Genomic DNA, 72,089 nt, shown 5'->3' on the forward strand with positions numbered 1-72,089 from the left:
ATTTTCTTATAGTCTTGCACCCATTATCAACCACAATGTCGGAACTGCCTCTCTGGTGTCTTTGCCTTTTCTAAAGCCAAACTCATCGTCATCTAACAAATCCTCAGTTTTCTGTTCCATTCTGCTGTATATTATTCTTGTCTGCACCGTTTGTACATGAGCTGTTAAGCTGACTGTGCGACAGCCGTCGCACTTACCTGCAATTACCTTTATTACATAACTACTTCTTGCTTATATATACATGTATTTCATATTCTAAGATGCTGACGTTGCAAAATGTAATCTGGTATATCTTCCTATAGCTGATAAATTCACATGAGCTATGTTTTAGACATTTTATACATTTTACCTGATGAGTCTGTTTCTTTTTACGTTTGTTACTGTGTTATTCTTCATTTGCGAGTCTACGACCACTAGAAAATTTAAAGTGGTTTACGACTGTCGCATCCTGTATAGTTTCTTCATTTTTTATTACAAAAAGTCTGTTTTTTTATCCGTTCATTCGCGCTTTGCAAAGCCCATTTTGCATTTTCTTCTGGAATACCGTGTTACCAACAAGCATGATGTTTTTCCCGGCTTGTCCTACTAACGTGTGACCTGAGCTATAAATTCTGTGAAAAATAAGTTAATGTAAGAGTTTGGTTGCATACTGGTTTTCACAAATCTGTATTACTTGTAACGAAAAGACAGATGGTACTGGCCAATTTACAGAGGAATTGCAGCCTGATCTATATTCACATACATTTTAAACGCGAATGTTAAAACAATTTTATTACTGTATTGCAGATATCGAGATACGATAATACTATTTTGGTGCTGTTATTTCTACGCTGTAACAAGTAATTTTGCAACGTCAGACAACCGCTTCATATATGGAACACTTTAAACCATCACTACACAGGGTTTAACTAAATTATCTTTACAGACTTTGAGGACAGGTTCCTTACAGTAAGACAAGAAAAACGTATCTGTTAAACGTGGGCTCTAAAATACCTACCCTAAAAACTACGAGCACTTGTTCATCTTCGTTACTGTGAAATGCATCTCGTCAGCAATAATGACAAGTCTCCACCGATATCTATAGAACAACGACTTCCCATTCACTGAATACAGCATCATAGTTCACATTGTAACATGCAGTGATACCGTAGAACTGCTGTTCTCTTGAAAATAACCATTGTTCCCACGTTTTGTAACGTCGTTCACATAATAATAACAAATGCATTTACACTGGTTATTTCTAATCGTCTAAAATTGCAAACTATTACGACGTACAGATTTTACGCTCCCTACCGATGACTGAAACCGTAAATTCATGGGTTTGTTGTGGGATCAACATGTGATATGGTATTAACTCATCGGCCGGCCGTTGTGACCGATCGGTTCTAGGCGCTTCAGTCCGGAACCGCGCTGCTGCTGCGGACGCAGATTCGAATTTTGCCTCGGGCCTGGATGTGTGTGATGTCCTTAGGTTAGTTAGGTTTAAGTGGTTCTAAGTCTAGGGGACTGATTACCTCAGATGTTAAGTCCCATAGGGCTTAGAGCCATTTGGACAATTTTTATTAACTCATCTTCTTACGAAATACAGATTGTAACCAAACTTCCTGTACAGACTATGAGGACAATTTTAGACGATTACAAATGACCAGTATTAATGCGTTTGTTGCTATTACGCGAACAGCGCTACAAAACGCGGGAAAAATGGTATTTTCAAGAGAACAGCAGTTCTTCGCTATCACTGTATGTTACAAAGTGAACTATGATGCTGTAGTCATTGAATGGGAAGTCGTTGTTCTGTAGATATCGTCGGAGACTTGTCATTAATTCTGAGAAATGTGGAAAGAAAAGCAATGTACAGTGTGAACGCAAAGAGAAATGTTGAATATTCACTCGTGCGTAAAACTGACATCTAATGATAGATCTAAAATGGTTCAAATGGCTCTGAGCACTATGGGACTTAACATCTGTGGTCATCAGTCCCCTAGAACTTAGAACTACTTAAACCTAACTAACCTAAGGACATCACACACATCCATGCCCGAGACAGGATTCGAACCTGCGACCGTAGCAGTCTCGCGGTTCCGGACTGACAGATAGATCTAAAAGTGAAAAATAGGGTACTGCTAGATTTGTGGACAGGATATGAAAAAATGTATTGGTTCTGTTCTGTCCCACTAAATGGTTCAGACTAAGGTGTCGAAGTACGGGCTGAGATTCTTAATTCCAACAAAAGTCAAATACACTCTAGGGAAAAAAAGAAAAAAATGACACACCACGAAGGAATCGTCCGAAGGCGACGGAAATCGGTGTATGTGATGTAGAGGCACACACAAAAAAATAATTACAATTTCAGTAAAACTGGATGATTTATTCAAGAGAAATAGCTTCACAAATTGAGCAAGCCAGTAATGCTTTGGTCCATCTACGGCTTTTACGGAAGCAGTTATTCGGCTTGGTACTGAATGGTATAGTTATTGGATGTTCTCCTGAGGGATATCGTGCCAAATTATGGCCGATTAGTGTGTTATAACGTCAAAACCCCGAGCTAGTTGGATAGCCCTCCCAGCACTGTGCAGGACATCTCCAGAATCGTCTTCGCTGTTTATCGGGACTTGTCAGTTCGAAGCGCAACTCATCAGTGAAGACAGTTCTACTCCAGTGAATGAGATTCCAGGCTGAAGGACTGTCTGGAGACGCCCCGGACGGCGGTGGCATACCATCCTGACGGTCGGCCCGCTATACGGCACGACAACCTGAAGTGATGAGCCGCGGTGCCATTTCTTTTCATGGTAGGACGGGACTCCTTTGGTTGTCATCCGTCGCGCCCTTAGTGCAGAGCAGTATGTCGACGATACTCTGCCCCTCCATAGTAAGCCACCCTGGGCTTACAGTTCAGCAAGATACTGCTCGCCCGTGCACGGTGAGAGTTTCTGCTGCTTGCCTTCGTGCTTGCCAACCCCTACCTTGGCCAGCGAGATCGCCAGTTGTCTCTCCCAACTGAGAACGTTTGAAGCATTATGGATAGAGCCCTCCAACCAGCTCGGAATTTGACGATCTATCGCGACACTTGAACGCTATTTGGCGCGACATCCCTCAGCAGGACATACAATAATGTCAATCAATGGCAAGCCGAATAACTCCTTGTATAAGAGCCAGACGTGGACTAACACGTTGGTGACTTGCTCTACTTGAGAAGCTTTTTCTCTTGATAAATTATCCAATTTTTCTGAAATCGTAATCATTTGTTCGTCTATGCATGTACATCACATCTACCGATTTCCGTCCCGTTCGGATAATTCCTTCGTGAGGGCTTTCTTTTTCTTTTTTTAAGGATTTACATACTTTAATGTTGCTATAATCACTACGAAAGATAGAAATATTCTGCAAGAGTTAGACAATCTTTAACAGCATTACTGTTCGTGGCTTTTCATCGGGAGTGGTATTCTCACATACATCCATTTCCATACTTCTGTATGGAAACCTTCTCTCCACATTGTCATGCGCATGGCAGAAAGCGGTTTCTATCGTACCATACAATACGGTTTCTTCCCATTCCATTATCGAGCACAGAAGGTAAGACTAGTTGACGATTTATATTCGAATTGTTACTAGTTTAATTTTACGTTTTATGTGTCTACAGCCACTGATCAAAGCTCTGTAGAGCTTAGTTTTTTCTACAGCACACAAATTTACGTTTCTCTTGATTAAGAGTTAGTTAGACCTAGGTGGTGGTCTTTGCTGAAGTTACTCTGCCAAAATTTTGCTGTAAATTACAGTTATCTTCAAAAAATAGCTTCTGGATAGATGATTGCGATGCATTCTAATAACGCAACATCAATTGATCTTAGATAATAAACATGTAACACCACCATTTGAGGGTTGCAACAAATTTCATTGAGGGACATCAAAAGCTTTTTTATCCAGCGCAACGAGCTAAAGTCTGTATGTCCTAAGGCTTTGAATTGTGACAAAGCAACGGAACTGTTGCAAGAAAATATACGTCAGAAAGCGGTGAAAATGTAAGAGCTATGAAACCAGTTCAACGAAATTTTTTGTTGGTACGGCAACGATTATAAAGTTTTCATTGCCTTACTGAAAGCAGCACTGAAGTGAAGCAAGGATGTTTCATTGGGTATTAAACTTGGACCTTTCACGACTTCAGGATGGATTTTTTTTATCTGCTCTCAGTGACGAGATCATTAAAGGTTTACTCACAATGCAGTTTCAAGGATGACGAAAGGATTCACTAATATTCTTGTTAAATAAACTATGCCAGCATATATTCGTCTGAAAAGACCCAGGGGAGTTTCATCAGGGTTACCGATGCCAAGTGGGCTCCTAACAAAAATGACTCGATTGTTATACCTTATTGTAAAGTAGAAACAAATAATTAATTCTCTGAGCGGAAAAGTTATAATAATCTGATGACTCGTCCTGTTCAGGCTTACGAATAAGGTGGCAGACATTCTGATGTGCCTTAAACTCTTCGTGACTTGTTTTTTGCGTTATATATGAAAATGCATATTTTCAGTTTAGTCAGAAACTTAAATGTTTATTTATAAGATAATTAACTTCAGAGGATAAATCGTTGGCTATGGTTATGTGGTCGTCAAAGATGACGGTGTCCCCCTACAACTGTCACATGCAAACAGTAGTAGCGAAATCAATGAATATTCACCAGCATGTAAACATTTTAGTTTACGGACTTAATTTGAGAACCTCAGTTAGCAGCTCAGTGTCGTATTTTGAAAGAATAGTATTGATTTATATGGGGGACAATCGAAGGACTACATAAATCTATTCGGACAGGAATTAAACTCTTAATAAACGCAGGCATATTAATAACATAATTTTTTGGTGGGCTGACTTATTGCAGTCCAATTTTAAGAGGGAGTTTGTAGTACAGAAAAGAAAAATAAGCATAAAAAAGAATTACATATGCTCCTGCATTAATTAATAGATGTTTGGAGTCTGAGAATGGTTGCCTTTCGCTTGTTGTCGACAAAGCTGAAAGTGATAGACTTTTAGGATACACATTGTACCACATCTGGTAAGAGACAGGCGAATAAAACAGCGTCTTGTCTCCATTATAAGTCGTTTCTGTATCCCACCTGCATCTGCTTGTGCTCTGCTCTCTTGTGGCTCTCTGATTAATTGAATACCTTGTCATTCATTCACTGTTTACGCGTGTTCTCTGAAAGGCTGAGCGTACTGGGAGGTATCTTTTTGTTCCAGTCTTGTTCCAAGTAATTTTGTGGATAGTACAAAAAAATTTGTGTGTCATATTTTCGAGAGAGAGAGAGAGAGAGAGAGTGAGAGATGCAGAAAACGAGGGAGAGAGAAAATGGAGAGGGAGCCAGATGAAGCAAAAATGGAAGCGGGGCGAATATAGATGAGTACGGAAACGTAAATTTCTTCGACTAAGCAAACGATCATTGTGGTTGACCTATCAGCTATTGCATCTCGACAAGCACATTTCTGCACTCACTGCGAAACACAGACACGCCAGTGATGTAAAATTACAATTACGTGACGCTTATCAGTGATAAATGGCGAAGAAGATACGTTATAGTACGTCATAAGGCACGCGAAAGTGTCTAATGCATGTAAGCGTCCGTCTTTTTGGCAAAAAAGAGCCGAAGAAGCAACTCACAAGATGGCGGCAGCTTGATTGCCCATTGTAAGCATCGGCAGTGAACGACGCATCACGAAAAGAACGCAATTAGGCTTCATGATTGTTAGGTCGCATTTCGAATGCTGTCGCCGTACTGCGAAAGGTCTAGACGATACATGCAGAATTGTGAGCAATTCGCTTCGAATGACAGCATAAAGCATAGGAAGGCAATAATAGTACACGAACAACGCGCCGAAATATCTCATTTTTCGTACTGACTAAGAAATGAGTACTGTAGTTACCTGCTTGCAGTCTCCATTAGCCAACCAAGCTGCAATGTTCAATGAAGACAATCGAAACAGATTTTCAATACATCCGTTCAAAATATAGTATGTAGAATCTAAATTGTATCTTTCGGGCGACGGAATCTCGACTGAATTTGTTTCTTACATTTAACACGCCTGGCACCAGTGCTGATAACCAAGGCGTTCGGAACCTTAAAACCACCATCACCATCATCACCATCGTCATTGTGTCTGACACGATCGCTGTTCAAGATGATGTTGCGCAACATTTACAGTGAAACAGGCACTGTAACTGTGGGCGGCATGCTGTTTGAACTACGTACGTTTGCATCAGTCACGAATAGTCTAGTGGTGTAATACTATTTGAAGTGATGACACTACGACATCGCTTGGTTTCTCGAATGTAGATAAAGGAAGAGGCACTAGTAGGAACGGAGCGAAAGCATTGTCTCTTGTTTGGGTGTTTTCCTTTTTCGCAGTATTATTTAATTCATTTCATTTTTTATTTATTGATCTATTTAACATGGCAAGATTAGGGCATTCTACATACTTTACGTCACGTTTATTACGATACGCATGTTAATTGTTAAATTGGAAATTAAAGTGACGTAAATTGTGCAAAAAAAATTATGGTCTGAATTCGTCCATGATAAATATAACAATAAGGACAAATAACAGGCGGGTGGAATAGGGGGAGACAGAGGATGGCTATCTTACTGTAACTTATTGTTCCAAACAGGAAGGGGGAAATGTAGTTTGCGTTCATGTCATGTTTTCGCGGAGTTCTGTGCCCGTTGCTGTAAGTTAAAACATTATGAGAAAGACTTTAAAGACAGAATACAAGTTCGGATGGGCAACGAAATGGAAAGAAAACTGCCACCGGCTTCTTGAACGAATCACTCCCCCATTAGCGTATGTTATTTAAGGAAATCACCGGAAAATCGTAACCAGGATGGCCAGACAGCTGTTCGATTCCAGCTCTTCTCGAAAACGAGTGAAGTGTCCTATCTCGTTCATCTGAAGACATTCAGATTAGTTTAGAAGTCTACCACTAATGCTCTTAATCAATCATATGCGAAATTTTGTGTTCCAGAAATTTTGCGCTTAAAGGTCATTATTATGTATATTTCCGACAACTGAAGCTGTTGATGTACATATTTTCGAGACCGGCTCCGTAGCCAAATGATTAGCGTCGGTATGGAAGGACCTGGGTTCGACGCTTGGTAACTCTTCCAATTTTTTTCTAAGGTAGAGGTCTACTCCGCCTCGTGAGGCCAAACTGCTTGAATGAAGAAGCAGCGGCAGCATCAGGATTCACGCACTGGAAATAACGGCAAGAGGGAGTGGCGATATACTGATCACATGCGCCACGATCAAAGCTCGCCCCTTCTACTGTCATGTAGAAAGCATTCGGCCAGTCGTAACGAGCGTAAGGCATAATCCTAGAGCGGTCTTTACCTTTACATATTGTGGACTGTAAGACCAGCCACACATGTACGATACTGGTTAATGTAATTCCTTACTTGGATGCCAAACTGACTTCATCAAAGGCAATGATGATGATGATGTTTGGTTTGCAGGGCGCTCAACTGCGCGGTTATCAGCGCCCGTACAAACTCCCAACCTTTGCTCAGTCCAATCTCGCCACTTTCATGAATGGTGAAACGATGAGGACAGCACAAACACCCAGTCATCTCGAGGTAGGTGAAAATACCTGACCCCGCCGGGAATCGAGCCCGGGACCCCGTGCTCGGGAAGCGAGAACGCGACCGCGAGACCACGAGCTGCGGACTCAAAGGTAATGAAAATATATACCACTGAATCGTTTTTATTTTCCGTCAGAACATCAACTGTAATACCAGCATACATGAAATAGAAATGTTTCTCCGTCAAAGTTGGCTGTGAGTTGAAATCTCTAAGACAGATACTATACGCGGCATTTCTTTTATCCGGCACTCGTCATCTCTGAGGAAAATTATAACTGTAAAAGGTATGAAACGTTACTTACTACACTAATTTCACTGTAATATCAAACTCGTCGCTTCTGATCTGTCAAACCCTATTCGTATGCAAAAGAAGTTTCGTACCAATCCTTCTGGGTTAGCAGCTGTTCTTCAAAGTAAGCTTAGTGGATAATCTTTGTCAAAACTCAGTGTTATATTGTAATAAATAGAAACAGAGCTATATAAACACAGGAATTTCTTGAAATGACGCAGTGAACATTACCACTACTATATGAAAAAAATCAATATTACTTCAAAATTTTATTTTAAAATTCAGCATCTTTGCAGACTTAATTCTCTTTCAATTACTGTCACGGGAAATACCAGTACAATGGTAGCATTACCTTCTTACTCTTTCCAGTACATGTGGTGGACTTTCCGACCGATGAAGCGCCATTTCCTTCTTTGCTGAACGTCTTGTTTCACCAGTTCCATCTCCTTCATGTCGTTTTGTGTACTTTTAGCGAAGGGCAGAGGCTTGTCTCTTCCTCTCACCTGTACTTACGGAAATATTTGTTTTCAGAATGTAGTCATCTGGTCTGAATTTTATCTGTAGTTGGCACTATTTTCATATCAATCCCTGTATAGTACGGAATTTTGTTAGGACTTGACGGAACATGACAACAATATTAAACAGAAATCACTTTCCTGATGGTCTTCAAAATTTGGCAGAATGTAGAGCTACTGTTTCCTATACTTAATATTAAATCCTATGTATTTATTAAGTACCTTATCCGAATGGGTGACATTACGTAACTACTGTAACTTGCACACGTCTGCTGAATGCATCTTTTATACTCATGTATAATCTTCACAGTCCATACCTGATTCTCATACATAATTTCTCATTTAATGAGTGTTCTGTTTACGTTATAGTATCAAATGCGTTAACAGCCATATTCTACGTCGCTTTTAAAATAATAGATAGTATGTCAAATCAACATTTTTCAAGAAAAGAGCGTCGAAAACGAAAACTTGGATCTCACCTAATCCATTACTAGATGAATATCAGTTGGATCATGTAATGATCTCCCCCGTAAATACAATAGAAATCATGAAACTTTAAGTCCTTAATGGACTAGACCTAGATTCCGACCATTAGCGAACATAATTCTCCCTAGATGTCATTCCAGAAAAAAGAAAATTCTCTAAGAAATCTCTACACCGTAAATATGATGTACAAAAGATAAATGCTAATGAACAATTTACAAAAGAAACACAAAATTTAAAACCACAAAATTGGCAACAACTGCAAGCAGGACTTTTAAAAGCAGCTGAAACTGTAGCACCGCAAACAAGAACACGTAAACACCCATGGTGGACAGATGAGTGTGATCAACTGATAAATCTCAGACAACAGGCGTGGCAAAATTAGTTGTGCAACAAAAATCAAAAGACCCTGGAAGATCTCAAAGATACCAGGAAAACAGTCACAAAAGCAATACGAACAGTCCGTAAACAACACGAAGACAAAAAATTGCAAGACATAGAAAATGATTTCAAGAAAAACAATTCCCGAAATTTTTACAGAGTATTCAAACAAAAATTAACAAAGTACTCTCCTCCATCACTCCAATTCAAAAAAGAAAACATGGGTAAATTGCCCATACCAACACCGAAAACTGTGAAATTCTTGCAAAATACTTTTCTAAATTACTGAATTGTGAAAAGCCTGCAGAAAAATTTGAATTCCATCACACACAACAAAACCCAGACTCAAAGTCACCAAGTTTACAGGAGATTAAAGAGATAATTCAGTCGCTGAAAAATAACAAAGCATCAGGAGAAGACCAAATCATCGCAGAATTATGGAAAAATGCAGGAGAAAATCTTATTGCAAAACTCAAAGAAATTATGCATGAAGTCTGGAAAACTGAAAAAATCCCCACAGATTGGAAGACAGCAATCATACATCATCTGTACAAAAACGGAAGTAAAACAGACACCAACAACTATCGTGGAATCTCTTTATTGTCAATAACATACAAAATTCTGTCTAAAGCCGTACTAAATCGAGCAGAAGCTCAGCTGGTTTCAAAACTAGGCGAATACCAAGGTGGTTTCAGAAAAGGTCGATCACGTGTAGCACAAATCCTTAAATTGAAAAACTCAATGAAATATTTTCATAGTACTTCAAACAAAAGTTATGTCATCACGTTTGTCGACTTTAAAAAAGCATATGACAGTATAGACTGATAATCCCATTTTGAAGTATTAGCAGAATTTGGACTAGATCAAAAGACAACAAACATCATAAAAGAAACACTCACGGAGACCAAATCAAAAGTAAAATTTATGGGAGAATTGAGCACAGAATTTGAAATAGACACAGGAGTACGACAAGGGGATGTACTGTCCCCAGTGCTCTTCAATTGTGCTCTTGAAAAAGTTGTTAGAGAATGGAGAAACGCAGGTGCACCAGCACACAGACTGGGACCAAGACGTAAGGGCATAGAATTAGACTGTTTAGCATTTGCTGATGACATGGCATTGATCGCGCAAGGCATTACCGATGCACAGAAACAGCTAGAATTATTACAAGAGCAGGCAGCAAAAATAGGATTACAAATTTCATTTGAAAAAACAAAATTTATGACTCACATCAAAGATGCACCTTCTGATCTCAAAATTGGTAATAACTACATCTCTCGAGTAAAAGAATTTAAATATTTAGGTGAATGGATTGCAGGAAATTGTAATGAAAAGAAATCTGTCAGATCAAGAGTCCAGAAAATGGAGACGGCGTTTCAATTAACAAAAAACATTTACAACAAATAGAGTCTCTCGTGGAACTGCAAAATACGACACTACACAACAGTAATTAAACCCGAAGCTCTCTACGCATCTGAGACACTAAACCTTCAACACAGAACACTAAACGAGAAATTTGAAGTGAAAGAACGTAAAATAATGAGGAAAATCCTAGGACCAAGAACTAAAGATGGTGTGCATTATCCAGAGCCCAATACAGAAATATATAAAAATATCTCCAAAATAACAGACACAATGCGCATGAGAAGAACCTCCAATTCATGGGGCATTTAGAGAGAATGGACTCAAACAGGTTAACACACAAAATCCATACATTTTTTAAAGAACAAAACTACAAGACCGAACTGGTACAAACAGACAAAAAAAGGCCTGAGAGAATTAGGGTCTCCAAATCTACACGATAGAAATGAAATCAGAAAAATCACAAACACACGGGGTTTTGAGGAAGAAGAGAGAAAAACTAACCGACATACATGGTCTACGCAACAAAAGCTAGCCCATTCGTTGTTTATGAATGAATACTGGGCGAAAAGGAAGGCCAATAAACGTTGAACACGCGTGGTCCTAAGTGAGCCATCCGCGAAGAAGAAGAAGAAGAAGATAGTGTGTGATATGTGACATGAAAACTGGTTCAAAGAGACCGTTCTCTTAGTAGTCTCTGCTCATATCTGTAAAACACTGAAATTAGTGAAATGATTAACGGCAGTAATATTAGCTAGCAGTATAAATCCTATCGTTTCCACTCCAACCACATGGTCTCATTTTTTTTTCATTTTTATAGATTCTCAAGCTACCTCACTACGCGTGAAATTATCAGCATTCGATTTTATATCTATATCTTCCGAAAGAACACGAATACATATGCATCAAAACGCTCGAAATAGATGTTGTAATATTTTTCTTGTTCTAAATTACGGTAATCACGAAGGCACACTGTATCCACATAAACTTGTGTAGGTGTTCTATAAATTACATATGTTTAGGTTTTTAATCATCTGCTTACACTTAACGGACTGAACATTTCACATGTTGCGACTTCTACATCAATTCCAATGTAGACGATCACGTTATTTGTAAAGCTAGAATTCTAGTGGCAACTGTCACATATAGCCACTGAACTTAGTACAGGTGATCATTTCAATACGGAAAACTAGAACTCTTTTGATCGGTATTAGGACGCCCTCCCTGCATTAACACTGCTGCATACCACTACACCTGGTGTTTCAAAATTATTCCGAAGAGCTTCGAGATATTGTAGCGAGTGCCTAGAGGATACCATACCGAACGAAGTTAGAACTGTGCACCAGTTATCGCCATCTTCGCCAACGGATAATGCAGCACTTAGTCAAGATGAATGAAAAATAAAATAACGTTGAGGATTCGGCAATTTTCTTCAGTGTAAAGGAAGAAAAATATAAATTCAAACAGAAATGGAACTTAATTTGTAAATTTCGCTTGGAAGAACAAATAAAACAAATCTGAAGAAGGAATTGTCATTCAAGTTAATGATAAAAGGAAACAAAATTACAGGAAGTGTCTAAACTACATATGAACAACTTTGCTGAACATACTACAACTGCATGACTACGTTGACTGAAACATTCGGTCATAGATGGCTGTCGTAGTGCGAATATCTCCATACACTCTATGTATTCTGCCAACTAAGACATCGCCTGTCTCCACCGAGCTCCAAATACCAACTTTTCAAATTACTATGGAGGAATGAGTTCAGTAAAAGATCTCATCACGCGATCGGTCACTGGGATTTAATTTCCAATTTTGTACAACGTCGCTGAGTAACATTGCCAGACAACGGCCCCTATCATCATTTTTTTCCTTCAGTCACTCACACTTTGTCAAGGCGTATTTCAGTTCCGTTTCAAAACAACCCTGAATATAATCTATAAGACAGTTACTGCTACAGTATATTAACCAAAATTCATAATATTTACTTCTAGCATACAGTGTCAGAAAATTTCTTGAATTCCTCCACAACTGTATTCTGTAACCTCTCTGGTAATTATTAAAAAAATTATCCTCCTTTGCATTGGTTAGTATGACCGAATAAACATTCTGCTGTCACTTTCCCAATTCATTCTTTTTTTCATACACATCATTTCATCACAATAAAACATTGTTTTACTTATGGGGTTGAAAATAGGACTACATTTATAACGTTTCACATGTCTGCAAGTTAGTGTTCTCGATCTGTCGGTGATTCGTATCATTACGGATGAGTCGCTTCCATTCATTAATCTTTTTGTTCTCCAGACAGAACCAAAGTATTTCATTGGCTTCCAAAATTGAATGCGCTTTGTTCCAGCTTCGGTTTCCCATCAATAGCTAAATATTATTTTCCTCAAAACGTCTCTCAAACTCACGTTCCACCTGAAAAGCTCTTACTTACCTTCAGTTATTTGTTCTACATTTTACCTTTCCCAGGTATTAAGCTGCCACTACGTATCTAATCTTAAGCGTTTCTTTTGTATTTTCCTAAATAAAATTTTTGATTTATTAATTTTTTTCTTTTTCTTGCTTCTCATTGGCTTATTTTAATCTCCTAAAATATCAGGCATCCGTCTACCTCAGATCCTCATGACCATGTAGTCTACTGCGTGCAATCGACTTACAGACTTACTTTGTTACACGTAAAAACGTTTCGCTACGGTACCCACCGCCATGTACTCTTAATTTTTCCTCTCCAGTTCACAATACATGTATCAACGTTACTGATTGCTGATTTTAGATTCTGATTGTGTTGGTGTAGAAGCCTTTCTTTGCCTTCCACATTTTGAGCATTCATTTGTTTCTTCAAAATTCATCTTCTACCAAATTTATTTCTTTTTCCTTCAATGATTTTCATACAGTAGCAACTTATGCTTTATTTGCCTATCCTTTCTGTTTGAAAACAACTTCTGTTCTCTTTAAACGGTGTGGCTACCTTTTTGTATGCAGCTCAAGTCATTTCTTTGAGGCATAGTTCTTAATCTCGTCATATGCATAAGAAGGATGATTTGTCAAACTTTGCTTCTGAATACGAAAGTTAAATGTGTCTATAATCGCTTTGGCCGGCCGGGGTGGCCAAGCGGTTCTAGGCGCTACAGTCTGGAACCGCTCGACTGCTACGGTCGCAGGTTCGAATCCTGCCTCGGGCGTGGATGTGTGTGATGTCCTTAGGTTAGTTAGAATTAAGTAGTTCTAAGTTCTAGGGGACTGATGACCTCAGAAGTTAAGTCCCATAGTGCTCAGAGCACGAAAGGTAGCAGAACGACGTTAAATACATACAAAAACAGAAGCGTCAAAATAGACATTAATGGAGAGAAAACTAAAGCCAAAATCAGAAAAGGGGAAGGCAGGGATGCACATTACCTTCTTATCTGCTTAATCTTTTCATAGAAAACGCTACAATGATCTGCGAAGGAAAACTCATTAACAGTTAAAGTGAATTTCCATTAACTGTCTAATATTTGCAGATGATGCTTCCCTGACAGCTGATGGTGAAACACATACGTAAAATATACTTCTGTAATTTTCAACTATTATGAAAAAGTCTGGATTTAAAATTAATTGTCAAAAAATCAAACTTATGATAGTAAGCAAATAAAAATCGAAGATTACATGTGACATCAAAACTGCAAGAAATAACACTGAAAAAGTTGATAAATTTTAGGCACCTTCATTACAGAAGACAATAGATACATCGCGGGAATTGAGAAAAGAACTACAACAGCTAACGTGTTTTCAATGACTGAAGGTAAATATTACTGAACTGATCATTTAGCGCATAAACTTAAAAGGAATCGTCAGCACATTCATCGAGAGTGTGCTGCTGCGTGGCTGTAACAGCTCAACACCATTAAAAACAGACAGAAAGCGCGCAAAAGCGATGGATAAAGCTAACGAGAACTAGTTGCATAGAGAGGAAAACCAATTAACATGTTCTGAAAGTGGCCAATAAGCAGAGAAACCTCATAGCCACGGTGCAAGAAAAGGAAAACAAGTCTCTTTGAAGAATAACTGAGACAATTCAGACCGCAGACGATGTAGACTGCACATAACGTCATTATGTTGAAATTATCTCGATCAGTTTACTAGTGGTGGCATCCATTTGCAAGCTATTTAGACTTCTTAACTGTACTGTTTCATTAAAAACCCGCCCGGACAGCCGTGACCTTTAAAAGGCCGCTTCGGGGACAGAGAGGTGCTCCGGCCATGAATCGAATCTACCCGGCGTATTAAAAAGAATGGTTGCTGCTCCGGTCAGCCTGGATGCGGTTTTTAGGCGGTTTCCCACGTTCCACTAGGTGAATACTGGGCTGATACCCTCACTTATGCGATTCGCTAAAATTTAGAAAACTTTCGCTCACTTCCACACGTATGACGTTACACGGAGACAGTTTGCGCACACGTATTCCCGATGGCTGATGGTGTGGCAACAGAATGGCATCTGTCCACCCCATAAATTAACCATGCCAAATCCGAAAATAACCAAGCCGACCCTGAGCAAATGCAGGATAAAGGCAAAGAAAGAAGAAGAAGTAATATTTTCATAACGATTTCTTTATTACAATGGGTAAGTCTTCTGCAGCGATTCGTTGCGGAGGAAGATATGTGAAAGGAAGTAATATATCGCTCCACAGATAAACTTGTTTTACGAACACAAAAAACATTTGCGAACACATTTTTCCAGATTAACTCAGCGAGTTTATAGGCTGAAATTAGGGAGTGATTTGAATGGTTTTCTGTTTAAGAGTATTTATTTGCGTCTAAATATTACGAATTGAATAATATGGGTAGTTACATGTCAATCTCAAAACAAAAAAAAATGGGGTCCTCAAACCTAAAACTACTCTGAGGCGCCTTGTCAGGGCTCGAGCGGCTCCCTCCGTCGGAGGTTCGAGTCCTCCCTCGGACCTGAGTATGTGTATTGTCCTGAGAGTAAGTTAGTTTAAATTAGATTAAGTAGTGTGTAAGCTTAGGGACCGATGGCCTCAGCGGTTTGGTCCCATAGGATCTCACCACGAATTTCCCAATTCCCAAAAGTTTTCTCTATAATCAACGATATTTGATGTGTTGTGCTTTTTATCGGATACTGCTTCGGTAACTGTAACGGATTGGGCGAAACGGATGCTATTTCTTACAAAAGTATAATAAAATATTTCACAGAAATTCGTCAGAAAACTAAATGCTTCCTGCAATACAAATATTTTGTCTTCTACTTTTCCACAGCTGTGGAAGCGATTCGCACTGTAAGAGACACAGAAATTAACTAGAACTCTGTAATTTCTTTTCTTTTTTTTAAAAAAAATAAAGAAAGAAAGGCCAATGAAATTTTTCTAACAGTTAGGGCTTACTCTTTCACCTGACCAAATGTGTCGCATTAAATTAGGAATTTCGAACGAATTAGGTTGACTTTACCACTATATGTGTAATACTAATTCAGCAATTCGATCAGTACTTAAAATCAGGTCTTGATTTCAGCTGTAAATGAGAAGAACTGTAAACGTCGGGTCCGTTTCTCATAGTGCGTAAAGACAGAAACTCGGCTGTTTGCCGTCCGCAACGTGGCTTAGATGTTGATTTTAAACCTTAACAAGGCAGAGATTGTGGCATGCGTGGTCTGTACGCATTTATAGTCTGAGAGACGCAATACGCTTTTAACAGATATGTTGGACAGAAAAATTTTGAAATAGCAATCTACGGAGCGGGGCAAGGAGGAGGAGAGGTGGGTGTGGCAAGAAAGGAAATAGTTAAAGATCTGTTGGAAGTAACAAAGTGAAGAGGATACCACAAAATAGGGGAGCATGGTTACGGTTGCTAGGTAAAGACATTATGAGGTAATGATGAAGAACAAAATCATTTTCCATCACTGCTGGTTGCAGTAGTAACAGTAATACCTAAAATGTATCCCAGAGCCATAGAAGTGAATGTAAACGTATAATGGATACAATAGAAAACACGCATATCATAATTTTCTGTACTATCACCCATCCAATAACGGGCTGTTTGCCGGCCATGGTGACCAAGCGGTTCTAGGCGCTGCAGTCTGGAAACGCGCGACCGCTACGGTCCCAGGTTCGAATCTTGCCTCGGGCATGGATGTGTGTGATGTCCTTAGCTTAGTTAGGTTTAAGTAGTTCTAAGTCTAGGGGACTGATGACCTCAGAAGTTAAGTCCCATAGTGCTCAGTGCCATTTGAACCATTATGAACGGGCTGTTTCTAGGAGCAGTTCAGAATGCATGTCTCTACGGTTTTTATATTTTAATCATTCCTTATAAATATTTTCATTATTTTAAAAATAAAGGAGTTAGGGAAGGTTGCTGTCCCTTCTATATGCATTTATAGTTTTTTTACTTTTTAACATCTATGGGGAAGAGGTCATAATAAGAAAGAAACAAATTTTCAGGTGTGGTATAGTGCTTTCACCACACTATAGATTAAGTAGCATTTTGTATGCAGACAATGTTTTTTACTGACCAACAAGAGAAGATAATTTACAAAGCAGGCAATACATGTTAATAAAAATATCAGAAGAATATCAACTGATAATATCTCCACATAATTCAAAAGTAATATTTCCGGGTAAACACCCGATAAGACCCAAAATTGAGTAAATGGCAAAATATTGGAGAAAAAAATCCATCTTTCACTATCTTGGACGTGAAGTATCCCCAACAATAAATTGCTCCATACAAATAAAATGTTGCAAATTTAAACACGTATGTGGGACGATTCACAGAACTCTAAAATATAAAATCAGAAAGGAAACCAAACTAAAGTTTTATAAAACATCGGTAGTGTTATATAAAGGGCTTATTTCAATAGTGGTACAAGTCCATTTTTGTTAATTCTGAGATACAGAGCCTTAAAACTAAATGAGCGCTGAAAAATCTGCATTTGAGATACCAGAAATACTCAAGTCTGTATACTTCAACTGCAGACTTTTCAGCGCTCATTTAACTTTAGGACTCTGTATCTCAAAATGAACAAAAATGGGCTTGTACCACTATTGAAATAAGCCCTTCATATGGGAGCTAGAAATGAATCCTCTCGAAGAAAGACAGAAGGAATATTAAAGCACCTGAAACGACATTTCTCAATACAGTAAAAGGCTGCACTGCGGTGAAAAAATACGAAACACAGAAATAAGGCAAAAGCTACAGATATTCGGGTTAAAAATCAAAATTAAGAAATGTAGCGTATCAAATATAGGCCTTAATCTGAGGAATAAATTTTTGAGAATGTGCGTTTTGAACACAGCGCTGTATGGTAGCGAAACGTGGACTGTGGGATAATCGGAACAGAAGGGAATCGGGTCACTGGAGATGATGTGCTACAGAAGAATATTGTAAATTAGATGGAGTGATAAGGTAAGGAGGTTCTCCGCAGAATAGGCGAGGAAATGAATACCTACATCTACATCTACATCCATACTCCGCAAGCCACCTGACGGTGTGTGGCGGAGGGTACCCTGAGTACCTCTATCGGTTCTCCCTTCTATTCCAGTCTCGTATTGTTCGTGGAAAGAAGGATTGTCGGTATGCTTCTGTGTGGGCTCTAATCTCTCTGATTTTATCCTCATGGTCTCTTCGCGAGATATACGTAGGAGGAAGCAATATACTGCTTGACTCTTCGGTGAAGGTATGTTCTCGAAACTTTAACAAAAGCCCGTACCGAGCTACTGAGTGTCTCTCCTGCAGAGTCTTCCACTGGAGTTTATCTATCATCTCCGTAACGCTTTCACAATTACTAAATGATACTGTAACGAAGCGCGCTGCTCTCCGTTGGATCTTCTCTATCTCTTCTATCAACCCTGTCTGGTACGGATCCCACACTACTGAGCAGTATTCAAGCAGTGGGCGAACAAACGTACTGTAACCTACTTCCTTTGTTTTAGGATTGCATTTCCTTAGGATTCTTCCAATGAATCTCAGTCTGGCATCTGCTTTACCGACGATCAACTTTATATGATCATTCCATTTTAAATCACTCCTAATGCGTACTCCCAGATAATTTATGGAATTAACTGCTTCCAGTTGCTGACCTGCTATTTTGTAGCTAAATGATAAGGGATCTAACTTTCTATGTATTCGCAGCACATTACACTTGTCTACATTGAGATTCAATTGCCATTCCCTGCACCATGCGTCAATTCGCTGCAGATCCTCCTGCATTTCAGTACAATTTTCCATTGTTGCAACCTCTCGGTACACCACAGCATCATCTGCAAAAAGCCTCAGGGAACTTCCGATGTCATCCACCAGGTCATTTATGTATATTGTGAATAGCAACGGTACTATGACACTCCCCTGCGGCACACCTGAAATCACTCTTACTTCGGAAGACTTCTCTCCATTGAGAATGACATGCTGCGTTCTGTTATCTAAGAACTCCTCAATCCAATCACACAATTGGTCTGATAGTCCATATGCTCTTACTTTGTTCATTAAACGACTGTGGGGAACTGTATCGAACGCCTTGCGGAAGTCAGGAAACACGGCATCTACCTGTGAACCCGTGTCTATGGCCCTCTGAGTCTCGTGGACGAATAGCGCGAGCTGGGTTCCACACGACCGTCTTTTTCGAAACCCATGCTTTGGAAAATACTGACAAGAACAAGGGACAGGATGATAGGACATCTGTTAACACATCAGGGAGTAACTTGCATGGTACCAGAGGCAGCTGTAGAAAGGAAAAACCGTAGAGGAAGACAGAGATTTGAATACATCCAACAAATAATTGAGAACGTAGGTTGCGATTGTTATTTTGGGATGAAAATGTTGGCACAGGAGAGGAATTAATGGCAGGTCGCATCACACCAGTCACAAGACTGATGAATAAAAAAAGGTCAACATTTACACTACTGGCCATTAAATTTGCTACACCACAAAGATGACGTGCTACAGGCGCGAAATTTAAGCGACGGGAAGAAGATGCTGTGATATGCAAATGATTAGCTTTTCAGAGCATTCACACAAGGTTAGCGCCTGTGGCGACACCTACAACGTGCTGACATGAGGAAAGTTTCCAACCGATTTCTCATACACAAACAGCAGTTGACCGGCGTTGCCTGGTAAAACGTTGTTGTGATGCCTCGTGTAAGGAGGACAAATGCGTACCATCACGTTTCCGACTTTGATAAAGGTCGGATTGTAGAATATCGCGATTGCGGTTTATCGTATAGCGACATTGCTGCTCGAGTTGGACGAGATCCAATGACTGTTAGCAGAATATGGAATCGGTGGGTTCAGGAGGGTAATACGGAACGCCGTGCTGGATTCCAACGTCCTCGTATCTCTAGCAGGCGAGATGACAGGCATCTTATCCGCATGGCTGTAACGGATCGTGCAGCCACGTCTCGATCAAAAAATGGTTCAAATGGCTCTGAGCTCTATGGGACTTAACATCTGAGGTCATCAGTCCCCTAGAACGTAGAACTACTTAAACCTAAATAACCTAAGGACATCACACACATCCATGCCCGAGGCAGGATTCGAACCTGCGACCGTAGCGGTCGCGCGGTTCCAGACTGTAGCGCCTAGAACCGCTCGGCCACCCTGGCCGGCCACGTCTCGCTCCCTGAGTCAACAGATGGGGACGTTTGCAAGACAACAAGCATCTGCACGACTAGTTCGACAACGTTTGCAGCAGCATGGACTATCAGCTGGGAGACCATGGCTGCGGTTACCCTTGACGCTGCATCACAGACAGGAGCGCCTGCGATGGTGTACTCAACGACGAACCTGGGTGCACGAATGGCAGAACGTCATTTTTGCGGATGAATCCGGGTTCTGTTTACAGCAACATGATGGTCATATCCGTGTTTGGCCACATCGCACATTGGAAGCGTGTATCCGTCATCGCCATACTGGCGTATCACCCAGCATCATGGTGTGTGGTGCCAGTGGTTACACGTCTCGGTCACCTATTGTTCGCACTGACGGCACTTTGAACAGTGGACGTTACATCTCAGATGTGTTCCGACCCGTGGCTCTACCCTTCATTCGATCCCTGCGAAACCCTACATTTCAGCAGGATAATGCACGACCGCATGTTGCAGGTCCTGTACGGGCCTTTCTGGATACAGAAAATGTTCGACTGCTGCACTGGCCAGCACATTCTCCAGATCTCTCCCCAATCGAAAACATCTGCTCAATGGTTGCCGAGCAACTGGCTCGTCACAATACGCCAGTCACTACTCTTGATGAACTGTTGAAGCTGCATGGACAGCTGTACCTATACACCCCATCCAAGCTCTTTTTGACTCAATGCCCAGGCGTTTCAACGCCGTTATTACGGCCAGAGGTGGTTGTTCTCGGTACTGATTTATCAGGATCTATGCACCCAAATTGCGTGAAAATGTAATCACATGTCAGTTCTAGTACAATATATTTGTCCAATGAATACCCGCTTCTCATCTGCATTTCTTCTTGGTGTAGCAATTTTAATGGCCAGTAGTGTAGAAAGAAAGCGGCCGGATCGTCTGGCTAGAATGCCACGAAATCCACTGTACAAGGAAGTGTAGGACGTCTGAGGTCGAGATGGTTTCCGGAACAGGCTTCGCAGCCTACTCTAAGGAGTGAAGATAATGACGCCCATCTTAAAATTTTAACGGACGTTGGACCGTAGAGTGATAGTGTGACCACTGAGAGCCCACCACGGTACTTGCCAGTATCATAATTAACAAAAAAAAATCCTTTTGTTGCCGTGCCCGCCGCGCCATACAGGTGTTGCAACGGAGCATTGAGAGAGCTGCACTGGCGGTCCGACATGGCGGCGAAGGTGCCGAGGCAGCGAGGTGTCGGGCTTCCGCCTTTAAAGCGTGGGTGCTCGGGGCTCAGACATCGCCTTTAAAGGCCGCGAGGCGGCGGCGGCGGCAGCACTCGTTGTGACCCATATCGGCCGTGGGAGTAGACGGACGGCGGGGGCGGCGGTGGGGGGCGGGGGCGGTCGCCGGCGCGTTTAAAGTGTCCGGCCGACACCTGTTGGAGCACCGCCGCTTTAAAACACATCCCTCACCTCACCCAGGCGCGCACTGCGCCTTTATAAATAGCGCGCCCGTTACCGCCTGCCGCTACAAATCGCGTCTCACACCAAGGACAACAAGTTTAATTGCCCAGTTATTAGCTGCTCTAATATTCTGAGACAAGAAAACCGTCACCCGTCCAGGCAGCGTTGAAGATGTTATATGTGGCACTGCAGATACCTACGCACCGAAAAAGTTGTAAAATTTAATCTATGGTTCAAAAAAATGGCTCTGAGCACTATGGGACTTAACATCTGTGGTCATCAGTCCCCTAGAACTTAGAACTACTTAAACCTAACTAACCTAAGGACATCACACACATCCATACCCGAGGCAGGATTCGAACCTGCGACCGCAGCAGTCACGCGGTTCCGGACTGAAGCGCCTAGAACCGCACGGCCACCGCGGCCGGCATTTAATCTATGTCGGGACCAAATGTCTGCGCAAATACACAGAAAGGTCGTTAAGAAACAACATAAAATTTAAAGAATGAAAATATGATACGTAAACAGCGAAATCCAGCTGCTGTTTAACTGTATTGCAGGTTACATTGTTTGTAGCAGCATATTTCAACTCAGAAAGTGGTATCAGTCCTCACAGACACATCCTATATTATTTTTCTACATGTTCATACATACTTCAGAAATACGAAAACTTTATTCGAAACAACTGCTGCAGACCGTGTTTCCCCGTATGAAAAGCGCATGAACGTCATTACACAGGGCAGATAAATAATAACGAGACACACGGAAAAAATAAACTATTTATTATTTCCAAAGTAATCCCCATACTTGTTAATACAGTTATTCCACGGTGGGACAAGACGATTAGTGCCTTCATGGAAAAATGTTTGCGGTTACTTACAGAACCGTAATTGTATCCGGGCGTGCGCCTCTTCATCTGAAGCAAATTGACGGTCATGAATGTCTTTCTTCTGGGCTGCGAAAATGAGGAAATCGCTTGGGGAGAGATCGGGACTGTTAGGTGGGTGCTTAAGGGCTTTCTTTCGAAACTTCTGCAGCATAGTAGAAACAACCTTGGCAACATGTGTTACGATGACAGATTGAAAGTGCTATTAAAAACTGATAGTCCACTTAGTGCGTTATTATTAATTAGAAAAGAAAATCGTGATTTTAGGAAGAGGTTTTTGGAGACAGAATGCAAAGTTGGAACCGGTCCGCCGGCCGCGGTGGTCTAGCGGTTCAGGCGCTCAGTCCGGAACCGCACGACTACTACGGTCGCAGGTTCGAATCCTGCCTCGGGCATGGATGTGTGTGATGTCCTTAGGTTAGTTAGGTTTAAGTAGTTCTAAGTTCTAGGGGACTGATGACCACAGATGTTAAGTCCCATAGTGCTCAGAGCCATTTGAATTTGGAACCGGTCCAGGACAGGGTAATCGTCTAATAATTTACGGCGTCGGATTTAGGGAGACCATGGAAAACCGACATCTGTGTGCTTCCGATATGTGATGATCTGATTCGATCTTCACCACATGACCCGAATGTTGGATTTTCAGTTCCGAACTGCATGTAAACATGTAGTTGATTAATAATATTTGTCCATCGCTGTGCTTGATGACGAGCTTGTTATTAGAAACATGTCTCCACAAGTGATACATATGAAGAGTACGATTAAGCAGCAACTCGATGCATTACATAATGTAGTGGATATCTTAGCTTCAGCACAAGGTAGCGAGGCACTAGAGCCTGGAATAAAAGCAATGCACGTCGAACTGGATGTACATTAAACAAAAGGATCATTGTGAAACATCTGTGTCTTGTTTCTGTACCAATAAAGGATTATTTTATGTTCTAGCACAAATTTTACAGAAGCGTAATGCATGTGCCTCGATCCGACTCTTGTACTGCGTTCATGTTGTATTGAGTCTTATCATATCGACTGCTGTACGCAGGTCGTGGTCGTGCGGTAGCGTTCTCGCTTCCCGCGCCTGGGCTCCCGGGTTCGATTCCTGGCGGGGTCAGGGATTTTCTCTGCCTCGTGATGACTGGGTGTTGTGTGATGTCCTTTGGCTAGTTAGGTTTAAGTAGTTCTAAGTCCTAGGGGACTGATGACCATAGGTGTTAAGTTCCATAGTGCTCAGAACCATTTGAACCATATCGACTGCAAGGGACAGAATGAAGTCTGGCACCAATAAATATATTACTCTTCCGGGAAAACGCAGCACATGACGGTCGGGTGTGATGACTGTACCGGATGCTAGTTCATAATATGGTCACGTTATATAACAGTGACCATATACAGAAAACAGAAATTTTTCTTCTTCGAAAGGCCGGCCGGAGTGGCCGTGCGGTTCTAGGCTCTACAGTATGGAGCCGAGCGATCGCTACGGTCGCAGGTTCGAATCCTGCCTCGGGCATGGATGTGTGTGATGTCCTTAGGTTAGTTAGGATTAATTAGTTCTAAGTTCTAGGCGACTGATGACCTCAGAAGTTAAGTCGCATAGTGCTCAGAGCCATTTGAACCATTTCATCTTCGAAAGTTGTGATGACCGACTTTGCTTCTGCGCATTTTACCAATAAAATGCTTCTGGATATGTGACTAAATACGAAGTGTTGAAACTACAGAAGTATCGGCTACTATTGCACGTATCTTTTGCCGTAATGCAGGCTTCCTGTTGTAGTGGTCAAAACGTCGCTAGTTTTATCACATCTGATGACGTGTTCACACTCTCAGCAAAACTGTACAGAAATTCGCTCGCGAAAGCCAACGATCGTACATTCACATCTTTGCTCCCTTTGACTTCCTGTCGGAAGTGCGGTTGATGTAGCACTCCCTCAAATATCTGACGCGAACCACTCGAGAACCATATACATAGATTGATCGGAATACCAGAAAACGTCGACAGCGCCAAGTGTTCACCGTTGTACACTGTCGCAGTGGATCATGGGACTTTCTTTGTGGAAAACAAAGAAAAAATAATTTAGCAGAAATAAAAACTGAACTTGAAATAAAATTTTCTCCCCCGACAAAAACCTGTTTTACAAAAAGGCCAATTCACATCATTAACCCACGAGGAAACAATGTGACGTCACCTACTGGCTTGGTAAATTTCCATCTCCAGGAGGGACATCTGCGGAAGAAAGCAAAAAGCGTTTGTGACATTGTTTGACGACGAGGCTGTTATTTGCAGAGAAACTCAACAGAGTTATAAAAATTGTTACATGACGCGCAGCATTAAACTCATTAAACATCAATTTGAAGTCGTTATTTCTGTGTCAAACTTTCATACCGGCAACTGAAATGGGAGACCATCTGTTAATCTTCGAACTCTACAGATTCCTCCTACAGCTTTCCTTGGTCGTGAACGTTACAGAGGAGTTTTAAAAAAGTGAAAATTATGCCATTTGATCTCTTCAGGATTAAGTAGTCGCAACAGATTTCAAAACTTCCCTTCTGCAGACTTCTATTTCTAAAGTTTAATCTGCTCACATTACTAAATTAGAGTGAAATATTTCGTAAGCTTTCTGTAGGCCATACACTGTGCGTTATTTTACCCGTCCGGATAGCCGTGTGTGTTAAAGCGCTACTTCCGAGACTTACCGAATCCGCCCGGCGGAGGTATGACGAGGGTCGGTGTTCCGGCCATCCTGGATGCCGATTTTAGGGGGTTTTCCACATTTCACCAAACGAATACCAGGCTGGTAACCAAGTACTGTTTCACACGATTCGTTAACATTTCGAAAACTTCCGCTCGCTTTCATATGTGTAACACTAAACGCAGACAGTTAGGATCCACGTATTCCGTCCCGAGAGGTAACGTCATTGAGACAGGAAGGACATCCGGCCACCCCTTACATTAACCATGCCAGATCCACGCTGAAGCGGGACAAAGGCTGAAGAAAAAGGGAAAAAAGAAGATATGCCACGCGTCATTTTAACGAAAGAGATGTTGCTGATATTTTTAGTTCACTTATTTCATACGCTTCGCTGCTTGTAGACTTTAAAAAGTAGTGACTCGCATTTTCTAAAACTAAGAGATTTCTTGGTTAGAACAGTATCCAACTAATTTGGTATAACTGATGGTAGATTTCTCAACTAAGATCACAGATTTCATTTTTAAACGATTTCGTTAAGCCTTTTGGCTAATAACAATGAAAGAATTAGCGTGTTAATTCCTCACTGATTCACCATGTGCCGATTTTCAAAATAAACGGCAGTTACCGTTTCAAATTGCGTACCAAGCAACTGCTGCCTGTGTAACTAATTTGTCTGGCAGTCCCATTGTATGTAATTTCAAATACCTTTGTGAAATACGTCTTACAAACAAAAACTTCAGCACGTATGCACGTAAATATGAACGACTGTGTGGATAATGTGACTTCATTGTTTTGTGTGGATCACTGTGGCTCACAAGGGGACCAAATGGCAATCAGATTTTTTCTATTTTTTTCTATTTATGGTACGTAAAGTTCAGAGATCAAGTATCACTCACAAAAGCAGTTCGATGCAGCTCTCAAAAATTTTCGAGAAAATCGGTTTTGGAGTTATCGGACCTTTCTACGGCAAGGTCGGTTTTTCCCAACAGGCCGTGTGGCTTGGCTCTGGCGCCGGTTCAGTTCCAAACCGTGGCAAAATTTTAAACAAAGGTGCATAGTTCGTGAACATTTTCCTGAAGTGTAAAATACGTAAATATGAAAAAGAAGTTCAATTTTAATGTTTTTTCTTTAATTCAAACCATCTTTTATAAAAGATCAGTAATTAAGAAATTATATTTGCAACGACAACTGGATTTTTGTTTGTGATGTCATTAGAAATAAGAAGATGTGCATTTTTCGTATAAATAGTAATTAGATATCTGTTAATCAGCATATATTTGACGAACTGTGCATTTGAATGACGTAGGTATTCGAAGTGAATGAAAACAAAAACGAAAAAAATGAGCGAAATGCGTCTCGACGCAGCGATTACCAGTATCGAGCGCTACTGATTTTTTTCTCATCTGGATCTACTTTAAAATTTTACGGAATTGATAGCAATAACATGCGCCTCTCTTTGAAAACTTGCACCAGCCGGAAATCGAACTTAAACCCCCATTTGGCACGCGAGCATTCTGCCACGCCGCCTGACGAGAAAAATCGACCTTGCCTTAGCATATCAAACTTCAAAGTCAATTTTCTCGAGAATTCTTGTAAGTTGCATCGAACTATTTTGGGACATTAATGTTCGAGTTCTGAACTTCAGTACTATAATATAGAAAATTACAAAAGTCCGATTGCCACAGGGTAAATGTCGGCACGGCAGCTCATTGTGTTCGGTCAGAGGCTAGCCACCTTCTGTAATAATAAAAAAATAAAATAAAAATAAAACTGAGTAAAATTTTTAGCAATCAACTAGAAGAGGTCTCATACGATCTAGTGACGAAAAATGAAGAAACAGAAAGAATGAACGAAAAAAAGTGGCAAAGAGCCAGACTAAAAATCTATAGGTCACAAGTTCGATTCTCTGTCAGCCCTAGGATTTTAATCCATCACCTACCACTTCTTTTACCTCTGGCAACCGTTGTTGATGTGAAAAATGCCGAATTACACCGTGATTCGGAATCCACGTTAATTTGTAGATCCCTTAATAAATGAGTTTGTCAGTCGATTCAAAGATTGGAGGAAGACAACGGCATGCCACTTGCAACAGGAACGCGTTGTGTTGTTAAAATCAACCTTCGGGTTGATGATACCTTTACTAAGACGTAGTAACGAACTGGCTGTACGTCACAGTAAATTAATCATGTAAATGCGGATCCATCCTTTATGATAAGGACTGTTTTTTAACGTTCTGAAATGTTTTTTCTGCAGTCCATCATTTTCCTCAATACTGAAATGTGACTTCTCGAACATTCTCTGTGCTCCTTATTTCGAGTAATCGCTCTCTTAATTATATATTGCCTATTCCATAAACATCAAGTTTACAGATATTTAGGTTTTCAACTTAGATGATCGTACTTATCGTCTCCCAAACGTATACCATATTCGTTGTTAAAATTAATCATGCGTCCCTTAAGCGTCCATTATTTTATTAGTCTGGATATGCACTAGGAAGTCCGACATTTGGGTATATTTCATCTGTGTTCTTCACTGCGACAAACGATTGCTTCTGTTACATAACCCAGTTGCTGATTTCCCTTAGAATCGGAACCTTAACCTTAGAACACTAAAGAAATGAAAATGTTACTTTGCATACTAAATCATCGTAAAGCTTACTACTACCCATTTCATTCAAAATAAGTCATAATTTATAGGTTATTATTAGTTGATTGCAATTATCAGCTCTCCAACAATATTTTACTTACCTATTTAAGAATGTCCTGTTTTATACCTCACTGAAGTCATAAATTTTACGAGAGTGTAGTAAGCTAGTGTTAATTAAAGGACTGGATTTCCTCGTGAAGTTTCCTGATATATTTATCAATGACACAGCGATATTTTAGGTTTCGGTCAGCAAACAGTCAGAAGTTTTACTTAGTGTGATGAGAATAGAAATTCATTGAAGTTTATCTTTATTGATTTAATAAAAGTCTAAGCGGAGCTAGAGGCAAATCGTAATAACAGAAGAATCATAAGCTTGAAAAACAAAACAAAAAAACTGACTGCGAGGATGTGGGTGATGTGGCAAACACCAACAGCGTGGCGCTATGTCGTTAGTATTCTGTTAAGTTACGCAATAATTGTAACAACTTGACGCCTTTTATTAGTGAACATTATATATACACTTCATACAGTAAACTGCTTCATTCTTGTAGGTTCCGTGTAGTTCCGTAAATGGCTTATAGTTTCTTTCATATCTTATTTATCATTAGCAAAACACAATAAATTTGTACTGATGTCTCCAGGTTTTTCTAAATATCTTCCAAGGTTTTCTGAGCATCAGAAAAACTGCAGAATATGAAAGACAGATTCAACATCTGACGAGCATCTGCTAGTTAGAAATGAACCATATGATGACAGTATGTCATTATTCATGAACTGAAGAAAAGTGGAAAATTGACACTACTGGATATTCTAGAAACCAATAACCATATGACGCAGAACGTTTGCTCATTTTTAAATGAACAACTGCATCTCCCTTTCTTATGTAATTGAAACAGAAAAACTAGTTTTAATTTTAAAAGGCAATTATTTAATTTTTAATAATGTTCACAAATTAAAATACCGTATTTCTGTATCACATAATATCTCTGTGTCCCTGGGTTATTTTGTCTGTGGTTGTCACAGTCAATAGTGATGTTAAGGGGCTCCGTAACGCCCTATACTTGCAATGTTAAAATAACGCTTATAAATTACATCTTTCCTCACAAAGTATTTGAGGTAGGAAGTTGAACTTTTTACAGATTATTTATTGGAATATGGGTTACAACTTAACACAGCGATTTTACAAAATTTTAGTTCAGTTATTAAAGATGATTTCTTTTCAATTGTAATGAAAATTCACAACATTTTTTTGCAATTTTTTATTTATATATTCAAAAATGTACAGTTTTTTGGAAAATGGCTGTGTTAAATTATGCAGAAGGTACTGTGTAACATTTACTGAAAGTTTGAAACAAATATGTTTGGAAGATCCTTAGAAAACATGTAATTAGTATGAGAAAATAAAAATTTTGGGAATCGAGCGACAAAGATTGGATTAACTTTTTAGAGCATTCCAGGTCCATAGGATGGATTATCTTCATCCTCTGCAAACTCCTCCTCCAGCTTCCTCTTGTTCCTCCTCCTGTTTACTCTTGCTTGTATTTCTAGACTCTTTGCAGCCCTGTTTGCAGCCCGAAGGCGTTCTGCGTCGTTACATATGGGCGATACTTTCTTAGTTATCGTCTTTATTGTTTACAGTAATAACACATACCTTTGGCTTTCCAACATTTCTCCTTTTCTTAAAAGCCTTCAGAGGATTTCTAATAACTTTACTTTTACTCATTATTATACTTCAACAAAACAGAGACTGAAGAAACAGAATTAATTACGAATATTTTCGAGATAACGACAGAGTAAATAAACATGAAACAATCGACAATCACATCAGCGATATATATTGAACCATCACAGGTTAGCCACAACACATACTTTATCTCACATCACTAAAATGTACCTGATGAACACGGAGGTTAATAATAACACCATTTGACAGCAGTTTAACAGCGCCACAGTGGGTCACGCCCATGTAGAACACATTTCAAAAAAAATTTAAAAATAGTTGTAGTCTTCGGAATTGAATAAATCATATATCTATTAAAAGGTAATAGTCTGCAGATTCAGAAAACGCAAAAAAGTAAAAACTGAACTTTTCATGATTTTGAGCCTTTCCGGAGCCCCTTAAGATGTACTAAAAAACCGAAAACCTTTCAGCGAATCAAGACAGAACGTAAGTTCGCATTTGTTTATTTTTAAAACAATATTTGTCGGATGTTACTACGTCATTGCCTTTGGTTTCCAGCGTTAAACAATCTAACTAAATGACTACATTCATTTCATTTCTTAAATGCTGTGTCTTTTATGAAATTAATGATTCGTTATCATTTGAAAAGTCGTATTATTACATAATATTTTCCACTACGCTTTATCAGATGGATTACGTCAGTTAATGAAGCCTGGACGCATTGCACGTACGACATATGAACAACGTGTGGCGTTGTCTTCCCGTGGTCACTGGCTCCTTATCAGTCATAAGGAAGAGGTGACTGTAAGCATTGAAAATAGTGCCACAGGTTACCGAAAAGGTAGTACATGCCAGTTATACATGTCTCATTTATTGTCATGTGACATTGCACACCGATTTTTCGTTACAACTATTTGTGGCAAAATTTAATATAAAAGGGACTTGTCACTGTCATAGGCGAAAGGACATCATGGACGTCCAGCTTCATATCTATATTTTACGAAGCCCGCTTTACCAGTTACGAATAAGAGACGCCATTTTCATGTTATCTTATTACAAATACCATTTTATTTATTTTAAAGGACTTAGTAACTGGATAATTTGTATATATCGTTGTCGTAGATAATAACCGTGACTACTGGGGCAGCCCATTATCTCTGCCCGTCGTGCAAGATGACTTTTCTAAGTTAAATGTACTTTCCGAAACGACAAATGTGTTTCTCACTGTCGCCTTCAGTTGTAATTTACCCATCGATACTACAGGGTAACGTGTTCACATAAAGGACAAGGTCCAATTACAATCTCAAAATAGAGTCAAAAGTTATTGTGACCTTAGTGATATACATGGCAGGGAACGACAACTACGCTCTAACCTACACATTTCGCATTCACAGTTCTTCAACAGCAGGTAAATGAAAATATTATGGTCCAGAGCTAGAAATTACAAACAATACTATTATGTCATTAAAGCTATAGAAGTGCGAAGTTTTGCATGGGTCCCCTGGTGATTCACTAAAGGAGCACGCAATTGATCCGAATGAGCGGCCCGGCAGGTAATTGGGAACATGGAAACTCGTCAGCAGGGAAGTTCCGGTGAAAGCGGCGCTTGCTGCATAAGGTACAGAGGCGCGGTGTGCGTGGGCGGTGCACGCAAGCTGCGTGCTGCGTGCGGGTGCGTGCGCTGGCGCCACACGCGACGGTGACGGAAGCACGCGTGATGCCACGTCCGCCGCCCGCTAAGAGGCGCACATCTCCAAAACAAAGAACCGCGCCACGCATTCCAGCGCATTGCTACTGCGTTTATATTTCACGACCAGGCACTGACGTCCATTTGCAAACCAGTAGCTGCACGTCAGATGTGTGAAGCTACCAAATATCAGCACAGGATACATTTGGCGCTCGGATTAAATTTACGGAATGGTGAGGTTTCGAATGTTTCTCTCTTCCTCGAAATTAAATACGAGAATGCTCACCACTCTCAGCATATTCCTTAATTTAATTCAATATCAGATAATTAGAGAGAGTACGTACACTGGACATACTAGACGCATAATTAAGATCGCGTAGCTAGTCTCCATTAATGATCAGACAGTCATTACTGGGATTATGTGGGAGCAGAATATGATAGAACTGCGAAAGCCTACACACAAATCTATTTACAGTGCTAATGTTGCAGCACACAAATGATATAATTTTTTTAAAAAAGCTAACGTACCTAGTTTGCATTCACTGCATAATGTCAAATAGGTTAATTTTTTGGGATACCCTTCAAGCTAAGCCGAAGTGTTACAAACACAAAAGCATGAAATAAGAATTATTTGTAGTGCGAGCTCAAGAACGTCCTGCAGAGACCTGTTCAATGTACTGAAGATACTATTTACTGCTTTCCAGTATATTTTTCCTTAACGAAATTTGTCATAAATATATATTGTCTTCAAACCAACAGCTGAATTCATGGAATCAACTGTAGTACTAAGAATAACCTTCATAGTGATTTAAAATTACTAACTTTGGTCCAGAAATTTGTATGTTATTCAGGAACACACATTTCCAAAACTTGCCCTGCAGCCTTGAAAAGTTTAAGTACTAATAAAGCTCAATTAAAAAGCAACCTAAAAGCTGTATTGATGGCTACTTTCTTGCACTTCATTGGCGAATTTTCTTACTAGAATCAGTAGGTGTATATATTATTAACCAAATAATGTAAAAGAACGTGAGTGTTACGAAAATCTGATTTACGTATATCTTCAGTGAAATAATGTGATTAGTGTAAAAAAGAATTGAATTCCTGTTTGATGATAGCCAAATACGTCATGTGCCCCTTGGTGCATTGTACATTTGTATGGTTTGTGACACGTTTGTTATCAATTCTTAAATGGAAAGATGATCAAGATTTTTTTTTTTTTTTTACTTATTCCACATCTACGAGGACCATACCACCTAGATCAGTGGTAGGGACATCAACATACCTCTTTTTTTAAAATATTTATTATGTATTCTTATTTTATCACATGTTCTACTTTTTTGAGGCTCTCCTTCTACGGAACAATAAGCATATCTATAATGCAAAAAGAACGAACTAGTAATTCTGCAGCGACACTACCCAACATAACGTCCATGACAGCCCTCCAAATACCGTACAAGAAGCTCCATTACACGAAAAATGGGCATTAATACAAGCAAGAAAGCTCCGTTAGAGATAGGACAACACAACCCTTTCAGGGGTCAGAAATGTTTATTTTCCATTATATCTGTCATATTGTTCAAAGTATATTGCTCTTGGGCAATTTAAAAGTGTGTGTATTAACTAAGGAGTAATTCTCTTAGTGGCATGTCATTGTCTTTTGTCATAAAATGTGCCATTTTACGAAAATGATACGTATGTTGAACGGTGTGAAAGCCAACAAACCATCAAAGACGATGCTCAGTGAATTAACGTCCAATAATAAACTGAAACACGTTCACATGCTGCTATTCGTATCCATTTTGAGACGATTACTGCGTTCAAGTATTATGAGAAGTTCATGTCGAAATTGACCAACTGAAATATATTTTAAACAATGAGTCAATCAGATCTTAAACCATTTCAAAATTATTTATCGAAGCTGTCGATCCGTACTGAAAGAAAATTGTAAAAGCTTTCTCAGGCGTTCTTATTCAATTGACTGAAAGCGAGGCTGCTGGCATAATTATGGTGTAGAGTGGTTAGCTTAGAATGAGCTGGCTTGAAACGGCACAAAACTTAGAATCACTGCAAGAAGTAACATCCTGCAACACGAGTTTGCGATGCTGTTTGTCGCACCAGCAACGCATCAGCCGTAGGTCACTCTAAGGATCCGAAACGAAAAAACAGGAACGAAAAATTCTTAGGAAGATATTTCGTCCCACAAGAGGAAATAGAATTTGTTTAAGAATTTATTCTACAACCTATAGACAGGTTTATTGATACCGTACACAAAAGAGATTAAAGCTACCATGGATCTATTTACAGGAAAAATACTAGGCGAAAGATAATATACTATAAATAACCCAGTGGAGGTCAAGATTAACTAGCGTGAAGATGTCAAGGAAGATTTGCGGGAAACGGAAGTCAAACAAGTTATAATAAAACACTGGGTCGCTTTTGGAATACTAGTAAACTTTCTATAAGACACAAAGGAAAATGTACAACAGATTAAAATTACAGAAGATATTACAGCAAATTATATTGCCGTTAGATAACTACTAACAAAAATGCATGGATAAATGTACTGAGGAAATTTGTGAGAAACGGTCAGATAATAGGAAAAAAACTACACTGAATTAATAAAGATGTGGAAAAATCATAACAAGTAAACGTGCTAGGCGGATGGGCAAAATATGGCACTACAACGGACGATATGTCAACCAATAACCTTTGTAAAGTGTTTGTCGACATGAGTTGATATACAATTCAAAACTATAAACGATAACGCATAGTGCAGAGATTGTACGACTAATTTAAATATAATATTCTCAGTGTAAGTACCCGTCTCGTAACCTACATTTCACACGTAACTTACACGCTATAAAGGGCCAGTGGTTTCAACAATTTTTCTGTCTTCCAGACCAGTTTTCACTAAAATGTATTTTTGTAAAGAAGTTTAAAGAATACTATTGCAGATAAACCACAGCCATACAGTGTACATGAGAATCACAGTGAAAAATATTTATAAGTCGAAAGATTGTTTGCCTTTAACACGTGTAGGCATAAGGACAATATTAATAATTTCTTCCATTCGTAAGTTGCTGTCATCTTCTATGTCTCCACAACTTCTTTGGTTGGGTTGTAGATCGATTCTTATGCAACTGTTCAACGAAACCGATAATTTTATTTTGAACAGGATCTAAACTATGAATGCCGCAAAAAAATGTTTAAATTTTTATGGCTTTTCTAACTAGTAGAAACTCTGAGACATAAAAATGACCATTGTGGTTTACAGAGACGATGTCTAAATAACAAAATAAAATGTAAACGTTACTTAAAAAAGATATGGATAAGGCTTCAACGAGTATGAAATTGCGTTGAATGTCTTGCCTGACAGTGACACTATTTAGAATAAAAGGACCAAAAACTGAAAACGATAACAAGTTCCAATTTGAAAACAACCAGATAATGTTAGGCCCTCCGCAACTACGTAACATAATGGCGAAAGAGACATTATTGTATATATCTGCTCATCTAGCAACGTAAAACTGTATGGCCTGTCAAAATGCCATAATGAAAACGTCCAGAAAGCCACCAGTCAATTTTTCTTTATTTTTAATGTGATGTACCACAACATAAGGAATTATACCTTTGTCACTTCCTATAAAAAGAAGCTGAAAAGCCTTGAAAGAAATAGTTACATTTCTTCAGTGTAAACCGCTGGCCTCACATACCTGAAGAAACAGGTCAGATTACGGTACCGAACATACCAGGAAATAAATAGCTCGTGGCAAGTCTATGAGAAAATTACATAAATATTTACAATATAAAGTTTTTTGTTAATGTATGAGGGGTCTTATTTTCGGAGTTAACCCATAATACATCAATGAATAACTACGAGCCTGTCTAAAAAAAGAGGCTAAGCAAAAAACTTTAACTTAAAGAAGATATTGTCAAAGGACCAGAAGGTCATAACGATGTCTGCAGCTGTACAAAATTTAGAGGTGTGTGTGTGTGTGTGTGTGTGTGTGTGTGTAGAAAATTTGCGGGTGTATGGAATTGAAAGACTTCTAACGGAACTGCATTAATGGGACACAGAAGAATGCACAAAACAGCAGCAGAAGAGAAAAAAAGATGCTCTTTACGAGAAATTATTATTCATTTAACTCCAAACGTGGTGTAATCAGTTGTGAAACTGGTTTTCATAAAACATCTCACAAAGCTTTTCTATCAACGCAAAACGTATAATTTTAATATGAAGTTAGCAATTTTGCAGTGCCAGTTTTACGAAAAAGTATTTAACACTTGATTCCACTAAATGCTTTCCAAAATACTCACCATAATAACAGGTATAAAATTCCCGAAGTTATTCTCACTTTGGAAACAGTTCTTGGACATTTATTTTGGAATTCGACAGCAGTTTCTGACTAAAATTGTGCTTCAAATATTAAATGATGTTGAATCGATCCGTTGTACATCACAACTCATACTGCAAGGGGAAATCACTGAAGGTTAAGCCGAGAAATAGCTGAGGGGTGAAAAAATGCGAGACTCGTACACGACTTGACGGAGCATCTACCGCTACTCCATCCAATGTTCCTGATTTTCTCACGGAGTCATCTTTTCATTTCGAGAAAGCAATTACGTCGAACGGTTCGTCCGCGTGACAGACACTCCAACGAGGGGGGGGGGGGGGGGGGGGGAAGAGTGGCAAACGGCTATTAGCATTACTTCGACTTTCAAGCGAAATTCGCAGCGAGAAAATGGCGCGGACTCGTTTTGAGAAAAATTGAGGTTGAAGTCCAGATCCGGCCATCCAGATGAATGTTTTTCATGATTTCTCAGAGTAGTTTTAGTTAACTGTTTGAAACGATCATCGAATATGACGCGGTCTCTTCTTCAGTTATCTCTACCGATCGATAAATAAAAAGCAATGACTGCTCTTCTTCATTAATTTCTAAACATTTCTTCTTTACTTTGTTTTGTGCTTTGTCTCTGGTTGACACGACAGTGCTTCAGTCGCTATGTTTTATCTACAGTTATCTTTAATCAATTAATATTGACATCTCCATTTTCTGTTCAAGGATATTATGACACATCATGACGGCGTTATTCTTGTGCTGATAAAAGACGGGCAACTGTACAAGAACTTCATCATAAAGCGACACATTTCCAACTTTACTACCAGAATATCGTGGTACAGATGATGAAGTAAAACAATTACCATGGTCCGTCAATTTTTGTGCGACAGCCACAGTTAATTGTTTTAATTTATCTTTTATATTGTGAACAATCCAGTTTCCAAATCACATTTCAACGTGGACGACATAAGGTTATAGCATCGTAGTGTGAACTACTGCCAACATTTCACCCCTCTGACAATTTGGAAATTGAGAATTGGCAGACAGTTTGCGAATATACTTTTGATTGATCATTGGGATCCTCATATGTCGATGTTGATATTATATCAAATGAAGTGTCTACTGAAATGTAAATATAAGTGACGTCGGCTTCCACATTTCTCGATATGTTGCCATGCTGGTATCAACATCCCGTACGTTTCTTCTGCTGTGTGACCACAATGCAACTTTTTTTCTTTCGTTGAGAGCTATACCGAAAGAATAAATAAGTTAATGACTTGTTTGCCTCGATACGATATTTGCAAAAGACTTACTGTCCTGCAGCTTTAACTGGAATCCAAACGCTTAACTTGGCTCCAATATTAAAGTACGGATCAGGGTTCACTTTTACTTCTCTATAGGCGCAAATAGTTCACGTGAGACTTCAGTAAACTGCCTTGTAAAAGAATGTCTTGCTTTGACGTGAGACGCCAGTACATTGACTTGAGAAACAGTGTCATGCTTTGACGGGAAGTGCTATATGACTACGTAGACCCACAACTGTTGTGTGACAATCGTCACCAAGCTGCAACATACTTTTTTTTTTTTAATTTGCTCTTAGGTCTCTACACATGAAGCCATCTACATACAATTTTCAGTCTTTTCTGCATAATCCTTACAATTTTCTAATATGTTTTCAAGTGGTTTACGAAGGTCTAATGGATAATATTTGCTGCAGTATGTGAAGACATATAACAGTAAGGGGCGATCAAAAGATTTACGTCTGAGAGCGTTACTGCAACGTATAAGTTACACAGCGCGACTCCGATGCGAATACGTAAACACCGCCACGTACGCAAGGGGGTTAGTGTGCATTCTAAACGGAAACTTTTTGATCGCCCCTTAGAGTGAGACCGAAGGATCGAAATTAGATAGAATGTTGTATTGCTCTAGGTCATTTAAAACGAAATAGAGTGTAAAATAGTGAGAAATAAAAGCATAACAGAAAGTAGGCGCTACATAACTAGATAATTAATAGATTTATATTACTGGTAAAAATACTACCAGCTTGTGCATAGGTTCTAAATGAGTGAGTTATATTTAAGTGTAATAACTTATGTAAATAACAGGCAAATTCAAATTTACAAATTTCTTCAATCTCAATTTAATAGCCACTTATCTGATTCCATATATCTGTATTACAATTTCATTTATCAGCACACCGGAAGAGAAAGAGTTTCTTGTGTACCTTACAATCTCTTGTCACTCGAACTGACAGTAAAGATGTTGGGAAAGAACATTTTATCAACACCAGACGCCGAATCAGTGTTGCGGATTGTCTTCAATTGCCGCATTTAAAGAACAAGTGGTTCTCATCCTCCGTGATACCACTTTCACAAAGCGGTGACTCAACAGCATGTATGATTGAAGCTCAGTCGTGCTATAGTCGATACAAACTTCCTGTCAAACAGCTCTTCGTGTATCAAGGTCTGCTTGGTATCACTGGTGATGTATTGGCGTAATGTTTGCCTCTTGATTTCGAGGACTGTGCTCATTCTTTATTCCAGTCGTTTGTTGTTAGCCACCTACAATTTTGTAGAAAGTCATTTGTTGGTACCCACAGTAATCTTTGAACCAATACTTTTTTACTTGCCGTTTATTGTTTTGGATTTCTCTCAATATGTCTACTAATTTTTGTGGTAGGAGGTGACTCGTTTTTCCGGCGTCGTTGTTCTTTACTAATTTGGAATCCGATAGAACAATGTTATTTCTTTCGGTAGTATAATGAATAGAAAGAAAAAGTTACAGAACTGTGACTAGTTATTTGATAAACAGGGCAAATGTTTGGATCAGTAGTGATACAGTCTTCATCAGAGAAAACAGTGCACTAAAACACTCAATGGTCTCCAGGTACGTTCTGTAAGCCACGATGCTTTAGTCGGCTGTTTACGAAATCAGTCAACATGCACGTCCATGTCAGCCACCCAGCCAACGCACAATCCCCCGCTATGCTCTATAGGGTATTTCCGACGCGAACTGTGTTCTTGCATACGTGAAAGTCGCAAAAGAATAAAATATGAAAGGTAAGAACAGAATTTTAGTCAAGCTGGAGACTAGGGAATGAGAGTAACTTTATTACAGTAATTTCTGATTGTCCCTTTAGAGAATTTTGCTTGTCCAAATACCTTGTCTTTCGCTTTTCCCCACTCGCTAAGTGATTTATGACAGCATTTCGCACCCAAATGGTCTATGTTCTGCTTTTAACCAAGGTCGTTAAATAACGGTCTTCTGTAACGCGTTCGATGACTTTCATAATGGCCTGAGCCTCATCAACTTATTTATTCAAAGGCTTTAAAGTCGCGATCCAGATTAAAATGCGCAGTGTTATTGATCAGCGATATTTGATTCTCTCCGTGAAGGAAAAGATTGGCTTCCTACGGAATTGATGTTCTTTTTAGCCACTAGTGTTCATTTTATAAGGTTTTGAAGCCATTTACATGATTTTACATTGGGGCTTGTTTCACTCAGGATGAAGTTTTCAGCCCCGGCATTCTCCTGCAATTTACTGTAAATCATTCTTAAGACCTCCGACCGAGTTGGCTATCTTAGAAAGTCTGCGTCTTCTTGGGGTCGTACGAAGTTGAGTTTTCTGGAAAGTATCTCCTCTTTATCGAGATGTTTGGCAAGTAGGAGCACTTGGCTTGTGGTTCATTTGGCAGCGTAGTTGGTTGTGTTTCAAGCTGATAGAATATTTTCTGTGATACCAGTCAGACGTGTTTGTTAGTTGCTGAATGCTTATTTGTTCGCATGTGACTCATCTACTGACGCAGTTATCAACACCCTGTTCAGATGCTTTACGAAGAGGGCCAGCACAAACCATTGTCGGTCTTCGTCCTTAAATATAACTGATTTAATTAATAACTATTGAACTGTATGGAATAGAATTTAGGACAGCTGAAATTTCATCCATTAAGAAGCTGGAGCTGTTTGAAACGCGGATGCACCGCCGTATGCTAAGATGGTCATAGATCTGATTGCCTTGTTCCATGGTTATCAGGATGTCATGTGAGAAAAGAACGAGTTGGTTTTCGCATGACAGGTTGTTTTCAGAATCCGTGCTGCTTGACATGGAGGTTTGCGTTTACCCTTAAAATAAGTTCTAAAATTTAGAACAAGCGGCTGTCAATTTTATTACGCAATAGTTTTGTGGATTACTTACGGTATGTTATCTTTAAAATGGGAGCTAACTCGGTCACAAATTCTGTATAGAACGTGATAGGAAGTAGATCAGTCCATGGAACTTCATTCAATTTAAGCCATTTCAGATGTTCCTCAATGCCACTGACACTAATATTTGTACGAATCATCATGCAATAACGGGAGAATGAAGCTTGGACAATACTCCTGTTTGATTTTTTATTTGTACGCGAACATCTGAAAATGGACTTCAGTACTCCTGATTTTCTTTGCTACCCTCAATTTCATCTCCTCTGTCATCACTGAGTGTCTGTACACTAACTTCGGTGCCACTGGCATAATTTACTTATGACCTTTAACTTTAGTGAGAGGTGTTTCGATTAAGATTCTGCACTGCCGCACGCTGGGGCTCCCATGGGATGGTCATGTGACCAATGACGAGGCATTTCTCCATGGTAGGCGTAATCCTGAGGTCATCAACACCATCAAACGCAGGGGATCAGCGTATTTTGGGCACACCTTGCAGGATGAGAATTATAGATTAACGCAAGTAATCGTTGAAGGAAAGAAAGAAGAAAATGTGACCCAGTAGGAGAGAAGTTTATGTCCGCAGGATCTGCGAGTGTGGCTCAGCGTCCTAGAAATTATACTTAAAATAATTTTGTGATTGACGTTTCACCTATTCGAATGGTGGAGCTGAGCCGTCAGCCAATCGTAGTTTATTTGTCGAGTGCCAGTTAATTAGTTAGTTACATGTCCCATAGATCATTTGCACGATTGTTCTATCGCCGTGATGTGGAACGAGTAAGTTTACAGTATATGTATAGATGATCAGTGTCAATATTAAAGAACACATTATCATTTTTAGTCCTACTTAACTTACTTTTGTTTTTAATTTTTCACTGGCTATCTGTTTTTAAGCAGAATAGAAGGAGTCATGCAGAAGAAATAATTTCAAATTAGACTTAAAACCCGCTTCGCTACGTGTCAGACATTTTATCTTATTGGGCAACTGATCAAAAAGTTTTGTTGCTGCACCTTGGACTCCTCTCTGTGGCTATGATAGCTTTAACAGTGAGTAATGAAGGACATTTTTCCCTCGAGCGTTGTAGGTTTGCACATCACTGTTCTTCCGTAACTGTGGTGGATTTTTTATGATGAAATTCATTAGCGAATATATGCATTGTGATGGTGCAGTTAAAATGCCCAGTTCCCTGAAGAAGTACCTACATGACGTCCATGGATCAGCACAACATATTATTGTTACTGCTCGCTTTTGTGCCATCAATTTCTTTCTAAGCTATGAGTTACCCTAGAAAATTATTCCGTACAACATTATTGAGTGGAAATATAAAAATATATCAGGAAGTTAATACGTTGTTTCCAAGATTAGCAATTACACAAAGGGCAAAAGCAGCAGAACTTAATTGTCTGAGAAGTTCAGCAATATGCTTATTCCATTTTTAGTTTTCAAGTTGACTGGAACGGCTGAGACCATATAAGAATACTCCATGCTGGTCATAGCTCTACCACAAAACGATGACATTTATAGAACTACTGAAAACTAAAAAATGAATGGAAGAATTTCTGTTCCTTTACGTAAAAAAGAGCAATACAGCGACAATGAAGATCAGTTAGGAGACCAACACCTTGTAAGATCACACGAGGAAGGAGAGAAGGTTGAATGTGTGAAAAGTTTCAGTTATCTCGGCAATGTCACATCAAGTGACGGAAGTGCCAAACTAGAAATTTTAAACAGAGTAGCAAAAGAAACTTCCTGGCAGATTAAAACTGTGCGCCGGACCGAGACTCGAATTCGGGACCTTTGCCTTTCGCGGGTAAGTGCTCTACCAACTGAGCTACCCAAGCACGACTAACGCCCCATCCTCACAGCTTCACTTCCGCCAGTACCTCGTCTCCTACCTTGCAAACTTTACAGAAGCTCTTCTGCGAACCTTGCAGAAGTAGCACTCCTGGAAGAAAGGATATTGCGGAGACATGGCTTTGCCACAGCCTGGGGCAAAAGGGCCCAATTTCTTTCCCCAAGTACAAAAGCTCATCTGGGCTAAATAGACGATGTACAAAACGTATCACATACCAATCACGACGTATAATCTGGAGACCTAGAGAGAGAAGAAACTCAGATACAGGCATGTGAAACGAAGTCACTTCTACATAAAAACAGGAGAGACAGAGCCAGGAACGAATATGTAAGGAGAGACCTGCAGGTGTCCTTGACCATGGAGGAAAGAATGAGGGCTGCAAGATTGAACTGGTTGGGTGACATGAAACCAATGCACCCAACTCGAATCCCATGTCAATATTTGGAGATGGGGTTACCAGGAAAAAGATCAGGTGGACGTCCTAGGAAGTGACGGACATACCAGATTAATGAAGATCTCAAGAGGAAAGGAGTAACGTGGGCTGCAGCGGAGATAAAAACGCTATATCGGGACAGAAATCATTGGAGCATATCGTTCACAATGTTCCTACCCGGCTCGCTGGAAGGAAATCGTGATGATGCGCAAAAAAGGTTACCCGACAAGAGGTGGTCAAGTGAGGTATAGGTTTGGTAGGCGCGTCTGGGAGGGAGCGCTGCATCTGGCAACCCCGGCAGGCTGCAACCCGAGCCGCGGCGTGGCCGTCGTCGGCTGTCCCCGTCCCTAGCTTCGCCTCGCCTTCGCCTCCCACGGGACGCACGCCATTAGAGCAGACCGCGCCGGGCTGGCGGTGCCGGCGCTACTGATTTTAGCGGCGCGGCCTCAACATGTGGGCCAGGCGCAGGTGGTGGGAGACCGCGCGGTGGGGGGAGGCGAGAAAGAGAGGGACAGCAGAGAGACAGAGAAAGAGAGCGAGACGGAAGGGGAGAATGCGCGCGCTAAGTGAATGAGTAAGCGTCGGCCGGCAGGCCGGCCGGAGTAATTTAGCATCCGTCGCGGGGGCGGGAGGGGGGGGGGGCGGAGGCGGCGAGGCGAGTGTCGGGAGGGGCACTGGGTCATCCGCAGCTGCGGCTGCTGGCCTTGGAAGACGCACACAGCTGTGACGTCAGCCGTCGATTACGCCGCCGGGTGGTCAGTGCCGGCTCTCGTTCCTGCGTTCACGGTGTGGGACCCATTCGAGGCCGTCCGGTATTTGAAGAGTGTAGACGTCGAGTGCCAAATCTCACATTTCTCGGGAGAACAAAAAAAAAAACAAGTACTCCTTTTTGTACATAACTTATCATTCTGCATCCAGGAAATTGACAAGTTATTATGACACAACATCGATGCAAAAACTAATGAGACAAATTAGAATATAAATAATTTACTAACAACATTCTTGGTGACGTACGTTGGAGCTGAACAGATCTAATCTATATAAATAAAAATGTAAATGCTCGTTTGTTCAAAACCGTTAAGCACCGAAAGATCTTAACTGATTGCTTATAAATGTAACTTTTTGAGATTTTTTCTATAATTTTTATCTGTTATTGAATTTATAAACAATAATGTATTACGTGCATTGAAAATAGGTAAATAAAAACAGATAACTATTCCAATCCAACATTGTGTCAAAGATTCAAACCATTCGTCAAAAACTTGCGGACATTTGGAATTAAAAACACAGTTTCTGTACAAGAACAAATGTAGTTGTTCGTTTCTTCACAATCTGAAATCTCTAAAAGTTATTCACTGATTGCTTTGAAATTGTGACACAATATAGCACTCGAAAACTCACGTGTTTTTATATACCTAATGGAACGCCATCTGGTATATATGTAATACACATGTAACGAAAGGGGAAACGTTGTAAAAATGTAAATGTTGGTTTGTTCATAATCGATAGTCTCCGAAGTTTCTTCACCAATTGTCTTGAAATTTTGACATAACGTTGGATTCTAATACGGGCGTATTTTTAGGTACCTAATTCTTAAATAAATGTAGATTTTAATGTACATATAAAGGGTACACACTGTTACCAAAGATCTACAAATTTATCTTTCCCTTTTGCTTCCGATTTTTACACGTTACTGTAATAAACGTTTAGACACATACAGACGATATACTTTTTAATATATAAATATGAATACAAAATATACAATAATGAAACGTTGTTAGCAAGCAAGAAAGTTGAATTTATGACGTATTGGTGCATGATTAGAGCACTACTACAGAATCTTAATTGCAAGAACAATAAACAACCCTTAGGTGAGAGAGAGGGGGAAGAGGAGATAGATAGAAGGGTGAGAGAAAATGAATGTAGAAAACGGGAAGGAGGAGATGCACAGAGAGAGGGTGTAGGAGGAGATGGACAAAGAGGGGAAGGAGAAGATCGACAGAGAAATGGGGAAGGAGGTGATGGACTGAAAGAGGGGGACAGAGAGGGGGTGGGAGAAGATGGGCAGATAGGGGAAGGGGCAGAAGAAGAAGGTGTGCTTTCTCCTTCCTTTTTTTTCGTTTAAACAGACTGAGCCATAGCAAGGCGTGACCGAGTACAGCTAGTTATCAATAAAACAGTGTTTGTTTCAAGTGATGCTGATACCGAGGCACTAGAATTTATACGTAATAGTGTAAACGTAAACTCCGACCATAGGCCCTGGCGGGACCGTCCGACCGCCATGTCACTCTTTACCAATGGCGTCATTGGCTTTGGTATGGAGGGGCGTGTGGTCAACACGCGGCTCTCCCAGTCATTGTCAGTTCTTGTGACCTGGAGTCACCAATGCTGTCACGTAGCTCCTCATCTGGCATACGAGACTGAGTGCACCCCGTCCCAGTCACCAAGGGAAACCCTCTGGCAGTACCGGGAATCGAACCCGAGTCCTCCACACGGCACTCAGCCGCGCTGACCACTCACCTACTGAAGCGGACGACTTGTCATAATACGTACAGCAGTATTATCTTAATCAGTAGAACTGTATTCGAGAAAAACCACTTCTCATATCTTTTAATTTTTTAACGAGAAAATAACAAAAATACTTCAAGGAGAAAAGTCTTTCAGTGCTGATTTCACTTTCTGAAGCAACTCCATTCTTGTGATCAGATGCTGCAGTTTTTATTGTAGAACTCCCTGCGCTGTTGAGAAAGAAATGGCTTTTAATAACATTTTCCAGACACTCGATGTTTTCTCTGTTCACTTCTCCAACGTTTATAACTATTTTTTAAACCCACAGTACCTCATTCCTTTACAAAGATGTGTTATTGATACAAACAGAAGCTTACATGCACTCTGCTTACCACACAAACTGTGGATCAATTAAATGAAGGAGACTTTGACGTGTAGCACTTGCAGCTCAGAGGGAAGCACTACTTGACACAAAGACCATACACCATTTACTGACGAATGTTTGACACATTTTCTCCGTGATTTACCACTTGGGTCGGCCGGAATGGCCGAGCGGTTCTAGGCGCTACAGTCTTAGTTAGGTTTAAGTAGTTCTAAGTTCTAGGGGACTGGTGACCTCAGAAGTTAAGTCCCTTAGTGCTCAGAGTCATTTGAACCATTTTACCACTTGGAACAAATGTAGGGGCATGCAACAAAGCACCGAATAGAGAATAGCATTTAAAACACGTTTTGTGAAAAAGTGGGACTCTGAACGTTTCACATTTCCATTCTTCATTTCAACACGTAAAACGCCGAGCCGTATAAACGAGTAAGAGATGTGGCAACTACTAGCGCAGCCATCGTTGATAACGGATTACGGCGACTACTCTCTATGTCACTGAAATGTGCAAATTTCGAACCAGGAACTCTTACTCAACAGTTCCAAAACGAGTTTCAGAGTATTATACCGTTATCCTCACGTCAATCCGAAACGCTACTTGAAATTGCGAAATGTGTTATAAGTTGAAGATATTTCCAAATTTCGTTTAAGAAATGCTAAATTCATCGTGCTGGAGTGCTCCCAGTGAAGTAATTATTATGCCTTGAAGAAACACAGCAAACAGACGTTGTTATATGGTTCATTTATCCAAGACGCATTTTAGGTTTTCACCCCAGATGGCATAATCCATTTATTTTTTCATCAGTACTATACTTTTGACGGCTGCAAATTGTACGATGCAACTACCCTACGCCACAAAACAATTTACTTCAGCTGCAACGTTTCCCGACTAGTTTATTTACGTTTAATAAAATAAACGTGTACGAGTCATTGCGGTACATCAATGTAGTTAAGCAAGAAATGTGACACCATTGATTTTTTTCGTCAGACAGAGGCATGTGTTACGTTTTGAGGTCGGAAACATTAAGTCTATAAACAGAAGCGACTTCAGAAATAGTGTCTGAATGTACAAGAAGATTGTAACATCACTTTAGGTGTATTTTTCGATACAACCAAACACATGAGAAGGTTACATGCCTATTGCTCCGGCGTATCAGTGCATCATTGAAGCTAAATGTATGTGTTAATGCTTATAAATGGAAAAAAGGTGATACGAGTTGCAGGGAAAAAGTAAGTGCTTCCAACTGTTAATTAAACAAAAATAAGCAACTAGGGAGGTACAATATCTAAACACATTACTGTTTTATACAGATCAGTTACAGCTTTCAAAATATAGTCGACAAACATCTAGTGCTGATGAAGACGTAAATGCATTATACCAATTAAAGATGGATGAAAATCTGAAATGCTCCTTCGCGTAAATAAAGCTATATGAAAAGTGGTTGGTTGCTGGATTTCTTCAAGTAATTTAATCTACAGTCATAGAGCTCAACCATAATTCTCATGGATAAATTAACATTATTACTATTGTTTAAGACACACGTATACCGTAACCAGTCAAAATGCTATGAAAGTTATTCAAAAGTATTAAAAAGGACAGTGATTATATGTACGAGTTTCACTGTCTTAATCCTCATCTTGAGGTGAAATAAATCAGGATTTGATTTGCAGCTTGGCTCACGTCATTAGGATGTTACGGCAGTACCAACTGCAGAAGTGAAACTCTCACAGTGTGAACGTCGGAATTCAGAAACTTGTACCCCATTTGCTGCATGAACTTAGACAGCCACAATTTCACTCTCGCAATACTTCTGAGATAACAGTAACCGATATCATTGTTAGGACAAAGTGTTTGAGCAAATGCAAGTGCCACCAGTAACAGTTACATTTTAACATATTAATCAGAATATTAAATTTAAATTTAACTATGTGAAAAAAATGTCAACAATTGACAAGTCACAGCGACACGCACGGGGGCGCCCACACACACACACACACACACACACACACACACACACACACAAAGGAACACATACACACACACAGTTCGTGTGTGTGTGTGTGTGTGTGTGTGTGTGTGTGTGTGTGTGTGTGTGTATGTTCCTTTATGATCTTACAACTGTGTCTAACAGTACGAGTTAAGTTATAGGCCAACATAAAATTATCTGTTCGAAGCTCCTATGTGAAAATATTTATAGTAATTTATATAAGTGTGCACGAACGAGTCAGAACAAACAAGAAGAATTACTGATTGCTATAGTTCTTTGTTATTAAAACTGCATGTGAATCTGCAAGATTTATTGCTTCAGTACCTTCGTTTTACGTAGGCACGTTACCCCTAATCTTCATCCAACATAAAGGTTGTTTTTCGAAAGCTTGTATCTCTGTCAATAATGATTTAAGTAATAAAGTACTGCACCACTTCAGATTGTTTCACAGTTTTGTGTTGAAACTTAAAAAGGATACAAATCTCTCATGATTTAAAGGTGTTGTGATTTAACTTAGGGTACCTAGTGTGAATGATGGTTTGTGTGTGTGTGTGTGTGTGTGTGTGTGTGTGTGTGTGGTACTTTCACATGAGTAACACTACATGCGAACAATTTGGGTATATATATTTTCTCCTGGGGGCAACGGAGTGGTGGCGGGAAGCACATCCGGCCATCCCTTAAATCCTTAATAACCTTGCCGACCCTGCACCGATGCGGTACAAAGGCACAGGAAAAAAGAAGAAAATGGTATGTTCAGCTTCTTCTGTTTGGTTTTTGTCTGAATGACTTGTGCTTTTATTAGAAGCTCTAGAATTACGGGAGGTGATTGCAGTCCCTGTGGACCTGTTGACACATCGATTACGAGACACCTGTCACGCATATCTACCAAGTGTCGTCAACTAGAAAGGCAGTCTGTGAGCTAAGCGAGGAAAATATTTGAAATACATTTTTTTTTACTGGTACACTAACATTCATGTACGGAATATTAAACACTCTCACAGAACATTTTTCGGCAATGACCATTTATTTCGTTATTTTAGAATTTATTATCCAGATTACTTCGCCAAATACTGTATTAGACGAACTAGAAGATACCTACACACTGCGAGCCACTTCGCCTAAAGGATATAGTGTGAAGACAGTTTATTAAATTATAACGGGAAAGTTGTACTAAATTCGGTCTTTATACCACTTCCTTAAGCAGTTACGATCAACCTAAATACAAAATATCCGCTTTCGAAGTACCTGATGCATGGGGCTACTGTCGATAACTTTGGTTTGCACCCAGGCAAGGCTCCGAAGTTAATCAATATAATATCATCAGTATTGTGCCCAGGACAGGCCTTCATATGTAACTCTCCATGCAGTCCTGTCCTTTGCTACTCTCTTCGTTTTCTCGTCATTGTTTCCTATCCTCGTACTATTCATCATCTGGTTTCTTCTTCTTCTTCTTCTTCTTCTTCTCTTCAGCGTTCCTTTCATAGCATCCATCAGTAAACAATCCCTTCTCATCTAGTGTCCAAGCCAGTTGTGTTTGTTCTTTCCGATTACCTTTAAACTTTCTCTCTTTTCCCCACTCTTCTCAACACCTCCTCATTTCCCACTTTGTATACCTATTTTATCTTCCCTATCCTCGTTCTAATCCACATGTCAAAAGACCGCTCAAAAAGGAAAAGCACTATATTAACCAGTGAAGTAAACAAAATATTATGAGTATACTAAAACCTTCTATATACCTTACTTTTATTATTACTAAAATCATAGGCATCCGTTGCGCGTTAAATGGGCGCGTGCTGTTAAGTTGTATATTGGGGGAGGGGGGAGGTGAGGAGGTAGAGATAGCGAAAGACTTTAAATCCTAGACCCACTCGTGCAAGCGTTTGTGTGATCAAGTACTGAGTTGTGTAAGTGTGGTGGTGCATACTGAGTGCATCTCCAAAATCGGGAAAGTATTTGTTTTAACTCACTGATTAGAGCCATATGAATGCTTCCAATACAGGGGACATAAATCCCACAAAAACAAGATTTTCGAATGCTCCACTGCCCCAATAAATTTTCGCCACGGGTAGAAAAAAAAACAGACATAAATAGTCTGCGAATAGGCCCGCCAGTTAAAACAAACAGTAATCCTACTAATTTTTAAGCAAAGACTTTTCAACAGTAGTTTATCGCTGTATCTACTTTCAGTCTGAATTCACTTGTGTTAAAATCATATGCTGCTGTGGGATCATTATTATTTACAAAATATTGCACTAAATAACATTAATTTCGCAGGAAGTATTCAACAGCTTTTTATGCGCAACCGCTAATGCTTTTAGAGTTACAGACATTTTATAAGAATTTTTAGGAGGCTAAGGACATACTTCAAGTTATACAAAAAACGTTTTATAATGTTGTGGATTTCCCACTGGCGTTATGTAAGTGTACATTCACAAACCATGTAATTCAGCGTCATAGCGTTTTTCTAAACAAACTCTCATGAGATGGACTAAATTGTAGGGATGCCATTTTCACATTAATACTCATGATGACAACACTTAAATATTCGTTTAGGGCAAAGCAAACGCGTAGTTTGAGGCACAGATAGATGGGACAAAGCAGGATCGAAACTGAGGGTCGGATAAGCCGATACAGCGCCGAGCCTACGTGTCGTTTTTAGTGAGTTTTCCATACGCGTTTACGAAAATGCTGGGTTGGTTTGCTGTTTCTGCTTCCTCAAAAGTTCTACCATGAAAAAAATTACGTAATAAAACATTTAAGATTCGCTGATAAATGTGAACATGACTTTCTCTCCCATCTTAGATAATCCTCTTTTCGCCGAGCCACAGAATAAGACAGTCGAAAACTAGACTAACAAACAGACCCTGTGCAATTGTGGGACTAGCGCTATGAGATAATAATTATCTATCAGACCTCTCGATCCCTGACTCATGATGTCGAACAGTTTTGCAATCTTCTGTTATGTAATAGTTCACGCACTAACGTGCTTTGCCCTAGCTTTGAACTGACACACAGCCAGTGAGAGGGGACATAATGTTTAATGTGAGTATAACTTCGCATTATTCAATATTCAAGTCAGTGCCAGATAAGGAAGAACCGGTAGGTTACAGAAAAAGTTGTAAAACACGTCCAGCTTTTAAAAATTAGCTAAGCTTAACTTTTCACCTTCTTAAGCAGCAAGCTTAAACTGTCCAGTCTCTTAAATTGGTGTTCCACGTGGTAGTTATGAACGGGAAGGGCATAACAACGCTGTAATGTTCTTCTTTGAGATGCTTCTAGCACAATTCATAAAATAGGTTCATAAATCAAATTGTGGCAGGTCAACGTGTTAGCCTTTTTAAGAGCTCTAGCTGCTTGTTTTAACTGCTATCGGTCTGCTAACTACTCTAGTTTGCTACACCATCTTTCTGAGCAAAACGCAATGGTCCCCACTGCTAACTCTTAACAGACTGGTACACGCTCCGATGATCTTTCGCATCGAGTCTTCACACATGCACATGCCTTGTACCTTACACCCAAACCTCCAGACGTCAGACACTCAGATCGGTACCAAACGTTGTGAGTCGATAGAGTATAAACCAAAACACCGATTTAGTTCGTAATGTGTGCTGTCGTCAGATAAAACATGCGTAAACGGTAATTAAAAGCATCACCAGACCCACGGAGCACAGGCAAAGCGTATCTGTGAGTGACTGTATTGAAGATCTCGCTTGGGTGAGAAGGCAGAGAGTTCAAACCCCAATAATGACAATTTTTAACTGTTTACAAGTGGCAATGTTACGTGGCAGAAGATTTTACTGACATGTGAAAGGATTTTCGAAGTTTGTAGCAATGTTCTTTTGGCAGTCTGCTTTTGCTTCGTTAGCTGAGCGTTATGTACTCGTTATTAATCTCATTACTTTGTTTACTATCAATTTTCCGCACGTGCGATGCTTCACTTTTCTGCCCTGATTATGTATTCTATGAAACTACAAAGGAACTCTACAGGTTTACTACATTCAAAGAAACGAAGCGAAAGCAGACTGGCAAGAGAACATTGCTGTAAACTCCAAACAGCCGTTTTACGTGTCATAAACACGTTGTCCCATATAGTACTTTCATGCATAATTCAGAAAAAAAAAACATTGTCGTCGTTCTTGTTGTTGTTTGAACCCGTTACGCTTTTGATGTGCTACGTAGTTCTGGTATTAATTTTTTGTTTTTGTTTTTTTAAAGTAACGTTTACACCCTTTCCGCTGGACGACAGCACACGCAGTACGAACTAAATCAGAATTTTCGTTAATACTCTATCGACATACACCGTTTGGTATCGATATGAGTGTCTGACATCTGGAGGTTTGGGTGTTAGCGATCCAGACACATGTGTCACCTTCGATACAGCTTGAATCTTAAGCTCCGCAATACACAAAGACGAGCATCTCCTGACTATTTGCCACTCTTATGAAAATTTAGGTTACATTTAACTTACATGGTTTCCAAAATACGACTGCCTCACACAATTTTTACGAGTTGACTGGATGCAACGCCTATATAACCCAGTCAGTAACAGGACTGATTCCTTGCCGAATACTTTCAATTCGGCGCTTATCTTCATTTGCTAGTGATATCGTTGTATAGTTTAATGTATCTGCTCCTAATGTCAAAAATATGTTGAGTTTCAGTTACTTTGTACGTTATGGTGTAATTCTGCGCAAAAAATGGAAAGGAATAAGCAAAACGAAGGCCGTGAACTTCAGTATGTGCAACGGAACGCTTGAAATGGAAGAAATGTATTGTTGCGATACTCAAACAACAAAGTTCATAAACTTTTGCACTTATTGCCAACGTTGGAAACTAATCTAGTGCTTGTAGTTCATCAGCTAAAATGAAAATATTCATTGCTCATAATCTAACAGATGGAATTACAGCCACTAATACTATAGACACCTCTTCAAGGAGACCAACATTTTAGCTACAAATTTACAGCAAGTTTCTTTCGTCAATTAAATGTTTCACCACTTTTTTGAGAGGAAAAGTAGTCTGTTGCTCCGAAAAGGCATAAACTCACTTCTATTTTTACTAACCTGTAAGTGACCAGCGTGTAGTGATATGCGTAGAATATACAAAACAGGTACGCATCTATGGAAGATACAAAATTTATCTCGTGGTCTATACTGCATCAGCGTGCGGGTCCGAAACGAAAGAAACTAATTGCTTAATTTACAGTTTCCTTTAGTAACAAAAGTGTACAGTTGTTACTTTTAATGGAAACTAATGGCAGAAACATTTTTCAGCAAATAATAATACGTTAAAATTTCAATGCTGTATCTAAGTTCCACGAAAATGATGCTCTTTGTGATTTACTAAAAGTAATACTAGGAAAAGCTATTGCACTCACAAACTGCTTTTTATATCATCTTCGTTCTATAGTCGATTCTATAAGCAAGAGATAATTCAGAATTTAAAAAACAATAAAGGTCTAAGTAATTACAACGCGTTTAATAATCACATAAATAAAAGTTTAGTGTTTGGTCACAAGTGAGTCTGTTAAGAGAATTATAATTTTCACTCCTTTAAATAATTATACAGGCAAAAAGTTGTCAAAATATTGGTTAACTGTTCTGTATTTAAATACCTTTGTAGTTCATCACCGCTATTTCTGCTATATAGTAACGGCACTGTAGTGTCCAAGTTTACAAAACGTGGAATGAAAATATGATAAATAAAAATAATTAGGACTGGACACCAAGAAATAAATTTTACATACGGTAAGGCCTGTCATTTTACAGCACTATTGCGCTGCTTTAATATTTACGCAAGTAGCTTGATAAAAGAATAAATCTAAAGGAATACGTTGGAAATTTTAAAGCAAAGTTCACAGTAATTGTCATATGTATTGCCAATATTTCCAAACATCGGGAACTTTGTCACTTACTTACATAAGTCTGACGACGGAAGCCCACCAGGTACCATAAATACACGCTTCAAGTGGAAAGATGTATTAGAATCTGTCATATATCTGGAGAAGCTAACAAGAACGCATAATTCTTCAAATAATAGGGCCTGTAGACGGCGCTTTAGTTTTTTTACGTAACATGTGAATATTCATAAGAGGTATTATCTGAGAAGTCGACAAGAGACGGTCGGTAGTGAAGAATATCTCTGATTGTAAATGTACATGCTGCAAAATATTAATTAACGCGGGAAAATGATTTGTTCGCTGTGCGGAGAATAGTCTACATTGCCGATAAATACGTAGACAATATCAGAAGTTTGGGCAATGTTAAGTATCTGCGACAAGATCAAATCCCCAACATACTGTCTTCACACTCCGTAAATTCTAAGTGTGAAGGTACGTAATTCATAATCTTTGTGATGAACTCTCTTACGCCTGTGGAACAGTACAGTTCTTAATGTGAACTGTTAATTAATTCTAATTAGTTAGATGGAAGGAATATCAGATCTTCACTATAGGGTGACAGGAAGTGAAAACAGCCTCATTCGTTTCCATATCATTTGCGTAATTAACTGTTTCTGTGAATAATATTAAACATCTCGCGAACATATGTATGATGTGAAAAAAAAGCAGAGGACGACGTATAGCCGCTCGTTCGGAAAGAAATGTATTTTCTTTCAGCATCACCGCTTCACAGTGGAAACTTTTAGTAAATCATCCTGTACATATATAAGTGGCGACAGTTAACTCGTCAACTATGTTTATTCACGCTTAGAATGGCCATACAAATATTTCGGTACGTTTGAAATAACTATTTATCATATTCCGTCTTGTCCGTGTAAAACATAATGAGTTATTCTGTTGCATTACAAATGAAACAAAATCAATATTCAATACTGATGTAGAGAAAATACTTAGTATCGAAGATGCAAGTTGACGAATAGGATTATACTGACAGTATATATCAGTTATATATCTTTTATTGTTGTTTCTGTTCCTGCCTTTGTAGGTTCACTGAATCTCAGAAACTAAAGTGGCTGTAGTTTAGAGCTTAACGTCTCCTCGACAGCGAGATCGTTGTTGACTAAACATTAGCCAAGTAGGACGAGCGAAGAGAGGAGAATATTGTCCTTGTAGGCAACAGTGTATTGGTATTCGCACTGAAAACCTGAATCAGAATGGTAGGAGATGGCGGAATTTGAATGTTCTAGCCCTTGTATTAGAACATCAGAGCTTCATTAAACGTTCATAGCGCTTGGAATAATAGTAATAATAATAAAGATTTTAAAATGCATTAAAAACAGTCTTGGCCACAATAAAATATTTATTTGTAACCGGTTTCGGTCAGAATGTGATCGTCTTCACACCATTTATCTCAAGATTTCACACCATTTATCTGAAGACGGTCACACTCTGACCGAAACTGGTTACTATTAGAAAGAAATATTTTATTACGGTCAAGACTGTTTTAATCGATTTTAAAACATTTTAGCTAGACCACTGATCATCTGCAAGAGAAGTGTTCTCGGCAATTAAAAACAAAGAGATCAGATTTTAATAAACGTCAATCAAAAATTAATGAAATAAAATTCGGCTTTTAAGAAGAGGGAAACTGGCCTGGAAACTTGTAACAGAACGATAGTAACTGAAAACAAAATCGTTGCTAGTTTATATTGAAAAGTATAAGGTGTGATTAGAGGCAAATATAAATTGTGATTAACTCTGTTTCGTTACCTTACCCAGGTGGATGTCATCCGTGTGTTCTGCTTATAAGAATTACTGGAGGTATCTTTTGAATATCTCTGTCAAGTTTATTTCCATTTCAACAATATTTCTATCCCCTATAAAACATATTTCTGTCTGTGTCGTAAAAATTCACGCATGGCAGTTTTAACCGCGTAGTGATGTGAGCTATTTGTTCTTAACATTTAAGAAAGAATTCTGTAATGCATATTCTCACTTGGCAAGTAACATCCTGTTTCCAGACTTGTTGAAGGGTCATGCTATAATCCTCTCCAAAAAAGATCACAGTTCGGTCCATAACTGATGAGATGGAGAGATTAGGAATCACCACGTAGTGTTCAAATATCTCCGATTAGTCGAGTGTCAGGCCAACAATTTCTTAAACTGACGACGACGACGACAGGAATATAGTGAGGTACCATCCGAGTTATTTATCGCGCCACAATACGCCAGAAATTAATCTCTATTTAGTCATTCCAAAATAAACACCGAAACGACCATACCTTTTTTCCTCAATGAAGTTTTCTGCATTTGTATTAATGGTTTCTTTAAATTGTTGAAAGTGCTTTTGTTTGATTGCAACGAGACGCTGATAAAGAAGTACTGGAAGAGGATGCACACGATCAGGAGATAGAAGCTCGCTTGGGAAGTTTCGTGGCAGCATCGCATCGTATCACATCGCATTGCATCGTATCTTTTCGCTGCGGCGCAACTTTCCCATAGAAAGCGCAGCAGTGAAATCACACAGTACAGACAGTAGCGAGAACTGCACGCTCTGTACCCCTGCTTTCTCTGGTGTGATGGGAGCAGTTTATGTCCACCGCGAACGGCAAGGTAACAAGTACCATCCAAGCGTAATGACAACTTTATATCCAAAGTAGGTCATTCCATACTGCGAAACACCGCAGCGAAGCACCCCGGTGGCGACGGCTACCCCATCCAACCATTTTTGTTTAATTTTTCCGTAGCTTTACCAGATATCGTAAGGGGAATAGCAGGATTATTATCTTTGATAAGAGCATATAGTCAGTTTATTTAATCAGCTTGAATCACCTGAGGTGAAGAACCGTCTCTAATGATCAAGACACCGACGAGATGTTAAACGGTAATTTTCCTTTTACTGTTTTTCACCTCAGGAATTTGAACGGTCAGACATTTTTTTTTCTCTTCACCGTGCAAGTGGCCCTTGAAATCTTAAGACCGCAGACTGGTTTGACGCCGCTGCCCATGCTAGCTTAGCCTGTGTTAGCCTCTTCTTCTTAGCATGACTCCTGCAACTTACATCCACTTGTACCTGCTTACTGTATTCGAGTATTGGTCTCGTTCTACACTTCTTTTTTCTCCCACGCTTTCCTGCACAATCAAGATGATTCAAAATGGTTCAAATGGCTCTGAGCACTATGGGACTTAACATCTATGGTCATCAGTTCCCTAGAACTTAGAACTACTTAAATCTAACTAACCTAAGGACAATCAAGGTGAATTCCTAGATGCTTCAAAATGTGCCTTATCAACAGATCCCTTATTATTGCCAAGATGTGTTATAACGCTCTTTCCTTTCCTATAAGACTCAGTGCCTTTTCATTAATTATTTGATCTGTCATCAAAAACTCCTGTTCTCTTCCTCTCTCTTCTACTCATCATCCACGTTTCATTTCCATATATGGCTGCACTCCAAACAGATACCTTCAGAAAATACTCCCAAACACTTCATTTTGCGTAAGACCAATTTCTTTTCTCAGAAACGCTTTTCTCGCTGTTGCCAGTTCGCACCCAGTATCCTCTTTACTTCGATCACCGTCATTCATGTTGTTTCACAAGTAACAAAATTCATACAGAACATTTAGCGTCTCATTTAATAACATAATTCCCTCACTCTTAACTTGCTAAATTTTACTATATAATACCCCACTCCACCTGTTTTCCTAATCTTAAAGTTCATCCATTAATCTCTTCTCTTCAGCTGATCTTCCAGGTTCTTTGCCGTCTCTGCCAGAATCATAATGCCAACGGCAAACCTTTTTTTATTTTTTTCCTCTAAAGACTTAACTCTCTTTTCAACCTTCTCTTTGCTTTTCTAAAATGCTCGCTCAATGTAGAGGCTGAAGAAGACTGGGCATAGGCTACAACTCTGAATCACTTTCTCAACTACAGTTTACTTTTCACGCTGGTTAATTCTTATAGCAGCAGTCTGGCTTCTATATAAGTCGTGAATAACGTTTCGGTTACAGCCACATCTACACCGCCACCGTACGGTGCGTGGCGGATGGTACCCTGTACTACTACAAGTCATTTCCCTTCCTATTCCAATCGCAAATAGGACGATGAAAAAACGACTATCTATATGCCTCCGTATGAGCCCCAATTTTTCGAATATTTATGGTTCTTCGCGCAATGTATGTCGGCGGCAGTAGAATCGTTCGGCAGCAACTTCAAATGCCGGTTTTCTCAACAGTGTTTCTCGAAAAGAACGTCACTTCCCCTCTACGATTCCCATTTGAGTTCCTGAAGCATCTTACTGTACTTTAGGCCAGATATATTCAGAATTTCAAAGAGTATCTTACAGACAGTGTCGTCAGAAGTTTTCTCTAAATTTAAAAATGCTATACACGTAGGATTTCCTTTCTTTAACCTGTCATTTGCGATATGTCGTAGAGTTAGTGTGCCTCGTGTTCCTACATTTCTCCGGAACCAATACGAACTTTCCAACATCGGTTTCTATCAGCTTTTCCATGACAAGTATATATATTCTTTCTATCACAAGATATAAAAGGCATCAATCCGCTAGCCCGTTTGTGACTACATACGGTGCCCACGTATCCTGAGTCACGTATACAGGATATTTTTGTTGTTGTTTTGAACGACAGTAGTTAAACGTTACGCGAAAGACAGAAGATATATGATCTGCCCGGATAGCAGCGCGTGTTGGCACGCCGGTTCCGCAATTCGGGAGACGCGATGGCCCCGAATCGAACCCGTCCGGCGGTTTAATGACGAGTGCCAGTTAGCTGGCTAGCCTGGGATGTGGTTGTGAGGCGTTTTCCACATCTAAGTAGGTGAACACTGGGGCGGTATCCGTGTCACGCCTCAGTTACACGATACACAAATATTTAGATAATGTTTCGCGCTCTTTCACAACATTAGACGCAGATAGATAGGGTACACAGATTCAGTCCCGGGAGGAGGGGAGGGGTAGGGACACAGGAAGGGCTTCTGGCCACCTTCTGCCACTAGCACTGGAAAATGCACTAATTTAGCGATACGGAATAACGGTCAGGAAAAAAAAAGAAAATATAAGGCCATTAAAACTGTAACGCCATGAACGTGGCATGCAACGAAAATTAAACTGGCATGCTAAGATATGCAAATGATTAGCATCTAACAAGGGAACCTCCCCATCGCACCCCCTTCAGATTTAGTTATAAGTTGGCACAGTGGATAGGCCTTCAAAAACTGAACACAGATAAATCGGGAAAACAGGAAGAAGTTGTGTGGATCTATGAAAAAAATAAGCAAAATATACAAACTGAGTAGTCCATGCGAAAGATATGCAACATCAAGGATAATGTGGGCTCAGTAGCGCCGTGGTCCCGTGGTTAGTGTGAGCAGCTGCGGAACGAAAGGTCCATGGTTCAAATCTTCCCTCTCGTGAAAAGTTTAATTTTTTATTTTCAGACAATTATCAAAGTTCAGGTACTCACACGTAATCAACTTCGCTCTCCAAAATTCCAGGACATGTTCAGATTTGCTTGGACATATGCAGGATTTGACAGTCTACACACGGAAAAATTTGAAAACGTTAAAAACATATGTTTTGACAGAGCACAGGGAGAACTGTGCGACTGTGAAACTGTTGCATTCATTTGTTGCAGTTTATGTGACAAACTCTTATGTTTTCATCACTTTTTTGGGAGTTATTATCACATCCACAAGAAAACCTAAATCGGGCAAGGTAGAAGAATCTCTTCACCCATTCGCCAAGTGTACAAGTTAGGTGGGTCGACAACATATTCCTGTCATGTGACGCACATGCCGTCACCAGTGTCGTATAGAATATATCAGACGTGTTTTCCTGTGGAGGAATCGGTTGACCTATGACCTTGCGATCAAATGTTTTCGGTTCCCATTGGAGAGGCACGTCCTTTCGTCAACTAATCACACGGTTTTCCGGTGCGGTCGCAAAAGACAGACACTAGACTTGTTACAGTGAACAGAGACGTCAATGAACGAACGGACAGATCATAACTTTGCGAAAATGAAGAAAGTAAAAATTTTCACTCGAGGGAAGACTTGAACCAAAGACCTTTCACTCCGCAGTTACTCACGCTAACCACGGGACCACGGCGCTCCTGAGCCCAGACTCTCCATGATGTTGCCTATCTTGCACGTGGACTACTCAGTTTGTATATTTTGCTTAGTTTTTTCATAGTTCCACACAACTTCTTTCTTTTTTCTCGATTGATCTGTGTTCAGTTTCTCAAGGCCTATCCACTGTGCCAACTTATAACTAAATCTGAGGGGGGTGCGATGGGGAGGTTCCGTTGTAAGCACAGCCAGACGAAGTAGGTAAGAGTACACTAGAGTGCGGCATACAGGAATAGCATCTTGTGGTGTCACCGCCAGACACGACACTTGCTAGGTGGTAGTTTTAAACCGGCCGCGGTCCATTAGTACATGTCGGACCCGCGTGTCGCCACTGTGTGATCGCAGACCGAGCGCCACCACAAGGCAGGTCTCGAGAGACTGACTAGCACTCGCCCCAGTTGTACGGACGACGTAGCTAGCGACTATACTGACGAAGCCTCGCTCCTTTGCCGAGCAGATAGTTAGAATAGCCTTCAGCTAAGTCAATGGCTACGACCTAGCAAGGCGCCATTAGTAACACTGCATGTATCTAAAGAGTCTCACTTGTATCGCCACAATCTCCAGATGTACCAAAAGGATGGATTAAAGTTAAGTATTCCAGAAGCTAGGTACTTTTCTTTATAGCACTCATTACGTACCCTGTTTCAGACCTCACGCCCATCTGCGTGAGCGTAGCGCGTTCCTTTCGGCTTCCTCTCATTGTGTCTAGGCTGTCTTGTCTAGACACAACACATCTGAATGTTGGTTTTTGTGAGAAGGTGGTAAAGTGTCTCGAGTAAGAAGGACAAAAGCACCTATCGGAATTCGACAGCGGTAGAATCGTAGTTTGTCGCGCCGCGATGTTGTCGCTAGCACGGATCGGGAACCTGCGACTGCCTTGCTAATTCGGAATACGTGTGTTCAAAAGGTTCACACTCAAGGAATTGCAGAATCTCAATGAGACGACACGGCCAGCGCCCGAGAGGTCAGACATATTGCCTACTCGGCCGTCACGGTCAGTGTGATGACGTCTAGAGCAGCGTGGCGCACTGGCAGCACGGCGGCCACATTGCTGCTTCCGTTGACGAGGCAGCAGGGAGGCGCGGCGACAGCGGTGCTCTCAGGGACGACACCGGTCGCAGTTGGCCACCACGTCATCTCTTAAGACGCGCCCCGTTTCCGCCTACAGTGTCACGAAGGACATTTCCGGGTGTGAAAGCTCCGAGGAGGACGAAACCTGATAGATTGCATTTGTCGTCGTATGGGCACAGCACCTGGTTTGACGATACGCTGTCTGTGACATTAAGTACAAATCGCAATCACTTCTGGTTCACATAGCCGATACTTGGATAGCAGACTTTATATTTCTGATGTGTTAAAGACGGTGATTGAGCCTTGCTTCGACATCTCCGTGACTGTGTCTTTCGATAAGATAATGCAAGACCGAACAAGTAATTTACTCAAAAGTAGTCGCACACTCAGGTGGAGACAATTTACTTAGCATATCAGAGTCTGGATTCCATAAAGGTTGCTCTACTGAGAATGCTGTTTACATGTTCACTGATCAAATAGTACAAGCCTTAAATAATAATATACTGGCACCTGGTATTTTTTGTTATCTCTGCCAGGCCTCAGATTGTGTAGAATGTGATACTCTCTTAGAAAACTCAAGTTTTAAGGAACTGATGCTTTACACCCAGCTGGTTTGGATCACACTCGAATACAGACTGTAAAATTTTATACTATATAATTCAGATAATGCCGGAATGGTAGAAAATTTTTGCAACTGGACTAAAAAAAAAAAAAAAAATCGCACACGGAGCCCCACAGGGTTCAATTTTGGGTCCACTCCTATTCCTTAGATATGTGATTCACCTTTCACTTAACATTCAGCAAGCAGAATTGGTACTTTTTGTAGATTATTCTAGTGTTATTATAGAGAGAAAGCAACGGAAGAGTTGGTACATGATATTTACCACAGTATTATTAAGTGGTTCTCTAAAAATTGACACTGCTTAAATTTTGAAAAAACACACAACATTCAGATCTGTACAACAAATAGAGTCATACAAACAGAGCAGAGGTCAGTGAGTAGGGACGAAATCTGGAAATTTTTGGGTTTGTTGGATGGATGATTCGGGGGAGTGGGCCAAACAGCGAGGTTATCGGTCCTCCATATTTCTGGGTGTACACATTGATGAGAACCTGAACTGGAAGATGAATAGTATTGAGTTTCTCAAACAGTTCCATTCTGCTATTTTTGCTCTTCGTATAATTGCTAAACTTGGAAACAAACGTATCAGCCTCCTGACATATTTTGCATATTTCCATTCAATAACGTCTTACAGAATAGTCTTCTGTGAGATCTCATCACTTAGAAAGACATTACTGATTGCACAAAAACGCGCAGTAACAACAGCATGTGGTGTTGAGCCACGTACATTACGTAGGTACCTCTTCAAGGAGCTAGAGATCCTAACTCCACCGTCGCAATATGTATTTTCACTAATGACATTCATCATAAATAATACATCACAATTTGAGAAGAACACTGATGTACATACCTACAACACTTGGGGGATAGTGGCCATTATTAACCATTGTTAAAGCTGTCAGTGGCTCGGAGAGGAATTCAGTATGAACCAATAAAAATGTATGAGTAGGAATAAAATGATAATGTGTCTGTTAATGTTAACATTAGTCACGTATACATATCCTGTAAACACTCTCATTGAAAATTATTTCAGAAAAAGATCCTTTCAAATGATCTATGGAACATGTAACTAACTGCCCGTGCTAATCTGTTCTACCTCAATACAGAGGATGCTCGTATTTACCGTCGCCAGCAAGTTCTCCATTTTTCTCACCCAATGAAAATATGTTGTCATCGCTTGCCGTGAGGCTGCCACTCCAGCTCTCGCCAGCCACCACGCCCTATTAATCGTGGTATGAAATTGAAGCAGCGTGGAATTTAGGGCCCTTCTATCATTAAAGAACAGTTCGACTCGATGGCCAAGCATGGTTGGGCCTGCTCACACGAATAGCGCCCAGGCATGTTGCCCACCCCATTCCCTAACCACCTCACAAATTTAATCATGTATTCTTCTTACTACACTGTGCACACGCAATAAGTAAAATTTGGTTAGTTGGTATCCTCCTCTGTGTTGCAGTTTTAACGACTGGTGGTGTATGTACACTACTGGGCATTAAAATTGCTACACCACGAAGATGTGCTACAGACGTGAAATTTAACCGACAGGAAGAAGATGCCGTGATGTGCAAATGATTAGCTTTTCAGAGCATTCACACAAGGTTGGCGCCGGTGGCGACACCTACAACGTGCTGACATGAGGAAAGTTTCCAACCGATTTCTCATACGCAAACATCAGATGACCGGCGTTGCCTGGTGAAACGTTGTTGTGATGCCTCGTGTAAGGAGGAGAAATGCGTACCATCACGTTTCCGACTTTGATAAAGGTCGGATTGTAGCCTATCGCGATTGCCATTTATCATATCGCGACACTGCTGCTCGCGTTGGTCGAGATCCAATGACTGTTAGCAGAATATGGAATCGGTGGGTTAGGAGGGTAATACGGAACGCAATGCTAGATCGCAACGGCCTCGTATCACTAGCAGTCGAGATGACAGGCATCTTATCCGCATGGCTGTAACGGATCGTGCAGCCACGTCTCGATCCCTGAGTCAACATATGGGGACCTTTGCAAGACAACAACCAACTGCAGGAACAGTTCGACGACGTTTGCAGCAGCATGGACTATCAGCTCGGAGACCGTGGCTGCGGTTACCCTTGACGCTGCATCACAGACAGGAGCGCCTGCGATGGTGTACTCAACGACGAACCTGGGTGCACGAATGGCAAAACGTCATTTTTTCGGATGAATTCAGGTTCTGTTTACAACATCATGATGGTCGCATCCGTGTTTGGCGACACTGCGGTGAACGCACATTGGAAGCGTGTATTCGTCATCGCCATACTGGCGTATCACCCGGCGTGATGGTATGGGCTGCTATTGGTTACACGTCTCGATCACCTCTTGTTCGCATTGACCGCACTTTGGACAGTGTACGTTACGTTTCAGATGTGTTACGACCGGTGGCTCTACCCTTCATTCGATCCCTGCGAAACCCTACATTTCAGCAGTATAATGCACGACCGCATGTTGCAGGTCCTGTACGGACCTTTCTGGATACAGAAAATGTTCGACAGCTGCCCTGGTCAGCACATTCTCCCTATCTCTCCCCAACTGAAAACGTCTGGTCAATGGTGGCAGAGCAACTGGCTCGTCACAATACGCCAGTCACTATGATGAACTGTGGTATCGTGTTGAAGCTGCATGGGCAGCTGTAGCTGTACACGCCATCCAAGCTCTGTTTGACTGAATTCCCAGGCGTATCAAGGCCGTTATTACGGCCAGTGGTGGTTGTTCTGGGTAGTGATTTCTCAGGATCTATGCACCCAAATTGAAAATGTAATCACATATCAGTTCTAGTGTAATATATTTGTCCAATGAATACCCGTTTATCAAATGCATTTCATCTTGGTGTAGCAATTTTAATGGGCAGTAGTGTACGTGCATTCCGGGTAACACACCCGAATCGATCGGACACAGTATATAATATATATAGAGCGTTCGGTGGATCCGGCTTTGTTAGGGGGAAGCCGAAAGTCTGTGCGGCAGCCCGGCCAGCGGTGCGTGTCCCGGCCCGCGCACAGTAGTGTGAGTGAGGCGAAGCTCTCGGCACGAGCCTCTGCGTGCGCTCAATGTTTGATGCAGCGGGAGAGGCTCGCGTGATGAGCCGCTGCTCTCCTCTCCCTCTCCTTCCGGGAAGCCAAGCCCGCGCGGCCACGCGACGGCGGGCCGGCGCCGCACTTGCGAGGTCGCCCGCCACTGGGGCACCGAGCGCCTCCTACGCCCGCACGGCGGTCCCTCCGTGGGTGCAGGCTGCTCTACAAACAACTCTACAGCGGCTCCGCCTGTTGTAAAACAACATTCGCTGCCGTCAGTCACGATTTTCCTTTATGTAATTTCTGCACGACGCGTTCCGGTAAACAGTTCCCATCATCAGGTGCGTTATTCGTGTATCGTGACATATCCCGAAATGTCGTTGAGCGGAAAATAAACTAGTCACTGGCAGCAGCAAATGCTTTCGGTGAAATTAAAAACAAATGCATCAGTATTGAAAGCGCAAAAGGAATTCCTCGGTTAAATGACGAGGAAAGAGTACATTGATGGCCTGTGCGGGGATGGGGCTGGGGGGACAGGGGGAAATTGTCGGTTGACGTGATAGAAGAAGAAATGGATGTTGATTCAGAACAGAGACTGACACAGCTTTGCAAGTCTTGTGAAAATAACAAGGCGGAAGAGATAGATAACATTCCTTCTGAATATATATAAAATGATTTGGAGAAGTGGCTTCCAAATGATTATGGCAGTTAGTGTGTAGAATTATAAGACGTTCGGATGAATATCATCCACAACTTCGCGGAGGTATTAAAGACATATAAATGCGAGAACTACCCTCGACTCAGTTAACACCTCATGCACCCACATTGCTGAGAACAATGATTTATAGAAGAATGCAAAAAGAACTTGTGTTATCAGGTTACCATATGGACGCTTTAGCCAAAGTAAAGGCACGAGAGAAGTCGTTCTGATATCGCGCTCTATAGCTCAGGGAAGACTTATGGAAAGTTCAGACACTTTCAAAAATGGTTCAAATGGCTCTGAGCACTATGGGACTTAACTTCTGAGGTCATCAGTCCCCTAGAATTAGAACTACTTAAACCTAACTAAAGTAAGGACATCACACACATCCATGCCCGAAGCAGGATTCGAACCTGCGACCGTAGCGGTCTCGGGGTTCCAGACTGACGCGCCTAGAACCGCTCGGCTATCAGACACTTTCGTACGATTTGTCGACCGCGAAAAAGCGTTCGTCAAGGCAAAATGGCGCTAGATTTATGAAATCCTCGCAGAACAGGTGTACGTTATAGGGAATGATGGTTAACATAAAAATGTACAAGACTCATGAGGGAATAATACGAATTTAAGAAGAAGAGGGAAGTGTTTGGATAAAATAGGTTATAGCCTTTTTCAGCTGCTGTTCGACCTGTACATCGAAGAAACGCTAACGGAAATAAAAGATAGGTTCAGTAGCGCGATTAAAATTGAGAGTGAACGGATATCCAGTGAGAAGATTCGCTGCTGACATTGCTGTCCTCAATAAATGTAGGGAACAATTATAGATCGTTTTGAAAGAGCTTAGAATTTCGACTGAGAGTAAACCAAATAAAGCGAAAGCAATTAGGAGTGGCGGAAATGAGATTAGCGACAAAGCGACAAACGTAACATCAAAACTGGCGACAACGTAGAACCCAAAGTGAGGGAATTCTGCTACCTTGGAAGCAAAATAACGGAAGGAGCAAAGAGTATATAAAACGGAAACTAGCATATACAAACAGGGTGTCAGACATACTTCTTAATCTGACAAATAAATTTCTGAGAATGTACGTTTGGAGTACACGTTGTACGGAAGTGAATCATGCATTGTTAGTAAAAAGAAAAAGAAGTGAATTGAATTACTTTGTTTTTCGTGCTCCCAGGTGGGCTCAATTTCAGTATCGTAGCGAGCATGAAAGATACCTTAAACTGCTGCCTGTCGTCTGCATATGTGCGAGTGTGCCTCGACACACATTATTGTGTACACCTATTAGACGTGCGCCCGTAGTGCGTGACACAGATTACGATATATGCTCTAGCATACTGTAAGTGTTGCCACTGTGAATAAGCGCTATGAAATTGCGAAGCTCCACGAAGTACTGATGACTGAAGTAAACGACAGCTATGATGGTGTGTAAAGATGAAGCTGCATGTAACAAATGGACAATTGTCCGCTCAGATAAACCACTAGAATACAAGAGTCGTGATTACTACAATAGCGCGCCGTATCGGACCCCAACGCTGACAGATAGTATGTACGATATGAATCTACGTAAATGATTTCTGTTCGATATCATGGATATCTGGGAGGACCGTCAGGTCCTGAACACTTAGCTACCGCCCTTTATAAACTACAGCGTAAACATACTTTTACCGTTTTTATAGCATTGTCTACAACCATTAATCTTGATAGATATCCTCACGGATACATTATCAATGCTCAAGTTCGTTTTTACGTAATTGTTACTTCTCATTAATGTGCCTCGCCAGAGGTTTAGAAATGTCCGAAATTGGCTGGATGAACTCGAGAAACCACAAAATATTACTCTGGTCCCCAAATACCCCGATTTTAACACAACTGAAAATATAAGGAACCATCTGACTAGCGATATTGACTGAGTCCCCTCCGCAGAGCGACCTTCAATAGGCGTAGGGAGAAAGTTGTACATAGTATAGCTTGATGCATGTATGAAGTCGAAGAAGTGTCTTACGGCGTCGCTGTGTGTGCCGAGAAACGTAGCTCCTCTCCATTCTACTACCTGCTGCTTCCTCTGTTCGAAATGCAGTGCAATGTATCACCGCTGGGAAACGATCTGGTGCTAGCCTAATTGCGATGGTTAGAGTGTAGGCAAGTGTGTTCTTGCATTGTACTTTTTAGCAGTACCACATAAAGTGCTCGTGTGATTTATTCTTTCAGAAATGTTTTAAATCAAGGTTTCTTGATTTAACTCTATCACTGATAAACTTATTGTGTGTTTTGTATTTTTGTGAAGTGTTATGTAATTTGTCAATGTATTTTGACTTTTTCAGTAGGGTTTATATTTACAATATTTCTTGTTCATTGGCTTACTTTCTGGGCAAGTTGCGCACACAATGTAGACGATATATTTTGTAATTCACCATCCAACCATCTACCGAGCGAGTTGTCTACTCCAGTCTTATGTACTACACTCGCATTCGGGAGCACCGGGGATATTCACCGTCTGGCCATCCTGAGTTTTCCATAGTTTCCATTTGTCGCTAAAGTGAAGGCTGGGGTGATTCCTTTGATCACGCCATGGCCAGTTTCTTGCCCTGTCCCTTATCCTACCTTATTTTGTTAATGTATAATACACATGTATTATTTCTGTAATGTTTCTGACATATCTGATAATATTGTACCAAAAGACCGGTGGACGAATATACATGTAAATAAATGATACTTTGTCTCAATAACATGACGTGACACAGTGTGCTATTGTTTCATGATCAATCTTAAACATCCAACTTTACCAATAAGCGCTGAAAGAGAACAACGTCTTCTTTCCTGCAAACTTTCCACAATAAAACATTTTGCAGATAACACAGTCATCTACAGCGAAGCAATGTGTGAAAAAATCTGCACGGAAAACCAGTCAGATCCTGGTAAACTTTCAAAGTGAGGCAAATACTGTCAAAATTGCTTTAGATGTACAGAAATTTAAATTGCGCACTTAAAAATACCTAAAGATGTCAACTGATACAAATATCTGCTTGTAACAATTTATAGGAACATGAAATGGAACGATCACATATGCTCAATCGTAGATAAAGAAAGTTCATTGATAAAATACTGGAAAAACACAGTCTACAAAAGAGATTGCTCACAAAACAATCGTGAGACGCATGCCAAATAGGTATTGAACATACACAAAATAGAGTATCATGAATGATCACAGGTTTGATTGAGCCGCGGGAGAGATTCACTGAAATACTTAAAAGTGTGAACTCTCTAGAGTCTCTAAGATACTTAAATTCGTTCGTCACACCCGACGATAGCGTACTATCAAAGTTCCAAGGACCTGTATCAAGTAATAAATCTAGGAATTCTCAACACCCCTCTACGTAGATCGTGAAGAAATGAATAGATGAATTACATCAGGCACAAAGGCATTTCAGTAGTCTTCCTTCGAGGGCTCTTGCTGCGAATGGAACGGGAAGAAACACTAATGGGAAGCACTTTCTGCCATGTATTTCACGGTGGTTTGCTTACAATTCTAGCAGTGTCTCTTCGATATGACCGTATAAAAAAAAAGAAAAAAAAAGAAAAAAAACAGCTGAGGCTGTACAGAGAGAATTCGAAGAAGGGGTTCTTTCTTCAGAATGAGGCGGGAGCATGAGCAGGCATAGACATCTGCTAACAACCTTACCAATTTCTTTCACGCACTCGTCTTTCAGATATGAAGTATTGGTGGACACTTAAGTCGTAGTAAAGCGCCTTAGTACGGAATTCCAGCGGAAACAAAGAGGCGGCAACCGGAAAACGGTCTAGGAAGTACAAGGGAACATATCAGTTACCGTTACGGAATTTTCAAAGCGCTTCCTAGTCTATCGAAAAACCCGAAGCCTTCTTGTTTGGCAGTGTAACAAGGAGCAGCCTATAAGCCTCTAGCGCTGCCGTGAACCACGGCGGGCTTGTCACGGTGGCTGCGGGAAGAAGGATTCCGCTCCTGGCGGCCTCTTAGAATCGCGTGTCGCCCCGCTGTGCAGGTTTGCCACTGAGTGAAGCACCCCACTGCTGTAAACCTGTGAACAAAGCCGGCAATCAGCTGCTTCTGTGACGGCTGTGTGGGACCTCGCTTTTGTACGCGGCTGAGCGCTTCACAGGTCGGCCTACCTTCCCGCTTCCTGAGGTAGCAGATTCTTGGAACCCTACGTCCTGCATACGCTTACAACTCACAAAGAGTAGCAGATTTTCTAGGCCAGTCAGTGGTAGAGAATGATCAACTTGGGAGGTTGTACTTTATATGGCTGTGGATCCGCCGCAGAACCCAGCACAAGCATCATCACGCGGTACTCCAGAGAAACTTCGCCTTCCCCGAGAAGTGAGGGGGCAGAGCACTTCAACGGCCTGAGAGTATTCAGGTTGCGACGGTTAACGAATCATGCGCCGCCTAAGAAGTAGATCAACATAGTGATAAACAGCTATTACAAAAAAAGCAATAAATGATTAGTAATCCCAAAATCTACTTTAAAAGTACTCCGATGTCTTCGGATTAAGCAATATTACCTAACCTATTTGGTGTTTTCTTAAAAGTTCTGCAATCTACGCGAGAAGTCAAGGAGGCCTTCTCTCAACTATGTGAACCTCCAACTGATAGAAACTAGGACTAGGATATGTAAACCACGACTAGGGTACTAAAATTTTGGAAGCAATTTATAACGCGCATCACGGAAAGGAATAAATCTGCCAACTAGAAGGCTTCGGTTTCATCACGTGGCATTTAATGTTTTTAAATATGTTTTAATATATTTTTTATGTTCCTGTGTTATTACGATATTTTCCGATTCTCTCTTTCTTCATCAGCTGCTATGCTGGACGCTTTGATACTCTTTCAAATTCACTTCCGAGGAATTTGGTGCGAAGCGCTGGCTATCCTGAGATGTTAAAAATTTAGGGCGTACACGTAAGAGAAATACATCTGCAACATTTTAATCACCCAGGATTTTCGTGAGAACATGCTGCCTGAAATATTAAGAAACGTATGTAGTTTCCATGACAGTTTCAATAAATCATTCGGCAATAAACATTGTAAATGTAAGAAAAAAAGCACAATTATAAGGCAATTAAGGACAGTTTGCAAAATCTGTTGAAATACGTGCGATCGAAATGGTATAGTGAGGCAGGTGGCTTCCGACGGAGGCCGTTTCCAGCTGAATTTCTGGGCTCTAATACACCTGTTGCAGTTTGTGGTGTCCACAACTTGTTGGTTATGAACTTCGTAAAACCACTGCATTAAAGACACATAGTGTGTAAAAAGCGTTTCTGAAGAAGAAAAATTTGTTAACATCGAGTATAGATTTAAATGTCAGGAAGTCGTTTCTGAAAGTATTTGTATGGAGTGTAGCCATGTATGGAAGTGAAACATGGATGATAAATAGTTTGGACAAGAAGAAAATAGAAGCTTTCGAGATGTGGTGCTACAGAAGAATGCTGAAGATTAGATGGGTAGATCACATAACTAATGAGGAGGTATTGAACAGAATTGGGGAGAAGAGGAATTTGTGGCACAACTTGACCAGAAGAAGGGATCGGTTGGTAGGACATGTTTTGAGGCATCAATGGACCACCAATTTAGTATTAGAGGGCAGCGTGGAGGGTAAAAATCGTAGAGGGAGACCAAGAGATGAATACAGATGAATACACTAAGCAGATTCAGAAGGATGTAGGCTGCAGTAGGTACAGGGAGATGAAGAAGCTTGCACAGGATAGAGTAGCATGGAGAGCTGCATCAAACCAGTCTCAGGACTGAAGACCACAACAACAACAGTGTGTGTGTGTAAAAAAAAAAAAAAAAGAGTTGGCCTAAATGATTCTCGGAACAACGGCGCTTCATGCTAGTAAAACTTTATCCACGGTCCGTCTCTATTGCGGCTTTCTTCTAGAACACATCACAGATCTGAAAAGATGTTTGTAATATCAGCACACTACGAACAACTAGCGTCAGTAGCTCGAGAAGTTAGTATTGTTTTGTTTATTAATGCTTTATTTCGGCAAGACGGTGCGGGATCACAATAAAAATGTTTAGCCTTGTGACACACCAGTAGTAAGTAAATTTTGGACCGCGTGTTTTTGAGTTTATATAATTAGTAACTGCAATACACTTTTCTAATTAACATTAGCTACTCAAAACACTCCGTTGTTTTCTATCCACTGGAAATGAATACCAGTTGCTGTTACTCCCTAGACAGCCAGCATTACTCTCGGAGAAGTATTTCGCGCACGACACACACACACAGTCTGAGCTGGAGACGTGAAAGGCGAATGGCCTGTGGTAAGGTGTACTGATTAAGGGTTGCGAAAGTCGCAGACACAGGAGTTCGGTGGTATGGTTGCTGTTGCTGCGGGAACAGTTCAACATAGCGTCGTTTACCGGTCTCCCACGTCGTTCAGTGTACCCATACACGAGTTGCAAATCGGCTAACTGTTGAAACCCATCCTTTCTGGCGAGCATCACTGTGGCTGTACGACTAATATATTGGAGAACAAGCTCCAGACAGGACGTAGCACTACTGAATGCGAGGAGGCGAAGAGTAAAGTGAACACTGCTTTTGTCAACAGCGAATATAGCGAGTGGATGCGACGCCTTTGTTTCCAGACAAGACACACAACGCGTACCGTTGACATTTGCACCGTTGTGCAGATGTTTTCAGAGCAACACAGATACATCTACACCTGCAAAGGTAAATGGGAATAAGCAATCTTTGCAACGCAATTATTCTATAACAAGCCACCGAAGGCTACGGGTCCCCTACAAAAAAATACTGAGAAATTATCCCTGAAGAGTCTTCGAAATTTTATCGGTGGAGTTCAATTTCGCAATAATATCTTTCGTGTTAGTGTGGTACGTAAGAGCTGTTGAATCTGCGTCCGCATTCTGAAAACTTCTGCAATAAGCGAAACAGCTGATACTTCTACTTGTGCCGTATGTTAGTGTTTTCTCCCGTTTTGTTTCATGGATTATCATTATTATAGTACGGCGTAAGAGATCATAGACAAATACATACGTAATGAATTTACAGGTTAAAGTTTAAATTTGACAACCAGATCACAGTACTAGGTGTCACTTCAAGCAAGTCTTTCAGAAAACTTTTAAAAGGGTGGAAAGGAAAGTTGGCAGTAGGTGCTGTTGTCTGTTCGTCCATCACAGCTGCACGCAGCACTTTCACAGTAACCCCTCTTCTTCAAGGTGTGCCCTCACTTCCCCTTTCCCGTTCGCACGCGGTTGAGTCTCGACCATTCGCAACAGAAAAGATAAAACACTGCGTCCTTCCTCGTTTAATTTTGGATTAGACGGGAGTTTTGGGGTCGGTGTACATTCCAGCGTTTTTTCCACTTCTCGTTGACTTCGAAAACGCCTCTGACTCGAAGATCGACCAAGGTGACTTGCGTGACTTCAGGCGCGTAGCTGGATAATTCTGGAAAGCGCTGCTTAGAAGTGAATTGTGCGACTCTGCCTTCACCTTTTCTTCTGAGATCCGGAGGGACAATAATGGATTCGACAGGCAAACATTTAAAGGGAGTGGATCTGACAGTGCTAGTAACGACCATTGTTGCTCATTTCAGCCGTACATCTACCATAGCTGT

The sequence above is a fragment of the Schistocerca americana genome, chromosome 2 (assembly GCF_021461395.2).
Source record: "Schistocerca americana isolate TAMUIC-IGC-003095 chromosome 2, iqSchAmer2.1, whole genome shotgun sequence".
NCBI lineage: Eukaryota > Metazoa > Arthropoda > Insecta > Orthoptera > Acrididae > Schistocerca > Schistocerca americana.